The sequence below is a fragment of the Bombina bombina genome, chromosome 5, assembly GCF_027579735.1.
Source record: "Bombina bombina isolate aBomBom1 chromosome 5, aBomBom1.pri, whole genome shotgun sequence".
NCBI lineage: Eukaryota > Metazoa > Chordata > Amphibia > Anura > Bombinatoridae > Bombina > Bombina bombina.
Window position 1 is genome coordinate 292822158 of NC_069503.1, and position 72089 is coordinate 292894246.

Consider the following 72089-nt stretch of genomic DNA (forward strand, 5'->3'; position numbering starts at 1 on the left):
TACGATCACTGCTTAAACGTAACTTTCCAGGCGGGCAGGCCAGGGCTTATAGTAAGTAGATGCATCTGCTTTCTAGTTATTATAACTTATGGTGGCTTGTGGGTTATATGAGTGCTGCTATACAGGGAGTGCAGAATTATTAGGCAAGTTGTATTTTTGAGGATTAATTTTATTATTGAACAACAACCATGTTCTCAATGAACCCAAAAAACTCATTAATATCAAAGCTGAATAGTTTTGGAAGTAGTTTTTAGTTTGTATTTAGTTATAGCTATTTTAGGGGGATATCTGTGTGTGCAGGTGACTATTACTGTGCATAATTATTAGGCAACTTAACAAAAAACAAATATATACCCATTTCAATTATTTACTTTTACCAGTGAAACCAATATAACTTCTCAACATTCACAAATTGTAATGTCAAAGATACTATGTTGTAGTATGCAATAATTTAAATGAATCACAACTGCTGAGAGTATAGGATTTGTAGCAAGGTTTAAACTGGATAATAACATGAATTACTAAAAGAAGTAATGTCAGAATCCGAGTATAAACTTAGCAATTTGTTATAGGGATAAATAGCATTAGATATTTCTATAGCTGTCTCGAGTAAATGAATACTGGAGGAACAACAGAAAAACCGTGTCTATAACCAGAGAAAAAATGAAACAGTGTTAACACAACAAAAATAGCTACTATGTCAAAATAGACCTCACCCACAATATATCAGAAAATATGAGTAAATTTGGGTAGGAGATATTGTATCAAAGGTAGCAGCTTGTAAAAAGGCATGCGGTTACTGAATGTAACTGGAAGGTAAACAAAGTTTTAGAGAGTTGTAGAGAAATCTCACAGCTTGAAGCGGAGAAGCGGTTGCAGTGCTGGTGCCGAACAGGTTGGCGTGTGACGTCACAGCTCCACGATGCAGGGCGGAAGAATCAGCTGAATGGAGCAAGCTGACAGCAACGGCTGGACAAAGAGTCAATCCGGTATCAAGAGAGGTAGGCTGGTTTCAGCAGGAGGAGTTGGTGAAACCGGAAAGGTAGATATTTGGTTGAAATCCCAAGAGGTAACAAAATACTAGAGCTCTGTTTGAATCACACTATGGTTAGTGGAAAACAATAACAAGCAAAGTGGAGAGGGGGGAGGAGGCTTAAATAGCATAGCAGGTGAATTGATCAGACAATTAAAGGCATATTCTCAGTAAAAGTAACAGGTTGTTGTTAGGCAATATGTAATCGTGACAGGATGCTCCCCCAAATGAGCCACTCCGTGGATCAGGGATGAGGACGATCCGGATTCCGCTGATGGAAGCGCGAGATGAGTCTGGGGGCAGAAATATTAACAGCTGGCTCCCAAGAGTCATGTTCTGAAGTGTAGCCTTTCCAACTTATCAGATACTGTAAGTTACCCCGATACATTCTAGAGTCAAGTATGGATTTAACCTCATATTCAATGTTGGGATCAATGGAAACAGGAGGTATACATTGGCGTGAAGTGGCATCTCGTACAGATCGGTAGGGTTTCAGTAGGGAAACATGGAAGGTAGGGTGTATTTTCAGAGTGCTGGGTAACTGTAAACGAACTGCATTCTCATTTATGATTTTGATTATCTGAAAAGGACCAATGAATAATGGTGAAAGTTTCTTGCTAGGAGTATTGAGATGCAGGTTTTTGGTTGACAGACAAACTAGATCTCCAAGGGAGTAATGTGGTGGAGCCATCCTTCTTAAGTCGTAATAATGTTTCTGTTTGGTTTTAGCTTGTTCAATAGCGGTGCTGACTTTTGCAAAATTGGAAGTGATGGAACTTGTTAGATCACCGATATATGGTAGTGAACTGATTTGGGGTAGTAGTTGAAATCTTGGATGGAATCCATAGTTAATGAAGAATGGAGTCTGGTTGGTTGTGGAATGTACTGTGTTGTTGAAGGTAAATTCGGCATAGGGCAGGTGTTGAGACCAAGAGTGTTGGTCGGAATGACAGTAAGACCTTAGGAATTGTTCGATGCTTTGATTAGACCTTTCAGTCTGACCATTAGTCTGAGGGTGATAAGAGGTTGAAAGTCTTTTGTCAATACTGAAAAACTTGCAAAATTCCGTCCAGAGAGAACTAGTAAACTGCGAGCCACGGTCTGTTAAGATCCGTCGAGGGAGACCATGAAGTCTGAAGACGTGTAGTAGGAGCAAATGTATAGTTTCGGCAGCAGTAGGTAGCTTGTGGTAGGGTATGAGATGTATCATCTTACTGAACAAGTCAACTACGACAAGGATAGTAGTATTATTGGAGGATATGGGGAGATCAACGACATAATCCAAGGCTATGTCTGCCCAAGGTCGTGTTGGAGTGGGTAAAGGCATGAGTAACCCATAGGGCCTATGTTTCGATCTTTTAGTGGTAGCGCACACTGAACAGGTGTTAATGTACTTCGTTATGTCGGTATTCATATCAGGCCACCAATAGCTCCTTTTAATAAGCTCCTGTGTCTTGTGGATTCCGGTGTGTCCAGCGAATAAGGATTCATGAGCGGAATGTAATATCAAATCTCTGATAGAAGGGGGTACATATAACTTCTCATCACAGTAATAAAGGGAATCCTGTTTCATTTGTAACTGTTGAAGAGGCTTAGTTTGATCTTTATGTTGTTCGTCTCTTAGGAATAGAATAGAATCAATGAGAAACAACAGGTATTTGTTCTCGGGAATTACAGATTCTTTTGGAAGAGAGAGATCCGAAGGAGTAGGCAGGTGTGACAGAGCATCTGCCTTCTTGTTCTTAGTAGCTGGTCTGTAAGTGATAAGGAAATCAAATCTGGAGAAATACAGATTCCAACGAACATGTCATGCAGTGAGGGTTTTCGTACATTTTAGGTACTGTAAATTCCTATGATCAGTATACACTATGGTTGGATATGTCACTCCCTCAAGGAGATGACGCCACTGTTCGAAAGCAACCTTGATAGCCAGTAACTCTTTATCACCCACAGGGTAGTGCAACTCAGGAGCCGTCAAACATCTTGAATAAAAAGCTACGGGATGTAGAGGTTTCTTTAGGTGTTCTCTTTGTGAAAGAACAGCTCCAATAGCGTAATCGGAGGCATCGACCTCCAATACGTATTGGAGTTGGTTATTTGGGTAGCGTAATATAGGTGCAGAGGTGAATTTCTGTTTTAGGAGATCGAAAGCCTTTTGGGATTCAGCAGTCCAGAGGAACTTAATGTTTGATTTTGTGAGGTTGGTAAGTGGTTTGGCAATTGCTGCGAAATTGTTTATAAATTTTCAGTAAAAATTTGCAAAGCCTAGAAAGCTTTGTACCTGTTTCTTATTACTTGGCTCTGGCCACTGTCGAATGGTAGTGATTTTAGAGTCGTCCATCTGTATGCCAAATTCTGAAATCTGATAACCAAGAAAGGTGATCTGTTTTGTATGAAATATACATTTTTCGGCTTTAGCATATAAAGAATGAGAGCGTAAGCGTGATAATACCTGTCTGAAGTGTTTTGTGTGTTCTTCTAGTGTTTTTGAATAGATCAAAATATCGTCAAGATAGATCACAATATAGGTGTCAAGAATATCTTTAAAGATATCGTTAATAAAGTGTTGGAAGGTTGCCGGGGCGTTGCAGAGACCGAATGGCATGACGGTGTATTCGTACAAGCCATAGCGAGTACGGAACGCCGTCAGCCATTCGTCTCCAGCCCTCATACGAACGAGATTATACGCACCTCGCAGGTCAAGTTTAGTGAAGACCTTGGAACCTTCCAAATGCTCAATTAGCTCTGGGATAAGGGGCAAAGGATACCGGTTTTTAACAGTAACCTTGTTCAGCTGCCGGTAGTCCACTATGGGTCTTAAACTGCCATCTTTATTTTTTACAAAAAACATACCGGCAGCAGCGGGGGACGTAGATGGTCTGATGAATCCCTTCTCTAGATTTTCCTCAATATATGATTTTAAGTGTTCCATTTCAGGTTTAGACAACGGGAACACATGACCGCAGGGTATGACTGCACCTGGAAGTAAATCAATAGGGCAGTCATAGATACGATGCGGCGGTAGGTTTTGGGATTCTTTTTTACTGAAAACATCTATAAAGTCGGCATAAACATTAGGTATCTCTATATCAGTGGAGATTTGAGGTGGTTGTAAAAGCAGAGTAGGGTAGCAAGTGGATAAGCAGTAATCAGAATTAAGCTGTACAGTGAGATTGGACCATGATATCAGAGGGTTATGTAATTTTAACCATTGTAGGCCTAGAATAAGAGGGAAGACGGGGGATGTAATGACATCAAAGGAAATGTACTCCCTATGGTGGTCTGGTGTGGATAGGAGTAGTGGTATTGTTTCGTAAATTACCGGTCCAGAGGACAAAACCTCCCCATCAATTCCCCTTAAAGGTACAGGAGCCTTTTTTTTTTATAAGTGGAATTTTATTTTTTGTGGCAAAACACACATCAATGTAAGAGGCAGAAGCACCAGAGTCAATTATCCCTGAAACGTTCACTCGAAGTTGATCCCACTGCAAGAGAAGGCATAAGTTACAGTAGCTTGCAGAGTTTGATACAGCGTTTAAGGAATAAAAAGGATGGGAGTTCTTACCCTTATTCTGTTTTTGGAGAATGGGACAGGCTTTGACAGTATGCTCTTCTGATGCACAGTACATGCATAAATTCTGGGAGCGCCTTCTTAACTTTTCTTGGTTGCTTAAAGGGCCTTTAAGAAAACCAATTTCCATAGGTTCAGTGGTGTTTTTAACATGAGAGTGTGTAGGTAAAGAAGGGTTTTGTTTCTTATGTGTTGACTCATGATAAACTTTCTCGTGTTGTCTCTCCCTAAGCCTTCTGTCAATACTGATACTGAGATTAATTAGTTCCTCCAAAGTGTGAGGAATTTCAATGCAAGAGAGTTCGTCTTTAATAGATTCTGACAAACCCAATCTAAACTGTTTTTTTAGCGACAAATTATTCCATTGGGTGTCAGTAGCTAGCCTCTTAAAGTCTGCAATATAATCTTCTACATCCCTTCTTTTCTGCTTAAGAGAGCGCATTGCAGTTTCAGCGGTTAGTTGTTTGTAAGGGTCATCATAAAGCTGACCAAGGGTAGAAAAGAAGGAATCTAGAGAGTTAAGTATATCATTGTTTGTCTCCAGAAAGGAATTAGCCCAGCTTCTGAGTTCTGCTCTTAAATAGGAAATGGTAGTCATCACCTTAACTCTGTCAGTGGGATATGTGTATGGTTTTAGTGCAAACAGCAAAAGGCAAGAGTTTTTAAAATCTCTAAATTGTTTTCTATCCCCTGAGAATATATCTGGGAGACTAACTTGTGGTTCCTGAAAACGAGTTCTACTATCTACAAAGTCTTTAATATAAGTTTTCAGTCCCTGGTTTTCTTGTTTGAGGGTATTGAGGCCATCAGTTAAAGCATCCACTTTTTGAGAGAGAGTTTGTATCTGATTAGTCATCTCAGCTGGATCCATGTTTTATGGCTTGTTATTCTGTAATGTCAAAGATACTATGTTGTAGTATGCAATAATTTAAATGAATCACAACTGCTGAGAGTATATGATTTGTAGCAAGGTTTAAACTGGATAATAACATGAATTACTAAAAGAAGTAATGTCAGAATCCGAGTATAAACTTAGCAATTTGTTATAGGGATAAATAGCATTAGATATTTCTATAGCTGTCTCGAGTAAATGAATACTGGAGGAACAACAGAAAAACCGTGTCTATAACCAGAGAAAAAATGAAACAGTGTTAACACAACAAAAATAGCTACTATGTCAAAATAGACCTCACCCACAATATATCAGAAAATATGAGTAAATTTGGGTAGGAGATATTGTATCAAAGGTAGCAGCTTGTAAAAAGGCATGCGGTTACTGAATGTACCTGGAAGGTAAACAAAGTTTTAGAGAGTTGTAGAGAAATCTCACAGCTTGAAGCGGAGAAGCGGTTGCAGCGCTGGTGCCGAACAGGTTGGCGTGTGACGTCACAGCTCCATGATGCAGGGCGGAAGAATCAGCTGAATGGAGCAAGCTGACAGCAACGGCTGGACAAAGAGTCAATCCGGTATCAAGAGAGGTAGGCTGGTTTCAGCAGGAGGAGTTGGTGAAACCGGAAAGGTAGATATTTGGTTGAAATCCCAAGAGGTAACAAAATACTAGAGCTCTGTTTGAATCACACTATGGTTAGTGGAAAACAATAACAAGCAAAGTGGAGAGGGGGGAGGAGGCTTAAATAGCATAGCAGGTGAATTGATCAGACAATTAAAGGCATATTCTCAGTAAAAGTAACAGGTTGTTGTTAGGCAATATGTAATCGTGACACAAATATACATTTCTGACATTCAAAACAAAAACAAATCAGTGACCAATATAGCCACCTTTCTTTGCAAGGACACTCAAAAGCCTGCCATCCATGGATTCTGTCAGTGTTTTGATCTGTTCACCATCAACATTGTGTGCAGCAGCAACCACAGCCTCTCAGACACTGTTCAGAGAGGTGTACTGTTTTCCCTATTAGGCAAGTTGTATTTTTGAGGATTAATTTTATTATTATGAGTGCTGCTATACAGCTGCTATACAGGGAGTGCAGAATTATTAGGCAAGTTGTATTTTTGAGGATTCATTTTATTATTGAACAACAACCATGTTCTCAATGAACCCAAAAAACTCATTAATATCAAAGCTGAATAGTTTTGGAAGTAGTTTTTAGTTTGTTTTTAGTTTTAGCTATTTTAGGGGGATATCTGTGTGTGCAGGTGACTATTACTGTGCATAATTATTAGGCAACTTAACAAAAAACAAATATATACCCATTTCAATTATTTATTTTTACCAGTGAAACCAATATAACATCTCAACATTCACAAATATACATTTCTGACATTCAAAACAAAAACAAAAACAAATCAGTGACCAATATAGCCACCTTTCTTTGCAAGGACACTCAAAAGCCTGCCATCCATGGATTCTGTCAGTGGTTTGATCTGTTCACCATCAACATTGTGTGCAGCAGCAACCACAGCCTCCCAGACACTGTTCAGAGAGGTGTACTGTTTTCCCTCCTTGTAAATCTCACATTTGATGATGGACCACAGGTTCTCAATGGGGTTCAGATCAGGTGAACAAGGAGGCCATGTCATTAGATTTTCTTCTTTTATACCCTTTCTTGCCAGCCATGCTGTGGAGTACTTGGACGCGTGTGATGGAGCATTGTCCTGCATGAAAATCATGTTTTTCTTGAAGGATGCAGACTTCTTCCTGTACCACTGCTTGAAGAAGGTGTCTTCCAGAAACTGGCAGTAGGACTGGGAGTTGAGCTTGACTCCATCCTCAACCCGAAAAGGCCCCACAAGCTCATCTTTGATGATACCAGCCCAAACCAGTACTCCACCTCCACCTTGCTGGCGTCTGAGTCGGACTGGAGCTCTCTGCCCTTTACCAATCCAGCCACGGGCCCATCCATCTGGCCCATCAAGACTCACTCTCATTTCATCAGTCCATAAAACCTTAGAAAAATCAGTCTTGAGATATTTCTTGGCCCAGTCTTGACGTTTCAGCTTGTGTGTCTTGTTCAGTGGTGGTCGTCTTTCAGCCTTTCTTACCTTGGCCATGTCTCTGAGTATTGCACACCTTGTGCTTTTGGGCACTCCAGTGATGTTGCAGCTCTGAAATATGGCCAAACTGGTGGCAAGTGGCATCTTGGCAGCTGCACGCTTGACTTTTCTCAGTTCATGGGCAGTTATTTTGCGCCTTGGTTTTTCCACACGCTTCTTGCGACCCTGTTGACTATTTTGAATGAAACGCTTGATTGTTCGATGATCACGCTTCAGAAGCTTTGCAATTTTAAGAGTGCTGCATCCCTCTGCAAGATATCTCACTATTTTTGACTTTTCTGAGCCTCTCAAGTCCTTCTTTTGACCCATTTTGCCAAAGGAAAGGAAGTTGCCTAATAATTATGCACACCTGATATAGGGTGTTGATGTCATTAGACCACACCCCTTCTCATTACAGAGATGCACATCACCTAATATGCTTAATTGGTAGTAGTCTTTCGAGCCTATACAGCTTGGAGTAAGACAACATGCATAAAGAGGATGATGTGGTCAAAATACTCATTTGCCTAATAATTCTGCACTCCCTGTATTGTTTGTAATACACTGTGTGATCTGTGTGCTATACATTAGTTCCGGTTACGGCGTTACATAGACAGTATAAAATTGATTGAGTACAACCGTTTCCATGACGACCCTCAAGGTGGGACGTAACCGCCCACCATATGTCGTCAGTCAGGCCGACAGTCTCCCGGTACATAAGGGCAGAGCAGAACACAATCTGCTCACCCCCGCTGATAGCATTCGTAGCAGAGGTAAGTGCACCTGCATATGTCACCACCTGGCTTGCTTGCAATGAACATGGCTTTGCGCATGACCTGCAACTATCTGGGGTTATTTAATCCTGATAACGCCCTGCCGGTTTGAAATTAAGTATTAGCTTCTGGGCTTTACATGTTTAACGCTTCAGCAACTGCCCCCATTCATATACCACACAAGGGTATAAAGGATTAGCATGGTACACTGAATATTTGATGTCATCATACCGTAACATTGTGGGCCCACTATTTATATTTATATTTACATTTGTGTAACACAGCATTCTTTTCTATTATATTCAACTAGTACTAAAGCCCGTGTACACGGGCCATTTTTTTCAGAACAGCGGTCCCACCCCTTGCTCTCTCCCCCCTTTCTTTTGCTCTCTCTTCCCCCCTCTCTTTTGCTTTCTTTCCCCCCTCTCTTTTGCTTTCTCTCCCCCCTCTCCTTTGTTCTCTCTCTCCCCTCTTTTGCTCTCTCTCTCCCCTCTTTTGCTCTCTCTCTCCCCTCTTTGGCTCTCTCCATCCTTTCTTTTGCTCTCTCTCCCCCCTCTTTGGCTCTCCCCCCCCCCTTTGGCTCTCCCCCCCCCCTCTTTGGCTCTCCCCCCCCTCTTTGGCTCCCCCCCCTCTTTGGCTCTCCCCCCCCCCTCTTTGGCTCTATCCCCTCTTTTGCTCTCTCTCCTCTTTGGCTCTCTCTCTCCCCTCTTTGGCTCCCCCCCCTTTGGCTCTCTCTCCCCCCTCTTTGGCTCTCACTCTCCCCTCTTTGGCTCTCTCTCCCCCCTCTTTGGCTCTCTCTCCTCTTTGGCTCTCTCTCTCCCCCCTCTTTGGCTCTCCCATCCCCTTTGGCTCCCCCCTCCCCTTTGGCTCCCCCCCTCTTTGGCTCTCCCCCCCTCTTTTGCTCTCCCATCCCATCTTTGGCTCTCTCCCCCCTCTTTTGTTCTCTCCCCCCTCTTTGGCGCTCTCCCCCCTCTTTGGCTCTCTCCCCCCCTCTTTGGCTCTCTCCCCCCCTCTTTGGCTCCCCCCCCCCTCTTTGGCTCTGCCCCCCCCCCCTCTTTGGCTCTCTCTCCCCCCTCTTTGTCTCTCTCCCCTCTTTTGCTCTCCTCTTTGACTCTCTTTCCTCTTTGGCTCTCTCTCTCCCCCCTCTTTGGCTCTCCCCCCCTTTAGCTCTCTCCCCCCCCCCCTTTGGCTCTCTCCCCCCCCCCTCTTTGGCTCTCTCTCCCCCCTCTTTGGCTCTCTCTCCCCCCTCTTTGGCTCTCTCTCCTTTTTGGCTCTCTCTCTCCCCCCTCTTTGGCTCTCCCCCCTTCTCTTTGGCTCTTCCCCCCTTCTCTTTGGCTCTCTTCCCCCCCTTCTCTTTGGCTCTCTCTCCCCCCCCCCTTCTCTTTGGCTCTCTCTCCCCCCCCTTCTCTTTGGCTCTCTGCCCCCCCCTTCTCTTTGGCTCTCTGCCCCCCCTTCTCTTTGGCTCTCTGCCCCCCCTTCTCTTTGGCTCTCTGCCCCCCCTTCTCTTTGGCTCTCTGCCCCCCCCCTTCTCTTTGGCTCTCTGCCCCCCCTTCTCTTTGGCTCTCTGCCCCCCCCTTCTCTTTGGCTCTCTGCCCCCCCCTTCTCTTTGGCTCTCTGCCCCCCCCTTCTCTTTGGCTCTCTGCCCCCCCTTCTCTTTGGCTCTCTGCCCCCCCTTCTCTTTGGCTCTCTGCCCCCCCTTCTCTTTGGCTCTCTGCCCCCCCTTCTCTTTGGCTCTCTGCCCCCCCTTCTCTTTGGCTCTCTGCCCCCCCTTCTCTTTGGCTCTCTGCCCCCCCTTCTCTTTGGCTCTCTGCCCCCCCCTTCTCTTTGGCTCTCTGCCCCCCCTTCTCTTTGGCTCTCTGCCCCCCCCTTCTCTTTGGCTCTCTGCCCCCCCCTTCTCTTTGGCTCTCTGCCCCCCTCCCCTTCTCTTTGGCTCTCTGCCCCCCCTTCTCTTTGGCTCCCTGCCCCCCCCCCTTCTCTTTGGCTCTCTGCCCCCCCTTCTCTTTGGCTCTCTGCCCCCCCCCTTCTCTTTGGCTCTCTGCCCCCCCCCTTCTCTTTGGCTCTCTGCCCCCCCCCTCCTGCTCCCTCTCTGGCTCTGTCTTCGCGGGACCCCGCCCGGCCACGCCCCTCGTGACGCCCGGCCACGCCCCTCGCGACGCCCGGCCACGCCCCTCGCGACGCTCACGTCGGCCACAAACAGCTGTGAGGTCTGGGGAGCACGTTGCCGCTTCTCACGCAGCAGACCTCACAGCTGTTGAGTAGCTCGCGCTCCCTATCTCACAGCTGCTTGTATGCTGTGTACCTCGCGCTCCCAATCTGTCAGCTGTCAGCTATGCCGAGGTGCGCGAGAATAGAATCTAAGGCCAAGTGTTTGTCTGTACTGCGCATGACGGCTTCAGACAAACACTTGTCTTTTATAATATAGGATGCTAAAGCATGGTACACTGAATATTTGATGTCATACCGCAGCATTGTGGGCCCTCTATTTATATTTATATTTATATTTGTGTAACACAGCATTCTTTTATAGTATATTCAATGCTTAAGGAGATTCTATAGGCGTACATTACCATTAAGAGTCTTAGTAACATTTATGACTTACAGGGTGGTTAGGAGTCTGTTTTTAAATGCTTTTATCTATACTTGTTCTATGGGTCCTCTAGCTTGATTCTTTTGAAGCTCTCTTGAATGTATTTTACTATGTACTTATGTAGTGCCTCAGTCTCTGTAACCTACCACTTAGCCAGCCTTAGTGATACGCCCTATTTATGTCTATCTGTATACTTGTCCCATCTAAGGTCTAGCTTACACTTATGTCTCAACATTATGTAGAAACAATGTGCAGTATTTTATGTCCTTGCTTTTGGTAACTACACTGTTGCACTACGCAACTTTATGGCTTCTATATGGATAAACTAATACAATACACACTGAATCTAAAGGTTTGGCAGTACACAACATGTGACAATAGGGCCTCGCTTTGTAGGATGGATACTCCACTACCGCATGAGGGACTTCCTACGCATTGCTCAGGTTACTCCATTTATCTATGCACTTAAGTGCTCTCTAGGAATCAAGCTTCTATTACACTCTTTTGGTATTTTTATTTTTATTTTGTTTGTCTCTTCATGTTCGGGTGTTTTATATTCACTTTAAATTATATGTCCTATGCTAGATAGCCTTGTCTAGTGGTGTGTTTTACTCTTTGTGGGACTAATTATGTTTCCTGTACTTTTCTGTATTCTCTATATAGAACAGTCTTGACAAAGGTCCCTGCGAGGACCAGAACGTTGACTGAATTAATGAATTGTTAATAAATAAAAAAATTGGGATAATTAAGCCCTGAGTGTGCCTCTTCTCTACATGAAAGTTTATATATATATATATATATATATATATATATATATATCTATAAAAACTATTTTACATAACTGGTCCGTGAACCCCCATTTGAATAACCCACGAGCCGCCACTGCATCACTGAATGTGAAGTCCTGTACTTACCGATCTCCCCTGTGTTGTCCTTGCCCACGTGGAGGAGGTGTCAAGAACCTGTCTATCCTGTGTGCAGGTAACTAAGTGAATAGGAATTTGCATTCTCTTCTTCCTCAATTCACAATTGCGCGTGCTTTTTCTCTGCCTTTCAAACATGGGTGACATCCTCTGGTGTAAACCCACCCCCATGCAGTATCAGCCAATGGGAGTTCATGGCTACTATTTTTTTTTCTGGACGTCTATGCTTAGACGTCCATATAGAAATAAAATGGGTGAACTAATTTACATATCAAGGGGACACACTGCACATGTGTAAAGGGGCTATCAGGTGGGGCACATTGCAAAAGTGCCCCACCTTTAGCTATTAATGCTATTATTTTCTTTTATTATTATATTAGAATGGCAAGATTTTTTTTTTAACATCCCATGACCCACAACCAGGCTCAGCTGAACCTGGTTGTGGGTCATGGGATGTGTACCCGGTCCGGTCTGGATGTGCTGTCCATTCCTAAACTTTGCTTACGCCCGGAGTGATTACATAAGTCTGTGAACCCTGACTTGTTCCCAGTTTGTTTATTAGCCTGCATTTGTGTGTGTGGCTGCGGTTGTGTGGCTGTATTAGGGACTCAGGCACTAGGAAGAGACCTTGACGTGGTGCCTGAGCTTGTCCCATTTGGCTTTTATTCTTAGCTGAGAGCTTGTGAGCTGGACTTTTTATGTGTCTGTAACTGTATATAAGCATATACATATATATTTACAGGAAAAATACAGTCTCTATATACCGCAATGTAATGGCACTTTTCAGTGCCGTTTTTTCTTTATAACACCTCACATCAGCACAGTTTAACCCCAAAAATCCCTCCAAAAACTGCTTTGTACAGTTATTAAAAAAAAATGCATTTTTTTTTTCAAAACAGAACCTCACACTTTATTTTTGGCAATTGGGCAACATTTATAAAATTAACCAGAGATCTGATCTATGGTTAAGTCTAGGGTGCATATTTATCAAGCTAAAGACCACTGCTCCATTACCTGTAAATATGCCCCAATGAGCGATAATTGCTACTGCAAGCTTTCGTTAACATTAACCAGCCATTTGTAATGTCTGGTTATGTATCGTGCACCTGTAAACAGGCAAATTTGCCAGTTTACGGGTGCGATAAGTTAGCACTCCACTTGTAATCTAGCCCATAGTATTTGGTATCAAAATGTTCCCTGCGACCTAAAAACTGTATTGGACTAGCTGGCAGATAACTTAAGTCTATCTAGGAAATGTTATGTTACTGGAATAAATTTAGGATTTACTCTACTTTAAAATGTAATGTCATAAATGCTGGGGGCAGTATCTCACCCCCCTCTAACACAGAGAGGCTGGTTTAGGACGTGAAATTATTTTGTCATGTATGTAGCTGTGAAAATTACACAATAAATGTGTTATTTTATACGGGGTGCTGTCTACTACAGCATATTTTGACTTCTCAAATTTATCTCCCTTTGAAGCAGAGGACTATATTCTTTTAGGATAAAGTTATAGTTTCTGTTATTTTCTCCCTTTTTACAAAAAACTGTTTGCTGTGTGTAAATTGTTTGTTAACTGTATTTTTAAATACATGCACTGTGATTCACAAATGTTCCTTAATTAAGTTTTGCCTTTGTCTAATATTTGAATCACGTTACTGAAAGAGACTGATGATAATAGTGCTGTGTTTTTATTTTGCTTAATTTTTGCTTTATTGAACATTGGGATTTTAATTTATTAGTCTGGGTCTTCTTTAAGATTTCCCATATATAATCTTAGGTGGTGGCATCTTAGAGATAGTTTATTGTGGTTAGTGTTAAAGGGGAGGTATGGGCATTTTTCTAGGTCTAGAACAGACTAGAGAATGCTTGTTAACCCTTGCACCCTCTAAACCAAGTCACATGCTTTCCTGGAGTGGCTAAGACTGTGACAAATTGGTTAATGGAAAGAGTCTGCTAACCCTTTCTTTGACAAACAAGTGACGGGTGCAGGGCTGGTTAACCCCGGGCATCACAAACACTATATTGTAATATAAATGTGTCTCTTTAACATACATACCATTAGGGAACTCACAATAAGGAGATGCAAAGTCGTCAAGGGAAAAATTTACTTTAGTACATTCCCTGATAGACTATCCGTAGAACAGAGAGCTTTAGAGAATCAGGCCCTTAGTGAGAGGTTATACTGATACCTTAAAAAGAGTAATTGAATCAAAATAAATGTCTTTCATGGTTCTGATAGAGCAAACAATTGTAAACAAATTTCTAATTTACTTCTATTATCAAATGTGCTTCATTCTCTTGTTAAAGGGGCAGCAATGCATTGCTGGGAGCTAGCTAACAGATCCAGTGAGCCAACCACAAGAGGAACATATAGGCAACCACCAATCAGTAGTTAGCTCCCAGTAGTGCATTCCTGCTCCAAAACCTACCAAGGTATGCTTTTCAATAAAGGATAACAAAAGAATGAATCAATTTACATACAAGAAGTACATTGGAAAGTTGTTTCAAATTGTGAGCTGTATCTGAATCATGAAAGTTTAATTTTGACTTTATTCTCCCTTTAATTTAAAATAATCTGGGTACAATGTATAGAAAAAGTCACATGAGAGGAAATATTATAATAAAAATATATAATTTATTGTACAAATATGCAGTAAAATGTTACAGAAAATAAAAATTAATTAGCTAAATACGACAAGTTTAAAATGAGATTCTAATGTTTCAGAGCTACAATAATTAAAATCATGGCTGCATATAGATTAAATGTTATACTATATCAGACAGTCTTGAGAGCATTTTAGTTTAGATAACATTGTATGTCCCTTTATGAGGAAGGAGAAGGAATACATATATCTTTGTTGTTTTCATTGTGTTCAAAAAGCAAAAATCAATTGCTTAAACATTGATTTTCTTTATATTTCAAAGTAGCACATAATTATTACATGATTTTTATTTATTTATTTAATGTGAAACTATTTAATCTATTAACTAATAAAATAATAAAACATTACACTGAAATAATTACATATATTAAACATTCAGTAAAGCATTGGCATACAACCTAACAACAAAACAGTTTAGGATAAAAAGCATAATAAATGATGTGCCTGTAACAAAGTATACATATTTATTACTAAGCATACATACATATGTAATTACAGGTTTGTATATTATTATTATTATTATCGGTTATTTGTAGAGCGCCAACAGATTCCGCAGCACTATAAACATAGGCGGTATACAATATAACATTTATAGGGATCAAATGGGTAGGGCCCTGCCGAGAGTCGCACTGTTGTAGTACGCTCTTATGAAGGTGATCTGCAAACAGTTGTGCTCTTAGGCTTACATGCTAAGGGGGTTTATTGCGGATAGCAATGAAGGAGAGGAACTGGTATTAGGAAAGGTTAGTGTAGGTTGTATGCATCCCTGAACAGTAGTCTTTAGGGAGTGCATGAAGCTTTCAAAACTAGGGGAGAGTCTTGTGGAGTGAGGCGGAGAGTTCCACAAGATGGGAGCCAAACTGGAGAAGTCCTGTAAACGGGAATGTGAGGAGGTAACAAGAGAGGAGGAGAGGAGGAGGTCATGAGCAGAGCGAAGGGGACGGGAGGGAAAGTATTTGGAGACAAGGTCTGAGATGTAAGGGGAAGCAATGCAATTGAGGGCTTTGTGTGTCAGAGTGAGAATTTTGTGTTTAATCCTGGAGGCAAGAGGAAGCCAGTGAAGGGATTGGCAGAGAGGTGCGGCAGATGAAGAGCAACGTACAAGGAAGATGAGCCTGGCAGAGGCATTCATTATGGATTGTAAAGGAGCTGTATATATGCCATTTTGTATTTCATATTATTTCTGTATGCTATATCAGTGTAGGAGGCTAAATTTGGCCCAGACAAGACACTGTGAAGGAAACCAGATTAACACAATCCAGATAATTTACAGGTTGTGTAGTTTTGTATATTGTGTATCTGAACATTTTGCAAATAATAAGCATTTTTTATAATCCAAAAGCAAATGTGCAGATGAATGTCAAACAAAATGGCAGTTTTATGTGTTTAACAATTACATCACAGTGCATAGTGATGCCAGCAGATGACGTGTGCAATTTACCTATCGTTCTCTAAAACCTTTGAGACATATATGTCTTTCTAAGGGATTTGAACAGGGGCACTAATGGTACAGTGGACACTTCTCTGCATTTGTATTAGTGTAAAAGTACTTAAGATTATTTTTGCAACTTTAATTGATTGAGCAGGTAACATTTGTTATTGCACGGTGATGTTTCTAAAGTCATTTGATATAGCAGCGGTAATGTCAATGTGTTTTTCCCATTCACAAAGCAAATGTTACATTTATCTTTTTGGGCTACTCGGTTATAAGTATAAAAAATGTTGTGTGGGAGTTTATAAAATTGTTTTAGTTGTGAAACTTGATAAGTGGAAAGTAGACCTGTAAATTTGTCAAAAATTTTACAAATTGTGATTGTGCCTGGTTCATGTTAAGTATATGGGGTCAATTTATTAATGTGCGAGCGGACATGATACGATGAAGCGTATCATGTCTGCTGCACATACTATAGATATATGCCGACTGCATTACGATCGGGTTGATTTCTGTTCGCCTCCTCCGAGCAGGCGGACAGGTTATGGAGCAGCGGTCTTTAGAACCCTGCTTCATAACTTTTGTTTCCGGCGAGCAAACACAGGGCATCAAGCTCCGTATGGAGCTTGATAAATTGACCCCTAGGACTTAATCTCACAGAAATGATCATGTAAAATGCGTTGCTGATAATAAAAATTATTGCTTGTGAACCTGAACATCAATAAACAACATTTATTTATAGATTGTGATAATCCCTAATTTATAAAACATTTTAATGGAGTAGAAGTTAATTAATTTTGGGGAAGACAAGCTAGGTTTAGACTTGATAAGTCTGCAGTATCTATTTCCAGTTCCAAAAGTTAGAAAATCTACAGTTTTCAAAACTAAATTATATAAAAAAGGGCAACATAAATTATGAAAGTAAATAGAAAAGTTATTTTACTATGTATAACTAAACATGTTATATTAAAATGTCAAGTGTTTACTGTCCCTTTTATGTCACTTTAATAGAACTAGTGTAAATTTAGTGATTTTTCTTTTAGTTAACAGTTTGCGTAAGTTCTGCTTTCTATACCATATGCTATTGGACCATCTATTGAAAATCCCAAATAGAAAGAAACAGACTCAATGCTATTTCCTCTTCTCAGCTGTCCAAAATGAGCAGGGCGTACTGGTATCTTTACGCTTTCATCATTGCCTATTTCCAAATATATAACTTTATTCTCTGTCCTGCCATTTACACGGAGTAAAATATCTTGTACTGGCTTCTCTTTCCATATCTCACCATCTTGCCAGAGGAAATTTAATCCAGGCACTCCTTTAAAATGTTCATCAATTTTTCCTCTATGAATAAGTCTCTTATGTCTTCCTAAGAAAAAATGAGCAATTGGTTGTTTTGAATGCAAGCTATATTTGTACTTTTCTTTGAATATTTTTTTCATTGTAGGAATACATTTTGCTAGATCTTTGGAGTCATTGTCAAGCTCACTCAGTGATTGTGGCCAGAACAACAATGAAGCAAGGAAGTATGGCTCCAAATCTTTACAATCAAATCCAACATCCTGCAAAATCAGTCTGAGGTGATTTTTCAAGGTTTCCATGGGACAAATATATTTTGATTTAGGAAACACGCACTGAAGTACAATATTAGCCAAAATGAAATTTTGTTTTTCCCTCTCTAGGTTTGTTTGATGGTCTAGTAAATATTTATAGGCTTTTACTATTGCTTCCAATTTCTCTTGATCTTTTTTAGTGAGATACTGCAGTATTCCTGAAAATCGGTCAGCTTTATACGACTCTAGACCTGCCTTGATTTTTTCTAAATGCAGAAAATTGCTCCCTTTTAGTCCATCTTCTTTGCTTAAGGTCTGTATTAAGTTTTCATTACAGAATACTTTTCTGTAAATTTTAAAAAGATCAGAAACAGCTGCATTTGTTTTAAACTCTGTGCTTTCCCTCATCATATTTTTTTGTTTTAAATAGACAAAATAATCATCAAAGAATGTAAACAAGACCTCTAGTTTGGATTTTATTTTGATTAGAAAGTATCTAAAATCAGTGAGTATAGTAAAAAAATCTGTATAACTTTCACCAGTGTTCTCAACTGAAATGTCCCGTTTTCCTGACAAGTAATTTAACAACTGTTTCTTGGATATTACATCATTTGGCTTTAACCATGGTAGCTGCAAAAGTATTTCAACTGTACACACATAGACTTCGATCTGTCCAAGATATCCAGCTATATTATACATTTGAGTTCTTTTAGACTTTGTTAATTTTGAGTCCTCTCTCTCAGCTTCTCCTTTTCCTGCCTGTACTTGGCATTGTTCAAATGTTTCTGAGGCAAATACAGCAGTTTCAAGAAGATTTTTCAATTTGTCTGCTGTTAGATGATTCTTTTTATCCATCAAGCTCTTTAATTGACATTTATATATTTGACCTAATGTATTTAAAATAAAAGAATTACCAGGTGCAATTTTCTTTGCCTTGTTTGCCCATTCTAAAGCACTAGAAAAGTTTTTCTCTCTGAGGTAAAAGTGTCTTGCTAATGCTTGGCAAATGTATGGGGTTTGTTTAAAACTGTTAACTCCAGCTTCCAGAACTTTCTTCACACTTTCATTGCCTTCTTCTTTTCGTATATCTTCAATTAGAGGAGAAAACAAAGTGTCAGTTTCATCACCATGTTCTTTTCGATGTCTGGTGATTAGCATGCTTTTCATGTTTTGTACAAATTTATCTCTGCCTATTGATCTTTCATAAAACATTTGAATTCCTAGTAAATTTAATACAATGTCACTTTTGCATAAGTCAAATGTTGATCTGAGCTCATCTAAGCAATGCTTAGCAATTAGCGGATGGATTATGCGTATTCCCTGGTACTTTCCACATTCTTCAAACTCATTTTGTAACATTATAGTAAAAAAAATCCCCATTTTTTCTTCTATGGTCTCTTTACCCCAAAATGCCCCTGTTCCTGTTATTCCTAGAAAATCTTCACATATGGAAGCTGATAGGGTTGAATCACATATATATGTGTTGAGCATGGCGAGATAAGCAATTAGCTGGTCTTCCTTTCTTTCAATATTTAAGCCTTTGAGTATATTTCTCACAATGTTTTTTATATAGTTCTCGTCAAAGTTGCTTTTTAATATCATGAAAGAATAGAAATTATCTGGTTTATTGTGTTGTTTCTCAATAGTTTTAAGTTTTGCCTCAAAAGCTCTTTGTTCCTGTGGAGAAAGGACATGTGTCAAAGAAACACTGTGAAGACAGTTACGAATTGAAGTTTGTTCTGGGTTTTGAGATCTTGTGCAATTTAAAATGATCACTGCAGGTTTGTCATATTTTATATTCTTTTCAGCAATTGCTGCCTGAATGTAGTTCTGTAAAACATATGTTTCATCTTCTTCACAATCATCAACAAGCAGAAGCACAGGAAAATAGTCTTTGTGATCAGAGCATCCATATGTGGCCAAATTCACCACTTGCTCCCCAATTTCTTTGTGGTCTGATAGGTTCTGTTTTAGCACTGCACATCGAAATGTATTTCTAAGATCCCAGAGAATGTGTTTGGCCACAGTTGTACCTCCACAGCCCACATGGTGATAAAGTGTAAATGTTTTTACACTTATCTGCTTCTGAGAATTGGAACAAGACTTTATCATCTCTTCTAACTTATCATAAACATCTCTTTTAATAAATGGGCCTGTGAAGTTTCTCATTGAGAAGTAGAAATTCCACCATGACACTTTTCCACCACGATAAAAATGCTCTTCTTTAGTGGTCATAAATGTATTAAATTTATTTTCACATTTTTCTAGCTCTGTATCCTGACATTCATTTTCACAAAGAATTTCCAAACATGTCATCACTTCCTCATCCTTTTTTGGCAGCAAAATAGAAGAACCCATATCAGATGGCAAAATTCGTTTAGTGGACTGTATCTGAGATTTCAGTTTTAAGATAGTACCATTTATATTTTTAACGCTCAGGTTGTAAACACATCTATCCTCTAATTCCTTTTCATTTACATATTTAAGTTGTAAATCTTTCCATCTCTGAAAAATTTGGGCAGTTTCACATATACATAAGATGTCATTTATTCCCCCCAGTTCTTGAAAAAACATTCTGAATACTTCATTCATAGGATCAGCTGGATCTTCCACCATGGACAGTAAAAGAAAGATGACTAGAAATTTCCCACGTTCCATTACGTCTTTCCTTGTAAAGAAAGAAACTAACTTGCCTACTTCAGCCGCTTTTGATTTTTGCCACTCCTTTGAACTTACTGGTTCATAATCTTTGCATTTAAGATCGGATCTTCCATTACAGAAGATCCAACTTGTTTGCTGATAAAGTTTAAGCTCTTCAGATTTTTCAATATTCATTTCCTGAAACTGATTTGGAAAATGCAGATTTGCAACTCTTTTTTCTCTGTAATATTTGCATATGCCACTTATAAGAGATTCTGGGTCAAAATCCAACACTGCAAACCATTTTATTTCATGGATGAAGTTAAGATGATTTATGTTATTTGGATGACATTTGTTGGTTACTAAGATATATCTTTTATAGTAAGAATTGTCCAAAGTGTCTTTATCACCTGTAATTAAGCGCACAAGTTTTACGCCATCAAAATTTGGGTTTACGGTTATTTTATGTTCTTCAGCTTGCTTTCTGACATCATCTCTTGATGGTACTTGAGTGCAAAAGTCTTTGTAGTCTGCACTATTATGTTGTATATTAGCTAAAATATCTCTAGAACTTGCACCCTCTCTAACAAAGCAAGAACAATCTTTACTCCTTTTCCATCCATTCTTGTCAATTTGTTGAAATGTCTGGAATATTTCTGATTTACAAAGATGATAGTTGGGCACTACATCCACTTCGATGACAACTCTATCAGACTGTAAGTTGTCTTGATATAGCACCTCCACAAATCTTGGGGGGCGAATACACTTTTTTGCAATATCTAATTGCTTACCCTCAAAGTATTTAACAATCATTTGACTGAAATAATTAATGTATTTATCTTTGTTTTCTATTTGAATGCCAATAATTTCCCCATGGGGTTTGTCACATACTCCAAAATGGATTGTACCATTGGTACGAGTGTTCATGCATGCAGCTGCAAACCTAAACACCTCGTTGCAAAATTTTATTTTTTTATCTTCTTCAGATGCATTTGCTGTATTAGTAAATTCCTTGTACTCATGAACAGGTTCAATATAATTAGAGGGTCCTGATTCAGGTGGAAGAATGTAATGTTGCCTGTAGCGTGTACCATCATGGACGGTATCAAAAGGAAATGGCTGACAAGTTTGTTTTGAGAGAAAATTATCAGAGGTATTTTCAGGTTTACTCAAATCTTGCTCAGTTTGTGGTTGGATGGTACTGTTGGCAGGTGCATCACTACATTCACGAGCCTCTGATATTATATTCTCTCCACATTTTGTATTCCCCTGCCTTCTTGCTGATTCTTTTTTATCTTTTTGTGTGGATATTTGTTTGTTTTGCTCTACACTATCTCTTTTGTTATCTATGTTCAATTTGTCATTATGTTTTCTTAAATGAATGCCAATTAATACAGCTGATCCATATGTCAATCCCATTTTAACAAGGTCATCCTTGAGTAGTTCTTTAAGCACTTCACCTGACACATTTTGTGTATAAAGAATTTCAGCTTCCTTTGGTTCAATTTTAACATTATTTGAAACCCAAAATTTCACATGATCCTTAGTCCAGTCATTTGTATTTGCAGGCAGCATTATTTCCTCATCCATTTTTAGGTTGTTGAAGTAAACCTTTAGCTAAAAAAAAATAAAAAAAAAATAGTTGATTTGTCTTATTATAAACTACAATATATATATATATAGTGCTATATGTGCAAAACAGTTCAATATAAATAATCCCCTAATTGTATTCCTACTTGTTTAATAATTTCATGTAAAAATGAAATAAAATCATGCAATGATGGAATGGTTTAATTTTATCTAATGTCAAAAAAAATATTATTATACATTTTTCTAAAGCAACATTATTTTTTTTAAAATAGGAACGCTCCACTGACTCTTCAACAGTATGTGGCCCTGCCTTTACTCTGTAACTTTTCTATGATAGAGCCAGTAATACACTGCAGTAACAATCCACATTTTTGCAACTATGATGGCACATCAGTAACAATATTGCTGGTACACTAATACTGCCAGAATAATATATCTGCATTAATAATATTCCCCATTTGTGTAGTAGGTTAGAGTAGACTAGGGTCATGGCTAAGGCTCAGTTAGCTAAAGGCTAAGTTTAGGGACAGGGTATAGAGTAAGGTTTAGGGAAACAGGACACAAAGCTTTTCAGCCATCTCTGACATTCTAGATAATAAAAGAATTGACAAAAAGGTTAATTGTAATATCATTGCCTCAAAAATAATGCTTGTCCCTCATGTTTGTCACAGCATTTTTACTGATGCAAAAATGAGCTTTCAATTAACAAAATTATTTCATGTTCCCCTTAAAATTAGGTCAACTACTTTGTGCGTTATCAGTTTTGTTCTATAACTATGGATGTTTTTTTAACTTATAATGTGTTAAATCAGATTAAAGGGACACTGAACCCACATTTTTTCTTTTGTGATTCAGATAGAGCATGACATTTTAACCAACTTTCTAATTTACTCCTATTATCAAATTTTCTTCATTCTCTTGGTATCTTTATTTGAAATGCAAGAATGTAAGTTTAGATGCCGACCCATTTTTGGTGAACAACCTGGGTTGTTCTTGCTGATTGGTGGATAAAATCATCCACCAATAAAAAAGTTCTGTCCAGAGGTCTGAACCAAAAAAAAAACAGCTTAGATGCCTTCTTTTTCAAATATAGATAGCAAGAGAATGAAGAAAAACTGATAATAGGAGTATATTAGAAAGTTGCTTAAAATTGCATGCTCTATCTGAATCATGAAGGAATGGATTTGGGTTCAGTGTCCCTTTAATTAAGTTATAGAAATCCAATTTTGTGTTTTTCAGGGACTGGCTTACTTTTGACAAAAATTCTTCTTGTTTTAAATTGCAACTGCATGTAACATTAAAAATGACAAATTTAAGCATTTTTAAATTTGTAAATACATATAATTGTGTATTGTAAAACAAATTTGTAATATACTTTCATTGTTTATTTTGCCCCCTTTTCCTGATATTTAGCTCTGAAAATGGTGGGTTTTCCAGTCCTGATAACTTACTTTTTAATTTAGCTATGAAATGCTAATACTCCGTGCTCCAGCCACTCACTTCAAAATAAAAAGTTTTTGTGAGCAAACGGTTTGAACTGTTCTCCAAACGGTGCTCTAGCCATACAGGACTTTTGTTGTAGCTAGAAACGATTGGAGAACAGTTCAAAACTTTAGCTCCCAAAAAAAATCCTTTTGAAGTAGGCGACCGAAGCACAGGGTATTAGATTGATTCGGCTAGATTCAAAAGTAAGTTACAAGGCATCTTTATTAGAAGTGATCAATATAAGTCCACCTAAAATATATTTTCCATTCCACATCTAATTTTAAAAAGTGGAACGTCTGCCATCACTTTAAACTATCACATATGTTTATAAACCTGCCTGCCTTATTGTAATTCCATTATAATTCTTTAATGCCATTTTATAGAGCAAAATTGCACGCAATGTGGCCTATCTATCAAGCTCCGAATGAATTCAGCGATGTCTTGCGGACCTGATTCGCACTGTCGGATCAGGTCCGCAAGACATTTCTTAAATATGCCTCCATATGTAGTTTAAATCTTAAAATAAATTAATATAGTTGCAGAATTACGCTTAATGTGCTTAATTTCTGCAGATCTATGTGGCTTTATGATGACTTGTATAGATCATTGGTTGGGATGTTAAATGGTAAATACATGGTAGACATAATGATGGATTCAAAGCAAACATTGGCCTTAGAATAATATGTAGATGTATTTATTTACAAATATATTAGTTGTTTAAGTATTGAAAATAAAAGTGTAAACTAAGGTTTAGTTTCTATAAAGTACTTAAGTTTCTATAAAGTAATGGGTGCCGCCATTTTTTAACTACTTTTCTATTTATTTATGTGCAAACAAAGCTTTGTGGAATCCAATTTAAATAATCCTATGTTCTGTCCCTACTTGTTTTCAGCAGGAGAGAGAGAGATAAGGGGCAACGTAAAGGGACATAATACTCATATGCTAAATCATATGCTAAATCACTGATGCAATATAACTGTAAAAAGCTGACAATATCACCTGAGAATCTCTATGTAAAAAAGGAAGATATTTAACCTCACAATTTCCTCAGCTCAGCAGAGTAAGTGCTGTGTAAAAAGTTAAAATTCAGCTGCTGCCCAGCTGCAGATAAAAAAAAATATTAAGAAATTAACTGCAGCCTTATCAGCATCAGCAGTGCTGAGGTCATTAACTCTTTTACTGTGATCTCATGAGATTTCACTTAACTCTAATGAGATTTCATAGTAAACTTCCTTAAACTGAATAGGCAGAGCTGTCTTTAATATTGACTGGACCCTGGGCAAACATTTTATTGCCCCCCCCCATGCAATTTCGCTCTCCACCCCAACATCCCAAAAAACAACTAAATCAATATATTTTATAATTTTTTTTTTTAATTATTAGCTCAGCAGTGGATCATCTAGCAGCACATGTCACTTATTTGCTAGGAACAAGTTCCCTCTCACCCTGCACTGGACAATGCTGCATGGGGGAGGGGCGCTTATTCTTCCCACTGACACCTTTCTACAAAGCAGAAAGAGCAGGGCTAAGGGGACCAGCAGACTGGATGCTGTCTGCCCAAGGCCGCATGGATACACTGTGAGACGAGTCACACAGCCTCAAGACTGAAGAGAGCAGTGTGTACAGCTGCACAGATGCTCAAATCCTCACGTGCCTGCCGCTCCAGCTTTCTGCTGCATGCGCCCACAGTCAGCCCTACCCAGAAACAATCCCCACCACCAGAGCAGTTACCTGGTAACAGTGGTAACCCCAGCAGGACCTTTTCTGATGCAGTGGAATTGGCTGGATGCCGAGTTAGGGCTTAGCATCCAGTGCTGAACAGTGCACACCTAAAACAGCACATGGCAGTAGCTTTGCATGTCACATGACACCGGCACGGTCTGGCACAAATACATATAAGCACTTTTGACTGTGACAGTATTAGGACTGACTGTGTGTGTCCCTCATGTCACATGACATCAGCAGTCTGGCATGAACCAAAAAAAATAAAAATAATTTTAAGGACACTTGGGCCCCTCAACAAAGACTGGGCCCTGGGCAGCTGCCCCTTTTGCCCTGTGCTAAAGACGGCCCTGTGAATAGAGAAATAACATGAGTGTGCATGAGGCTCACTCCCTTGCCTGTCCCGCCGGGACAGACATACTGATTTGCTGCTTAAAGTCCTTTACAATGGGATGTGAATACTTAGGACATTTTGAGGTAAAATATCTTTCTTTTTTACATAGAGATGTTCAGGTAATATTTTCTAGTCAGCTTTTTTCAGCTATGCTGCATCACTTTTAAGTGTTTCAACATTTGGGTATCATGGCCCTTTTTTAAGTGAATTTTTACTTTATAGAAACTGAGTGAATTTTAGAAAACCAACAGGAAAAGGGAACCAAATAAATAATTACACACTTTATATTAATATATGATACTGTTTAATATCCCTTTAATTGACTTTCAGCTAAAACTCATTTGATAGTTCCAATTACCAATACCTGGCCCATTGAATTAATACATAACATGGTTATTTTGCTTCATTGTATGCTGGTCTGAATTGGTTGCCTAGCAAAAAGGTAGATTGCAATATATATAAGTACATAAAAGTACATAAAAGACAGCATTCACTGGGCTTTGGGCTTGAAAAAAGGTGAAGCAAGTGCCTTTTATTCAGTGACGTTTCGGGGAATACACCCCTTCATAAGACCTAATGAAGGGGTGTATTCCCTGAAACGTCACTGAATAAAAGGCACTTGGCTTCACCTTTTTTCAAGCCCAAAGCCCAGTGAATGCTGTCTTTTATGTACTTTTATATATATATATATATAAATGTCTACATACATACATACACACATATATATATATATACAGTATATATATATATATTAGACATGTGTGTGCGGGTGTACATATGTATTTAGATATTTGTGTTTTATTGTATATTTACTGTACATATTTAACATTCCAATGTAACAACACACAGACAAAACTCATTATCTATTAACCAATCAGAGGGTTGGTCACCTTTTAAATAGCAAGTGTATTTTTTAATGTTTTGTATAATAACCTGAGGAAACAGCCCTATAGAGGCTGAGAAACACATTGCTTTTAGCAAAGAATTGTTTTTATCATATACACTTGCTGCTGGATTCTATTATCCCTTATCCTGGGGATTGGAGTGTAACCTGTTTGGCATTGGAGTTCAGTCTGCTGGGCGGCTGAGAAGTCCCAGCCTACCTGTATTGCACCTGGAGGTGCTTTCCATCTTGTAAGTGTGACCTTAACAAACAATTTTGCTTTACCAAATTGTACTCGGCCATGGTAGTTCGCATTCTATCCCTACACAGGCACCGGTTATGACCACTCTGGAATCCTCCTGACCTGGGCAGCAGTTTGCTTCCATTCAGTGAGCTGGACTACTGTGAAGTTCCAGCCTGTCCCAGTAGCACCATTGGGTGCATCACACATGTGAGTAGCCATTTGTCTTACCTATCAGCAGATTTCCTCCGTAATAAAATCTGCCTACTTTCATCTGAAAAACATAGCCAGGATACAACACTTAATTCCACCGGATGATATGCCAACATTAATCCATGCATTTGTATCCTCTAGGCTAGATTACTGCAATGCACTTTACTTGGGCCTCCCAAAAAAAGAACTCCATCGCCTTCAGATAGTACAAAACGCAGCAGCAAGACTATTGACCAATCAAACTCGCTCCTGCCACATAACACCTGTTCTCCACACCCTGCATTGGCTTCCAATTAAATGGCAAACATATTTTAAAATTGGCCTGCTGACCTTCAAAGCCTTAAACAACCAAGGCCCACAGTACCTGAAAGATCTCCAGACACCCTACATCCCATCCCGTTCACTTAGGTCAGCCAACACATCCCTCCTCTCAGTACCAAGAATAAGGACAAACTCAGGCTCCAGAGCATTCTGCCACGCTGCCCCTACTTTCTGGAACTCTTTACCATGCGCAATCAGAGAGGCACTGTCCTTACAGACTTTAAAAAAAAGCTAAAGACCCACCTTTTCCATCAGGCATTCAGTCCGCTTATCTGACCTTCAGAAACTCCTAACTTTTATGTCTTATGTTGGTGTATTTGTAAAGTACTTTGAGTCTCACAGGGAAAAAAGCGCTATATAAATCGCAAATTATTATTATTATATTATTATTATATTACCTGTTTTGGTGGTACTAGGCCATTTTGGCGCCTCTGTTTCCTTCCTTTTTCAGATTACCTTCAACTTCAGGATTTGACCATCTTTCGACAGAGTGCTGCCTTTATTTGTATTTATTATGGACTTTGGTTTTGCATTTGTTGGTTTATTGTATATTGTTTATATTTTATTTTTGTAGCATTGGTTAGGAAGCGCCCCTTATGGGAGATTTGCACTCATTTTTCCTTTTTATACACATATAAACACATAAATATATATGGATATATTCATATACATATATATTTAAAATCTCCTGCCTATTGCTGCACAACTTACCCCCTTCGCTGCGCTAGGTTTTCATGCTGTGTATTATGACATGAGAATGAGGCTCCTATTGAAACATATGGACATGCTCTCTCGTGAGCGCAAAGATTCTCCGCTATATAGATGACTTACTGTTTATATGGGATGGTACAAAAACAGATGCAATTTCCTTTGTTAAATATATAAATCAAAATCAATGTCATTTTAAATTTACTTGGGAGAATGATGCTGTAAGGGTTAAATATTTGGATGTTTTACTGAAAGGGCTTATAACAAATAAAAGAGTTGAACTGTAGAGGAAGGAGATAGGGGGAAATAACATTCTTAGATATGACTTTTGTCAACCATACCGTCTAAAGAAATACGTAGAAATTGTACATCAGTAGAGGAGTATGACAAACACTCATTAGAGTTAACAGAGCGGCTAGTATAAAGAGGATACAATAAAGAATAAAACTAAAGGAACAGTCTGGAAAATTAGCAGGTATAAGCTGTTAAAGGATAAGAATGTTACCAACAAGCATAATCGGGATGAAGCCCCAAATAGTAACCAAAATAAGATTACATTTATTACTAACTATAGCAACCAATATAACAAAGTGTTTAATATAATAGAAAAGATGGATAAATTAAAAATTGACCCTAACATATATAATATACTACCTGTAGGCTGCTCATAAGTAGCCAGAAGGGCGGCAACAAAATGAGATAGGGTAAAAACTTATGAATATACTGCAAGGACTAACAAGTCAAAAGAATGTAGCTTAGAAAGAAAAGGAACATTAAAATGTGGCAGGAGACCATGTAAAACATGTAACTATATAAAAAAAAGTGATACCTTTGTATCTAGGCGATAAGTTTCAAATCAAATATAGATTAGACTTCACATCTAGATACATAGGCCTCTATTTACTAAAGTCTGGCAGACCTGATCCGACAGTGCGGATCAGGTCCGCCAGACTTCGCTGAATACGGAGAGCAATACGCCGCCCCCTGCAGACTCGCGGCCAATGGGCCGCCTGCAGGGAGGTGTCAATCAACCCGATCGTACTCGATCGGGTTGAATTCTGGCGATGTCTGTCCGCCTGCTCAGTGCAGGCGGACAGGGTTATGGAGCAGCGGTCTTTGTGACCGCTGCTTCATAACCGTTGTTTCTGGCGAGCCTGCAGGCTCACCAGAAACACGGGGCATCAAGCTCCATTCGGAGCTTGATACTATTGATAGATAGGCCCCATAGTATATATTTTAACATGTGAATTGTGTAAGAAACAGTATGGGCTCGTTTCCATTGAGCTGTAATTCGGTTTGTGTGCCCTCGCAAACCGATAAATATGCTGTCGGAAGCAATTTTGTTTATAAACTGTTTCCAATGGCGCATTATACCTCAATATTGGAAGCCGGACTCCGGTCTATAGTGCCTATAATGGGCTAGATTACGAGGAGCGATATTTATTGCTCTCGCTTGCATGTTAACTTCACTATAAGTAAGCTTTTTGTGTCCATCGAGGAGTGCATGTATTACAAGGTGAAAGTAAAAAGTTTTCAAACAAGTGTGAAAAGTGGAATAAACCTAACCCTCTTACTTGCACGCAAACCCGGTCATGTTTTCTCAAGTGTGCTAACCCTACATGAAATATTAATATTTCACATTCCAATGTTCTTTACATAGCAGAATATGTTCTATTTATTCTTAAAAACATATTTCTAAATATATATGTTTTTTTTTGTTAAAATAAATATCTATACCTATATATCTATATGAATATATATAGGTATAGATATATAGATAGATATAGATATATCTATTTAAAAAAACTTAGAACATATTCCCCTATGTGAAAAACATATGAAATGTTTACAGTAAATACATAGTTTAACACTTTATTAAATATGAATATTTAATAAATATGATTTTTCATGTTTTAAGCTACTTGACTGCAAAGTGCTTTAAAACCCTTTAAGGACACAGCTTTCTGTTTGTTCAATTGTTTTATGACGGAAAAATTCCGTCATATGTCCTTAAGAGGTTAATGCACACACACACACACAAATATATATACTGTATATACATATGTATTTGTGTTTATATGTGTATATATATGTCTGTTAATTCATATAAACATACATACAACTAAATATATTTACTATATATATATATATATATATATATATATATATATAGTATATACACACATATATATGCATATTTAGACATGTAAATGTATGTATCTCTGTGTTAAAGCCCTTTGCAGACCTTTTTTCTTCTTCTAAACACCTGTGACCTCATATCTTGGAGCCCTTATAACTCTTTAGTGTATTTTTTTAAAATCAGTTTTATTAGACAGTGTTATTATGAGTGTAACTGTACTTTTAAATGATTTTTGATGGTTTTTGTGCAACTTTTTTTGTCTTGCGTAACAGTTAGCCAGAGTTCTGAAGATGCGATATCCTGCCGCATAATAATTTCAACTGTGCTCAAGCGAATACATTTAAATGAAACTTGTAATACGCACACTACTTTTAGCGTGCCACTCATAATCTAGCCCAATAGATGAAATGTCTATTTTGCTAAGTAAAATCAATTTAATCAGGAGAACTCCTTTTTAGGTTATAGCTAGAATGATTAGATCAGGAGTAATGGCTGCTATTCTGAAGGCTGCTGGTTCAATTTTCAGTGTAGCTCTGATTTTATTGGCTGATATGAATTTCCAATAGGATTTCAGTAGCTCTCATCCTATTGGCTGATTTGAATTTCCAAAATCAAATCAGCCAATAGGAATGCAAGGGACGCCATTTTGAAAAAGCTCCCTTGCATTGAAGATTCAGTATACGGCGGCAACCGTATGAAGAGGATGCTCCACTCCGGATGTCTTCAGGATTGAGCCGCTCCGCAGCGCCGGGATGAAGATAGAAGATGCCACCTGGATGAAGATAAAAGACGCCGCCTGGATGAAGACCTCGCCGCCTGGATGAAGACTTCTCGCCGCCTGGATGAGGATAGATGTCCGGACTTCAAAAACTGTAAGTGGATGGTCAGGGGTTAGTGTTAGGTTTTTTAAACTTTTTTTGGGTGGGTTTTTTTTTTAGATTAGGGTTTGGGCTTTTCTATAAAGAGCTAAATGCCCTTTTAAGGGCAAGAAAAAGATCTGAATGCCCTTTTAAGGGCAATGCCCCTTCAAATGCCCTTTTCAGGGCAATGGGTAGATTAGGTTTTTTTTAGAGTTAGGTTTTTTATTTTGGGGGGTTGGTTTGGTGGTGGGTTTTATTGTTGGGGAAGGTCTTTGTATTTTTTTTTAGGGAAAAGAGCTGATTTCTTTAGGGCAATAATCTACAAAAAGCCCTTTTAAGGGCTATTGGTAGTTTATTGTAGGCTAGGTTTTTTTTATTTTGATAGGGCTATTAGATTAGGTGTAATTGTTTTTATTTTGGATAATTTTGTTTGTTATTTTTCGTAATTTTATATTTTTTTATTTTTTGTAATTTAGTATTTTTTTTTTTTTTATAATTTTTTATTGAGGTTATGCTGGTGAATACAAAAGGTATGGAATACCTCACAACAAAAACAACAACAGTGTCAAATTTACAATAGTTATTATTATACATGAAATAACAATATAGTATTATGCTAGGTATATAATAGGAACCTCTATTTAGGTGGCCAGCAACAAAGTTGCAGGACAACCTATTGTTATTGTTCGGATTATTATTATTAGGTGGCCAGCAACAAAGGCCAGCAACAAAGTTGCAGGACAACCTATTGTTATTGTTCGGATTATTATTATTAGGTGGCCAGCAACAAAGTTGCAGGACAACCTATTGTTATTGTTCGGATTATTATTATTATTATTATTATTATTATTCTTTTTATTCCGCCAAGCTTTGCATTCAATTGCCCATAACTGCTTAACTGTTTAGTCTACTATCACCTGAAATTGCTATTGCTCAAGAGAAGTGCCTTGGTCACATGATGTGGCAGCCATCTTGCATTTTGCGAAAATATTCAAACATCTTCTTCTCCTAAACCGCTTAGTGCAATGACGCGCAATTTTGCACATATGCTCCTTGCAAAGTCCTCTACCAAGTTTGTTCAAACTGCGATTTTTCCATAATCAACATGGCTGCTGTGAGACATTAACCTTTTTATCGCCATTTAATTGCGTAATTTTGCACTTTATACATTAGTTTTACAATATTTAACAATATTACAGTGTAATAGACACAAGATTACACATAGTCATAACCCTTAAAGACAATATTGCAGTTAAAATTCGCATTGCGCAATCGCCTTTGTGAAATAAAACATTTGCAAATTTTCATGAAACTTCTGCAAATTGTAGAGGTCTATAGTGAGCATTAGTATGTGCAATTTGAAAGCCATACATTGCATAGCTTGGCGGCCATTTTGTTTCGTATGCGCCATTTTTAAAACCTATAAAAATCTTCTTCTCCGAAACCGCTTATGGGACAGACTTGAAATTTTGTTTATAGAGTTATCTTATGACAAACATTCAGATTTGTTCAAGAGAAGTTGATACGTCATGTGGTTTGGCAGCCATTTTGAATTGTTCAAAATTGCTTAACGATATATTTAAATTCATAATAAAACAAAAACCGTTTTGCAAAAATGCTTTATTTTTGCCATGTTTATTGACATCTATAGTGAGCACTATTGTGCATAATATGGAGGCTGTATATCTTACGATCGGGCAGCCATCTTTGTTTACGCGAAAATTTTGAAAGTCTATTTTCTCTGCAACCGCTTATGTAAGAACTGTGAAATTTGCTGTACAGTCTTATATTGTTACCTAGATTCATAATTGCTCATTAGGAGAGAATCAGTCACATGATGCGGCAGCAATATCGGTTTTATATTTATCGTAATTATTTGTAATTCAATACTTCCTCTTTTGAGTCAATTGCTCACAAAACACAAATTACTTATGCTAAACTCTTGAAATCAGGTATGCTGGTACTGCCTATTGCTATGCTACATCTCATGCAATATTGAACTCATAGGTCATAAGGTTACGCAGCCATATTGTTTTTTGCGACAAATTTCGAGAACTGCTTAATAATCTTTAGCTCTGGAACTGCTTATGTTGCAACTTTGAAACTTGCTGAGCTTAGTGATGCTATGATCTAGATTTTCCATTGCTCAACAGAAGTGACTTGGTCACATGATGTAGCAACCATCTTGCATTTTGTGAAAATTTTTAAACATCTTCTTCTCTTAAACCGCTTAGTGCAATAAAGCGCAATTTTGCACGTATGCTCCTTGCAAGGTCCTCTACCAAGATTGTTAAAATTGCGATTTTTCCATAATCAACATGGCTGCTGTGAGACATTAACCTTTTTATCGCCATTTAATTGTGTAATTTTGCACTTTATACATTAGTTTTACAATATTTAACAATATTACAGTGTAATAGACACATGATTACACATAGTCATAACCCTTAAAGACAATATTGCAGTTAAAATTTGCATTGCGCAGTCGCCTTCGGGAAATAAAACATTTGCAAATTTTCATGAAACTTCTGCAAATTGTAGAGGTCTATAGTGAGCATTAGTATGTGCAATTTGAAAGCCATACATTGCATAGCTTGGCGGCCATTTTGTTTCGTATGCGCCATTTTTAAAAACTATAAAAATCTTCTTCTCCGAAACCGCTTATGGGACAGACTTGAAATTTTGTTTATAGAGTTATCTTATGACTAACATTCAGATTTGTTCAAGAGAAGTTGATACGTCTTGTGGTTTGGCAGCCATTTTGAATTGTTCAAAATTGCTTAACAATATATTTAAATTCATAATAAAACAAAAACCGTTTTACAAAAATGCTTTATTTTTGCCATGTTTATTGACATCTATAGTGAGCACTATTGTGCATAATATAGAGGCTGTATATCTTACGATCGGGCAGCCATCTTGGTTTACGCGAAAATTTCGAAAGTCTATTTTCTCTGCAACCGCTTATGTAAGATCTGTGAAAATTGCTGTACAGTCTTATATTGTGACCTAGAGTCACAGTTGTTCATGTTGAAGGAATTAGTCACAAGCTGTGGCAGCCATATTGGTTTACGCAAAAATTTTGAAACTGTGTTTTCTTTCCAACCGCTTATGTTAAAACTGTGAAATTTGCTGTATAACCATATATTGTCACCTAGAGTTACATTTGTTCATGTTGAAAGTATAGGTCATATGGTGTGGCAGCCATTTTAAAAAATGCAAACATTTCGAAAATGTGTTTTTTTTCCAAATGCTTATGTTAGAACTGTAAACAGTTGTTATATAGCTTTATTTTGTGACATAACTACTTATATGGCATTGCAAAAATAATGCGCTGGCCACCTCTATTGCTGCTTGCAGCTATATTTATTATTATTATTCTTTTTATTCCGCCAAGCTTTGTATTCAATTGCCCATAACTGCTTAACTGTTTTTGCAAAGCTATTAAAATCAGGTATGCTGGTACAGCCTATTGCTGTGCTATATCTCATGCAAAATTGAACTCATAGGTCACATGCTCTGGCAGCCATATTGATTTTTGCGACAAATTTCGACAAACGCTTAAAAATCTTTAGCTCTGGAACTGCTTATGTTACAACTTTGAAACTCGCTGTGCTTAGTGCTACTATGACCTGAAATTGCTATTGCTCAAGAGAAGTGCCTTGGTCACATGATGTGGCAGCCATCTTGCATTTTGCGAAAATATTCAAACATCTTCTTCTCCTAAACCGCTTAGTGCAATGACGCACAATTTTGCACATATGCTCCTTGCAAGGTCCTCTACCAAGTTTGTTCAAACTGCGATTTTTCCATAATCAACATGGCTGCTGTGAGACATTAACTTTTTTATCGCCATTTAATTGCGTAATTTTTCACTTTATACATTAGTTTTACAATATTTAACAATATTACAGTGTAATAGACACATGATTACACATAGTCATAACCCTTAAAGACAATATTGCAGTTAAAATTCGCATTGCGCAATCGCCTTCGTGAAATAAATCATTTGCAAATTTTCATGAAACTTCTGCAAATTGTAGAGGTATATAGTGAGCATTAGTATGTGCAATTTGAAAGCCATACATTGCATAGCTTGGCGGCCATTTTGTTTCGTATGCGCCATTTTTAAAAACTATAAAAATCTTCTTCTCTGAAACCGCTTATGGGACAGAGTTGAAATTTTGTTTATAGAGTTATCTTATGACTAACATTCAGATTTGTTCAAGAGAAGTTGATACGTCATGTGGTTTGGCAGCCATTTTGAATTGTTCAAAATTGCTTAACGATATATTTAAAGTAATAATAAAACAAAAACCGTTTTACAAAAATGCTGTACAGTCTTATATTGTTACCTAGATTCATAATTGCTCATTAGGAGAGAATCAGTCACATGATGCGGCAGCAATATCGGTTTTATGTTTATCGTAATTATTTGTAATTCAATACTTCCTCTTTTGAGTCAATTGCTCACAAAACACAAATTACTTATGCTAAACTCTTGAAATCAGGTATGCTGGTACAGCCTATTGCTATGCTACATCTCATGCAATATTGAACTCATAGGTCATAAGGTTACGCAGCCATATTGTTTTTTGCGACAAATTTCGAGAACTGCTTAATAAGCTTTAGCTCTGGAACTGCTTATGTTGCAACTTTGAAACTTGCTGAGCTTAGTGATGCTATGACCTAGATTTTCCATTGCTCAATAGAAGTGACTTGGTCACATGATGTAGCAACCATCTTGCATTTTGCGAAAATCTTTAAACATCTTCTTCTCTTAAACGGCTTAGTGCAATAAAGCGCAATTTTGCACTTATGCTCCTTGCAAGGTCCTCTACCAAGATTGTTAAAATTGCGATTTTTCCATAATCAACATGGCTGCTGTGAGACATTAACCTTTTTATCGCCATTTAATTGCGTAATTTTGCACTTTATACATTAGTTTTACAATATTTAACAATATTACAGGTAATAGACACATGATTACACATAGTCATAACCCTTAAAGACAATATTGCAGTTAAAATTTGCATTGCGCAGTCGCCGTCGTGAAATAAAACATTTGCAAATTTTCATGAAACTTCTGCAAATTGTAGAGGTCTATAGTGAGCATTAGTATGTGCAATTTGAAAGCCATACATTGCATAGCTTGGCGGCCATTTTGTTTTGTATGCGCCATTTTTAAAAACTATAAAAATCTTCTTCTCTGAAACCGCTTATGGGACAGACTTGAAATTTTGTTTATAGAGTTATCTTATGACTAACATTCAGATTTGTTCAAGAGAAGTTTATACGTCATGTGGTTTGGCAGCCATTTTGAATTGTTCAAAATTGCTTAACGATATATTTAAATTCATAATAAAACAAAAACCGTTTTGCAAAAATGCTTTATTTTTGCCATGTTTATTGACATCTATAGTGAGCACTATTGTGTATAATATAGAGGCTGTATATCTTACGATCGGGCAGCCATATTGGTTTACGCGAAAATTTCGAAAGTCTATTTTCTCTGCAACCGCTTATGTAAGATCTGTGAAATTTGCTGTACAGTCTTATATTGTGACCTAGAGTCACAGTTGTTCATGTTGAAGGAATTAGTCACAAGCTGTGGCAGCCATATTTGTTTACGCAAAAATTTTGAAACTGTGTTTTCTTTCCAGCCGCTTATGTTAAAACTGTGAAATTTGCTGTATAACCATATATTGTCACCTAGAGTTACATTTGTTAATGTTGAAAGTATAGGTCATATGGTGTGGCAGCCATTTTAAAAAAATGCAAACATTTCGAAAATGTGTTTTTTTTCCAAATGCTTATGTTAGAACTGTAAACAGTTGTTATTTAGCTTTATTTTGCGACATAACTACTTATATGGCATTGCAAAAATAATGCGCTGGCCACCTCTATTGCTGCTTGCAGCTATATTTATTATTATTCTTTTTATTCCGCCAAGCTTTGTATTCAATAGCCCATAACTGCTTAACTGTTTTTGCAAAGCTCTTAATATCAGGTATGCTGGTACAGCCTATTGCTGTGCTACATCTCAGGCAAAATTGAACTCATAGGTCACATGCTCTGGCAGCCATATTGCTTTTTGCAACAAATTTCGACAAACGCTTAAAAATCTTTAGCTCTGGAACTGCTTATGTTACAACTTTGAAACTCGCTATGCTTAGTGCTACTATCACCTGAAATTGCTATTGCTCAAGAGAAGTGCCTTGGTCACATGATGTGGCAGCCATCTTGCATTTTGCGAAAATATTCAAACATCTTCTTCTCCTAAACCGCTTAGTGCAATGACACGCAATTTTGTACATATGCTCCTTGCAAGGTCCTCTAGCAAGTTTGTTCAAACTGCAATTTTTCCATAATCAACATGGTTGCTGTGAGACATTAACCTTTTTATCGCCAATTAATTGCGTAATTTTGCACTTTATACATTAGTTTTACAATATTTAACAATATTACAGTGTAATAGACACATGATTACACATAGTCATAACCCTTAAAGACAATATTGCAGTTAAAATTCGCATTGCGCAATCGCCTTCGTGAAATAAAACATTTGCAAATTTTCATGAAACTTCTGCAAATTGTAGAGGTCTATAGTGAGCATTAGTATGTGCAATTTGAAAGCAATACATTGCATAGCTTGGTGGCCATTTTGTTTCGTATGCGCCATTTTTAAAAATTATAAAAATCTTCTTCTCTGAAACCGCTTATGGAACAGACTTGAAATTTTGTTTATAGAGTTATCTTATGACTAACATTCAGATTTGTTCAAGAGAAGTTGAAACGTCATGTGGTTTGACAGCCATTTTGAATTGTTCAAAATTGCTTAACGATATATTTAAATTAATAATAAAACAAAAACCGTTTTACAAAAATGTTTAATTTTTGCCATGTTTACTGACATCTATAGTGAGCACTATTGTGCTTAATATGGAGGCTATATATCTTACGGTCGGGCAGCCATCTTGGTTTACGCAAAAATTTCGAAAGTCTATTTTCTCTGCAACCGCTTATGTAAGAACTGTGAAATTTGGTGTACAGTCTTATATTGTGACCTAGATTCAAAATTGCTCATTAGGAGAGAATCAGTCACATGATGCGGAAGCAATATCGGTTTTATATTTATCGTAATTATTTGTAATTCAATACTGCCTCTTTTGAGTCAATTGCTCACAAAAGACAAATTACTTATGCTAAACTCTTGAAATCAGGTATGCTGATACAGCCTATTGCTCTGCTACATCTCATGCAATATTGAACTCATAGGTCATAAAGTTACGCAGCCATATTGCTTTTTGCGACAAATTTTGAGAACTGCTTAATAATCTTCAGCTTTGGAACTGCTTATGTTGCAACCTTAAAACTTGTTGTGCTTAGTGCTGCTATAACCTAGATTTGCCATTGCTCTACAGAAGTGCCTTGATCGCATGATGTAGCCGCCATCTTGCATTTTGCAAAAATCTTTAAACATCTTGTTCTCTTAAACCGCTTAGTGCAATAAAGCGCAATTTTGCGCACATGCCCCTTGCAAGGAACTCTACCAAGTTTGTTTAAATTGCGATTTTTCCATAATGAACATGGCTGCTGTGAGACATTAACCTTTTTATCGCCATTTAATTGCGTTATTTTGCACTTTATATATTAGTTTTACAATATTTAACAACAATACAGTGTAATAGACACATGATTACACATAGTCATAACCCTTAAAGACAATATTGCCGTTAAAATTCGCATTGCGCAGTCGCCTTCGTGAAATAAAACATTTGCAAATTTTCATGAAACTTCTGAAAATTGTAGAGGTCTATAGTGAGCATTAGTATGTGCAATTTGAAAGCCATACATTGCATAGCTTGGTGGCCATTTTGTTTCGTATGCGCTGTTTTTAAAAACTATAAAAATCTTCTTCTCCGAAACCGCTTAAGCCACACACTTGAAATTTTGTTTACAGGGTTATCTTATGACTAACATTCAGATTTGTTCAAGAGAAGTTGATAGGTCATGTGGTTTGGCAGCTATTTTGAATTGTTCAAAAACGCTTAACGATATTTTTAAATTAATAATAAAACAAAACCCGTTTTACAAAAATGCTTTATTTTTGCCATGCTTATTGACATCTATGGTGACAATTATTATGCATAATATGGAGGCTGTATATCATATGATCTGGCAGCCATTTTGTTTTATGCGAATATTTTGAAAATCTATTTTCTCTGCAACTGCTTATGTTAGAACTGTGAAACTTGCTGTATAACCTTATATTGTGACCTAGAGTCACAGTTATTCATGTTGAAGGAATTGGTCACAAGCCATATTGGTTTACACGAAAATGTTGAAAACGTGTTTTCTTTCCAACCGCTTATGTTAAAGCTGTGAAATTTGCTGTAAAACAAAATCTTGTGACCTAGAGTTACATCTGATCGTGATGAAAGTATTGGTCATATGGTGGGGCAGCCATCTTGAAAAGGCAAACATTTCGAAAATGTGTTTTCTATCCAACTGCTAATGTTAGAATTGTAAAAACTTTTATAAAGCTTTATATTGTGACTTAGCTGATTGTATGCCATTGCAATGTTGATGCGCATGGCCACCTCTATCGCTGCTTGCAGCTATATTTATTATTATTATTATTTTTATTCCGCCAAGCTTTGTATTCAATTGCCCATAACTGCTTAACTGTTTTTGCAAAGCTCTTAAAATCAGGTATGCTGGTACAGCCTATTGCTGTGCTACATCTCATGCAAAATTGAACTCATAGGTCACATGCTCTGGCAGCCATATTGCTTTTTGCGACAAATTTCGACAAACGCTTAAAAATCTTTAGCTCTGGAACTGCTTATGTTACAACTTTGAAACTTGCTGTGCTTAGTGCTACTATGACCTGAAATTGCTATTGCTCAAGAGAAGTGCCTTGGTCACATGATGTGGCAGCCATCTTGCATTTTGCAAAAATATTCACACATCTTCTTCTCCTAAACCGCTTAGTGCAATGACGCGCAATTTTGCACATATGCTCCTTGCAAGGTCCTCTACCAATTTTGTTCAAACTGCGATTTTTCCATAATCAACATGGCTGCTGTGAGACATTAACCTCTTTTTATCGCCATTTAATTGCGTAATTTTGCACTTTATACATTAGTTTTACAATATTTAACAATATTACAGTGTAATAGACACATGATTACACATAGTCATAACCCTTAAAGACAATATTGCAGTTAAAATTCGCATTGCGCAATCGCCTTCGTGAAATAAAACATTTGCAAATTTTCATGAAACTTCTGCAAATTGTAGAGGTCTATAGTGAGCATTAGTATGTGCAATTTGAAAGCCATACATTGCATAGCTTGACAGCCATTTTGTTTCATATGCGCCATTTTTAAAAACTATAAAAATCTTCTTCTCCGAAACCGCTTATGGGACAGACTTGAAATTTTGTTTATAGAGTTATCTTATGACTAACATTCAGATTTGTTCAAGAGAAGTTGATACGTCATGTGGTTTGGCAGCCATTTTGAATTGTTCAAAATTGCTTAACGATATATTTAAATTAATAATAAAACAAAAACCGTTTTACAAAAATGCTTTATTTTTGCCATGTTTATTGACATCTACAGTGAGCACTATTGTGCATAATATGGAGGCTGTATATCTTACGATCGGGCAGCCATCTTGGTTTACGTGAAAATTTCGAAAGTCTATTTTCTCTGCAACCGCTTATGTAAGAACTGTGAAATTTGCTGTACAGTCTTATATTGTTACCTAGATTCATAATTGCTCATTAGGAGAGAATCAGTCACATGATGCGGCAGCAATATCGGTTTTATGTTTATCGTAATTATTTGTAATGCAATACTTCCTCTTTTGAGTCAATTGCTCACAAAACACAAATTACTTATGCTAAACTCTTGAAATCAGGTATGCTGGTACAGCCTATTGCAATGCTACATCTCATGCAATATTGAACTCGTAGGTCATAAGGTTACGCAGCCATATTGTTTTTTGCGACAAATTTCGAGAACTGCTTAATAATCTTTAGCTCTGGAACTGCTTATGTTGCAACTTTGAAACTTGCTGTGCTTAGTGATGCTATGACCTAGATTTTCCATTGCTCAACAGAAGTGACTTGGTCACATGATGTAGCAACCATCTTGCATTTTGCGAAAATCTTTAAACATCTTCTTCTCTTAAACTGCTTAGTGCAATAAAGCGCAATTTTGCATGTATGCTCCTTGCAAGGTCCTCTACCGAGATTGTTAAAATTGCGATTTTTCCATAATCAACATGGCTGCTGTGAGACATTAACCTTTTTATCACCATTTAATTGGGTAATTTTGCACTTTATACATTAGGTTTACAATATTTAACAATATTACAGTGTAATAGACACATGATTACACATAGTCATAACCCTTAAAGACAATATTGCAGTTAAAATTTGCATTGCGCAGTCGCCTTCGTGAAATAAAACGTTTGCAAATTTTCATGAAACTTCTGCAAATTGTAGAGCATTAGTATGTGCAATTTGAAAGCCATACATTGCATAGCTTGGCGGCCATTTTGTTTCATATGCGCCATTTTTAAAAACTATAAAAATCTTCTTCTCCGAAACCGCTTATGGGACAGACTTGCAATTTTGTTTATATAGTTATCTTATGACTAACATGAGAGAAGTTGATACGTCATGTGGTTTGGCAGCCATTTTGAATTGTTCAAAATTGCTTAACGATATATTTAAAGTAATAATAAAGCAAAAAACGTTTTACAAAAATGCTTTATTTTTGCCATGTTTAATGACATCTATAGTGAGCACTATTGTGCATAATATAGAGGCTTTATATCTTACGATCGGGGCAGCCATATTGGTTTACGCAAAAATTTTGAAACTGTGTTTTCTTTCCAACCACTTATGTTAAAGTTGTGAAATTTGCTGTATAACCATATATTGTTACCTAGAGTTACATTTGTTCATGTTGAAAGTATAGGTCATATGGTGTGGCAGCCATTTTAAAAAAACGCACACATTTCGAAAATGTGTTTTTGTTCCAAATGCTTATGTTAGAACTGTAAACAGTTGTTGTATAGCTTTATTTTGTGACATAACTACTTATATGGCATTGCAAAAATGATGCGCTGGCCACCTCTATTGCTGCTTGCAGCTATATTTTTTATTATATTCTTCACTTATTTCCTCAGATAACGCAAATGGCCACTTTTGGACCAGGGAAAACAAATGTAGCATGGAGGAAAAATAGCATATGGAGTGGTCGCTTATGGACCTGAATATGTAATGGAAGGAGTAAATTAGCAACTGAAGTTTTTAGCTTCAAAAATATGAGGGGGGAGGAAATTCAGAGGCTAAGCACCGCTATTCAAATATGGGGGAGTATGGAGGGGCGGAGCCATATGAGAGGGCGACAGGAGGAATGTAGTGAGACCTCTAAGATAGTTACTGGAGAATTAGGAGTAAATCAAAGAGTCAACATAGAACATATGATATTTGGCATCTAGAAATACAAGGGCACATAAGAGAAATTATACAGTCAGGTGGTTATTACCATACATGCAGGCTGTTGGCTGGAGGGATCATGGAATATACTACTGAGGGGGGTCTATAACTTATAGAAAATATGGAATGAGGTGAGCATTATACTGGCTTCTAAACCCCTAGGTACTAGGTATCAATGCCAGAGTGAAGTTGAAGAATGGCTATGATATTAGCACAGCCAAATGAGTAGTATTTTCTAGAGCCTAGGCCATATGCGGCACCTGACTGAACATTACATTTATATTGGGTGTAGAAGCACTTTGGTTAATGTAATTTAGTATTTTTTATTTTTTTTTAGTAGTGTTAGTTTTTTTTAATGAGTAATTTAATTTATTTAATCTGTAGTTATTTTAGTCTAATAGTTATGTCAGGTTAATTTATAGTTTAAACTTAGTTTTTTTTTATTTCACAGGTAGGTTTTTATTTATTTTAAGATAGGGATCTTGTAATTTTAATGTAAAGTTAGGGGGTTGTTAGGTTTAAGGGTTAATAGCTTTATTTAGTTTTTGGTGATGTGGGGGGCTGGCGGTTTAGGGGTTTATAGGTTTATTTAGTGGTAGTGATGTGGGAGGCCAGAGGTTTAGGGGTTAATAACTTTATTTAGTGGCGACGATGTCGGGGAGCGGCGGAATAGGGGTTAATATCTTTATTATAGTGTGGGCGATGTTGGGGTGCGGAGTAATAGGGGTTAATAACTTTATCATAGTGGCGGCGATATCGGGAGCGGCAGATTAGGGGTTAATAGATTTATTTTGGTGGTGGCGATGTCGGGGGTGGCAGATTAGGGGTTAATAAGTTTATTTAGGTGTCCGCGATGTCGGGGGCAGCAGATTAGGGGTGTTTAGACGTGGTGTTTATGTTAGGGTGTTTAAACTTAAACTTAACTTTTTTTTCCCCATAGACATCAATGGGGTTGCGTTACGGAGCTTTTAATTCCGCGATCGCAGGTGTTAGGTTTTTTTTCTAACACTTTCTCCCCATTGATGTCTATAGGGAAAGCGTGCTTGAGCACGTCAAAGCAGCGCTTGTATTTTGTGCGGTATGGAGCTCATCACCACCATATCGCACGCACAAGGTGGCTTTTTCAAAACTCGTAATGGCAGCACTATGGAGGGTGAAATAACGCAACATTCGTTTGTCACCCTCTATAGCGCAAAACTTGTAATCTAGGTTGGCTGGGACGGTTCTTTAACATATTTGCATATATTACAGCTGGCTATAACTTTTTGACCAAAGACTGGCAAATAAGCATGCATGCTAAGCTATTAACCCTGAATATGTTGTGGCGGTAGAGAGTTTAAAAGCTTAGGGGACTTATTGCGTTGGGGGTTCTGATGGTATAGAGGTTAAGTAGTGTAGGGGGTGTTTGCAGTGTGCTATTCACAGTATAGGAGTTAAGTGGTGACTGTGTAGGGGATGTTTGCAGTGGGCTATTATTGGTGTTTGCAGTGGGCTATTGGTGGTATAGGGGTTAAGTAGTGTAGGGGGTGTTTGCCATTTGCTGTTGGCAGTATAGGGGTTAAGTGGTGTAGGGGATGTTTGCGGTGGGCTATTGGCGGTATAGGGGTTAAGTAGTGCAGGAGTGTTTGCATTGGGCTATTGGTCGGTATAGGGGTTAAGTAGTGTAGGGGCATTTGTGGTGGGCTACTAGTGGTATAGGGATTAAGTAGTGCAGGGGTGTTTCCGGTGGGCTATTGGCAGTATAGGGGTTAAATAGTGTAGGAGGCATTTGCGATGGGCTATTGGTGGTTTAGGGGTTAATAGATTAGGAAGTTTATTACGATGGGCTATTGGTGGTTTAGGGGTTAGTTAGTGCAGGGTTAGTTTCCGCTGGTTGGTTATTGTGGTTTATGGCTAGATAGATATAGTTATTAGGTTTGTGCTATTTTTTTAAAAGGGAACCTTTGCTTTAGATCACTAATGTCAGTTCTGATGCTGTTTGGAATATTTTACCAGAATCAGCACCCAATGTGATGTATAGTAAAACGCCCCTTTTTAATAGTAATGTCGGCACTTTTGAATATTTCACTAGCATTCTCAACATCACATTGGATCCCTTTTGAACATATCGCTGACTTGCAGCACTTCATTGGGGCCTCAGTCTGATGATGGGGTGAGATGCTTCAAATGTGAGAGAGAGTGCCAGCTGTGTTTTGGTCATATATATATATATTCCTATAACTGTCTAAATATGTGTATGTAAATGTATGTATATACGTGTATACATGTGTGTATACAGTGTATATATATATATATATATATATATATATATACAAATGCACAATAAAACAGCACTTGCTTCAAATTATCGGGGAAAATTCAAAGATTGTTTACAATTCCCTGCACACTGTACCATGTGAAAGCCATCAGCCAAATATAGACTCATATACGTGCAAAGACAAGAAAAGACAGAAGCGCCACATGGCCCAATATTGTTTGGTCCAAAAACAACTTGATATATGAGGGAGTGAACTCACATTTATAGAAGCACCTCAATCAGTGCTAAGGAGACAGTCTGGGATTTATAACAGTCACCCAGAAGACCAACAGCCGGTAATGATTTGATGTCTGTGTCAGAAAGATAAGAAGAAACACAGGTGCCTATATGGCCTAGTATTGTTTTAACACGGGTATATCAATTTCAAAAGAAAGGAGTGGTACTCACAATAGTTGTAGCATCTCCCTTGATGCTATAGAGGCAGGATGGGATCAATGCAGTCACCCACCAGACTTATTCAAAGGCCAGCTGGACACAGATGGAACTCCAAAGGGACCAATGGTCAGGATAGACCCAGGAAACACCAATGGTCAGGATAAACCCAGAAATGGTTCCTTCTCAACCAGAGGGATAAAAGTAGCAGTAAAGATGGTAGCAAGTGTTCAAGATAAAAAATTGTTTTATTAAAATAATAAAAACAAAGCGACGCGTTTCTCAGCATTAAGCTGTTTCATCAGGCGTCATATACGTGCACACTGTGATCTCTTGCACATGCTCAATAGGAGCTGGTGCCTCAGAATGAGGCACAAATTGATAATGAAAGTAAATTTGAAAGTTGTTTAACTGCACATGATGACACGTGGTCATCATCCACACAAGGGGGCGATTCATCAAGCTCCTTATGGAGCTTGATGCAGCTGTTTCCGCGCAAGCCTTCAGGCTTGCCGAAAACAGGAGTTAAGGCGGACAGCAATCTGCCCGATCGTATACGATCGGGTTGATTGACACCCCCTGCTAGCAGCATTGTATAAGCAGTTCACAAGAGCTGATTGTGCAATGATAAATGCAGACAGCGTATGCTGTCGGCATTTATCAATGTCTGGCGGACATTATCCACTACAGCGGATCATGTCCACCAGACACTTGATAAATCGGCCCCATAGAGTTAAGTGTGGATGACATCAACTTGTGGTCATTCTGGGAAACCGCTTTCAGAGCTCATTGTAGCCCCTCCCCTGCACTTACCCCCAAGTCCCTTGTGGTCTCGTTGCTCGGAATTGCTAGGGGAATCCAGGCCACCACGCCCATGAAACTTCACAAGGCCCTGGAATCCAGGAAGGGGAAGTGCAGCTCTATAGGACTTAAGGGAGCTGGATTGGGTTTAACTATTTAAACAGTAAAAATAGTGACAGCACCACAGGTATCATTCAGGTGAAAGGTTTTATAGGAGAACCTCAAGACCACAGGTACATGCGATGTTTCGGACCTACATGGTCCTTAATTCTGCATGATTAAGGACCATGTAGGTCCAAAATGTCGCATGTACCTGTGGTCTTGAGGTTCTCCTATTAAACCTTTCACCTGAATAATACCTGTGGTGCTGTCACTATTTTTACTGTTTAAGTTACATTGCTGGGGGAACAGATACTCCTTGTGACTTGCACACTTACAGAATTGAGAGAAATTGGTGCTGGGCTCTTTTGGCTTTGTTTAACTATTTAGTCCCATCAATCCTGGCTCCCTTAAAGGGCGAGACGACACTAAAATTGTTATTGTTTAAAAAGATAGATAATGCCTTTACTACCCATTCCCCAGCTTTGCACAACCAACATTGTTATATTAATATACTTTATAACATTTAAACCTCTAAATGTCTGCCTGTTTCAAAGGCTCTATTGACAGCTTCTTAATCACATGCTTTTGTATTTGCTTTTCACAACAGGAGACTGATATTTCATGTGGGCCATATAGATAACATTGTGTTGACACCCAAGGAGTTATTTAAGATTTAGCACAACATAGTACTAAATGCAAGTCAATAGATAATAAATAAAAAAGTCATGTGATCAGGGGGCTGTCAGAAGATGCTTAGATACAAGGTAATCACAGAGGTAAAAAGTATATTAATATCACAGTGTTGGTTATGCAAAACTGGGAAATGGGTAATAAAGGGATTATCTATCTTTTAAAACAATAAAAATATAATGTAGACTGTCCCTTTAAATCCTAGAAGAACCCAAGACCCACCATTTGAAAGGAAATCATCTGCTCTTTCAAATGGTGTAGATATATAAAAAATAAAATAAAAACATTCTACTCTCCCCCAAATAATTTGCAGTCCTAGAAACCCCCATGACCCATTGTTTTAACACAAAAGAGAAGGTTTGAGATAGGGAAAACCTTTACTTAAAAAATATTTCAAAAGGTACTACTACTACTAACCACTACCGTACTGGTATCCCTTGTTTTAACACCCAGAAGGCTCTCTTTAAAATAAAGCTACTATACAGTTTTTTATACCGTGGTAACAGTTATCACCTGGCGTGTATAAATGTGCACATCAAAGTTATATACATATACCCAATTTTATTTTTATTATTTGTAAAAAAACAACAACTTCTTGTTACAACAGAGTTTAGGGTAAAAACACACTATTTTTTTATAACCTTTATTAACCCTTTAAGGACACAGCTTTCAGTTTGCTCAATTGTTTTATGACGGAAAAATTCCGTCATATGTCCTTAAGAGGTTAAAGTGTTAATAAAAATAAACATTTTGTTGTTGAGTTCTTACGTGTCATGATAGGTAAATAAAATAATGGCGTAGTGTGAATCTGCTGGGTCTGCTGAAAAAACAGCATGACAAATATCCTACAGTGAGGATTAATTGTGAGCAGCATTTAAAACCCCCAAAGCAGCTCTGTACAGGGGTGAAAATGGCTCAGCAGTTTAAGGGTTAAAATTGCATGCTCTGTCTGAACATAACAGTTTCATTTTGACTTTAGTGTCACTTAAAGGGTTTTTTTTTATTTTGTAGCTTTTAAAAGAACATTTTTAAATAAGCAAATATTTTTGTAAATCAGATGTTCCTTTACTGAGAATGTTTGTTTTTATGCCTATTAGATGTGTCTCTGTCCACCAATAAAGCATACATAGTTCTGCTTATGAGCCTTTGAACAAAGCAGACATCCCAACTCTCACGGAAGTTCCGGGAGTCGCACGCATTTTAATAGCAGCTCCCTGACGCCCGGAGATTATATACAATAACCCAAAAATCGAGCGAGAGAGAGTTCAATGGTCATTTATAATGGTAGACGTCCTCTGGAGAAACAGAGAGAGCGAGTGACAGACGTGGTGAGAGTGTGACACAGTGCATGTCCTGATTGGTCACTCTTTGTGCTAACTAACAGTTTTCTCGGTAGGGGGCTTTACAGTCGACCTCTCACTGTCTCTCTCCAGTTCATCCATCAGTTCAGTTCAGTTTAGTGTCTGCAGCACCATGGCAGAGTCCCCATGGTGGGTTAAATGGCTATAAAAGACATGTTGAGGTGAGTTTAATAGGTGTCATTTGTCCATGGCGGGGGGGGGGGGCAGTAGCTGGTGTAACCCCTCCCTGAAATTAGTTTTGCAGCTAGGGATATCTGACAATGGGTCTTTAAGGCCCAGCTGTATACATAGATGCACTCCCTGTTAGTTTCAAACTTAACCTTTTCAATGCAAAAAATATTTAAGATGTTTAAGTAGTGACAGATATTACATACAGAGCCTACTATTCTTTTTAACAACACGGGTGCTACTTATTTATTATAGACGCTGTAACAAAACACTAACCAATAATCATTTAATTTCTTCATTTTGCACCTATGATTTAGCATTACAGTATGATAGCTAATGTAAAGTATGTATGTGACACCAGTGGTTTCTCAAGAAATTATATGGGGAGGGCACTTTCAGGTGTACCAACGGTAATTTGTGATGGGCGGGACTAGGTGGGACATAGGTGGCATTGGGATGCATTGGGATAGGCCTGACAGAGTGGTGGGGGAAAGCAAGGGATTTCCACAATGGGGGGGAGGGGCATCAATAACTAACTTCTGGTTTTCTAAATATAGATATATAATTAGTTACATTTCGATTATTTTGACCTAAAAGTCAAATCACTGGATTAAAGGAAATTACAAAAACAAAACCTACGGGACAAATTTGTGTCAGATGATGACAATCTGATTTGAAAAGAAAATATCAGTCAATTTCTGCATTTAAAAGTTCTAACCATTTGTAAAAATGCAATTGACAAATAACACTTGAAATCTACATCAGATTAACAATACTAAGCAGAAAAAGTTACAGATGATGTTCATGTGTTTATAGCCCCGAATACATAAAAATGCAGCAAATTATTATTTTATATGATTATTAATTTGGCCATCTGTTTTTTTCACTTTCATATAATATAACATTTTTTTTTTTGTAATTTGCAGGAAAGAAAATATTTATCTTGAGAGAAAATTGTGTTTAATGCAAAGAAATGATAAAAAAAAAATCACTTTAATGCACAAGACTATAACTTTTTTCCCCCGCACATTTGGGTGGGTCTGTTTTTAGAGAAAGAAATTCAAGCTGTTTTCCCATTGTTTAAAAGACAGCAGAATAGTACTGCATAAGTGTTAACGGAAAGCAGAATATAACGTCTATATCACTACTTACCTTTTAATTAAGTTTACATTCCTTGGGAGTGTTCTCCATTAAGAGTTTTCGTACAGATATTTACTGCATTCTGTTCATTGTACATTCAGCAACAGGCACTGAGGAGGTCTGAATAGAAACAGGAAGTGTGAGAGCAAAAAAACTTTTATGGACGGCATTATACAGTGGTATTGCTTAAAGAGATATTATACAGTAAATACCTGCTAAACATAATGATTTATTCAAAGCAAAGATTAGCCTTAGAGTAAAAGAAAGATGTATTATTGTTTTACATTAATATTATTTAAGTATTGAAAATGTAAGTTTAAAGGTTTGCTTTGCATAAAATATTTATTTTCTATAAAATAATAAAAAGACTGTGTGGAAACCCTGTGAGAGAATTATTTTAACAACCTTATGTTTTACACAGCATTCTTTAAAAAAATAGTTTTTATTCCCTGTTTAATTTTTAATTGTTCCTAATTGTCCTCAGGGGGAAAAAATAGATAAGAGGGAAACATGATGGCACCCATTTCTTCATATAAACTCAGTAGAATTTAGAAAACTAACAATTACAGGAGAAAGTGACAAAATAAATAATAAAAATATATTGCAATTTTTTTCTATATACCTCCCAACTGTCCTGATTTTCATGGGACAGTGCCAATTTTAGGGGTCTGTCCCCCTGTCCCGGGTTGCTAGCCATCTGTCCCGATTTGCCCCATGCATTAAATTTTTTTTTTATTTTTTTTAAATTCTATTGGGCCCATACTCAGAAGCAGCTGGCTTTGCTGTTAGATTCCCTGTGGAAAAGGAATGGTGTGTGGGTTAAGCAGGAGTAAGAAGGCTGTATACACACTCTGACCACAGGTAATGGTGACCTCTCTAACCTACCTCTGGTAGTGATGATGTCTAACCCCTGATGATAATACTAGCATGCCTTCAGTTTTATACAATGAGAAGTGCTAATTCCAGGGTAACGAACAGTGGCAGCCGCAGACTGCCAGCTAATGTGCTTGCCAACCCCAGGACCCCATACAATGAATTACAGATACCCATATATGATATAGTGTGTGTGTCTATCTGTATCCATAACTCTGTGTGTGTGTATCTGTATGTATAAGTTTATGCTATGTAGTGTGTGTGTGTCTGCATGTATAAATGTAAGCTATGTAGTGTGTGTATGTGTATCTGCATGTATAAGTGTGTATCTGCATGTATAAGTGTATGCTATGTAGTGTGTGTGTGTCTGCATGTATAAGTGTATACTATGTAGTGTCTGTGTATCTGCATGTATAAGTGTATGCTGCATGTATAAGTGTATGCTATGTAATGTGTGTGTGTGTGTGTATCTGCATGTATAAGTGTATACTATGTAGTGTCTGTGTATCTGCCTGTATATGTGTATGCTATGTAGTGTGTGTGTATATGTGCATGTGTAAGTGTATGCTATGTAGTGTGTGTGTATCTGCATGTATAAGTGTATGCTATGTAGTGTGTGTGTATCTGCATGTGTAAGTGTATGCTATGTAGTGTGCTACTGTGCATTTTTGCTGACTTTAAGGGCCAGAATCTAGAATATTAATGGGGAATGCAGAGAGCAGTTTTAAAGAATTTATTATTAAATGTCCAATTAAGATAAAAATATTTAGCAATGTCTCTGCAAAGGTTAATTAAATACATAGCTCACATAGCCATACTACTGGTTTGAGCTTGTGTTTGATTTGCTGCCTAAGTGTATTAAAATACATGACTTTATTTAGAATTGTATTTAAATTACTTTGGTCTTATGATTTTTTTAAGCCCCGTCCACCACATTTCAATTTTTTTTGCCGCGGGGGGGTCCCTCTTTTGAATTTTGAAATGTTGGGAGGTATGCTACCCATAACTATACACTTTATATTACAATAGCATACTCTTTAATATCCCTTTAACTTGCCTTTAATTATGACTCCTGAAGAGACACAATACTCATATGTTTTCTCTGTTCTATGAAAAAGAGAATGTTTCAAAAATGTATTACGCCCCCCCCCTCCTTTTTATTTATAAAAAACAGATACTCCTATGCTGAATAAACCAACTTTTTTTCTGTGGCTGTTGTCCATGTCAGCCAGTGAGGAGTAAAGTCCCAGGACTCAGTTGCACATAATCATGTTCTTCCTGTTAGCTTCAGCTTAAATTTAAGCAGCTCTTACTTAACCCTTTTTACCCCAAAATTATTTTAGAACATATTCAACATCTGTTTCATGTAGATGTAAAAATACGACAGAGTAATATGGCTCTTTAGGGGTTTCTTTTCTCATTTGATGTGGGCAATTAGAGTCAGCTATAAATAAGCACTTTCATATTGCAAGCAATCGCTGTTCAAAATGGAAGAGGGAGATTTAGAAAAATAAATTATGACTAAAGCTTTTGTACATATTCCAGTAACTAAATTACTAGGAGAGATTAGAAAATTGGTTTTGATAAGTGACCCTATAAGATTGTGGCAGAAATATTGTAAGTATATGCAACTTGATAGTACAATTTCATATTGGTTACCTATTTAATAATCCAGATGTCCCGGATGATAAACACTCTACAGCTTTTAATAATTGGCAGGATAAAGATATTGTATATATTCACCAATTGATAAGTAGATACATTGTTTGAAGAATTAAAGCAGGGATTTAAATGTAAGAATAAAACATTCTGGGCTAGATTACGTTTGGAGCGCAAATGTTTGCCAACACACGATAAGGGGTATATCGTGAGGGTTTGCACTCCTTGGGCTTACCGCTCGTATTATGAGTTTAAAAGTAAACGCGATCTTGTGAGCACAATCGCAATTTACGCTAGAATCATTACTGTGACTTCAGATCTATGGTTAAATGTTTCACAAAAATAAAAAGTGTCACAAAACACATCAAAAATACATTACAAATTATAGTTACATTCATAATAACACTATCTAATAAAAATGATTACCAAAAAAAATATTGTACACAAAAGTTGTAAAGGCTCATAGATATAGAAACATAGAATTTGACGGTAGATAAGATCCAAAAAGGCCCATCAAGGCTACCCATATTACATGTTATGTTTTCCTTAGGATAGCCTTATGCATGTCCCAGGCATTTTTGAATTCCTTTATAGCCTTTGTGTTTTATATGAGATCTCAGGCAGGCAATTGGATTTAACATATATACATATACATATTTAGGCCTCTATTTAACAAAGTCTGGCGGACCTCGCTGAATACGGAGAGCAATACGCTCTCTGTATTCAGCATTGCACCAGCAGCTCACAAGAGCTGCTGGTGCAACGCCGCCCCCTGCAGACTCGCGGCCGATTGGCCGCCAGCAGGGGGGTGTCAATCAACCCGATCATACTCGATGTTGAATTGTGACGATTCCTGTCCGCCTGCTCTGAGCAGGCGGACAGGGTTATGGAGCAGAGGTCTTTGTGACCGCTGCTTCATAACTGCTGTTTCTGGTGAGCCTGCAGGCTCGCCAGAAACGCGAGGCATCCATTCGGAGCTTGATAGATTGGCCCCTTAATGTGTGTATATATATATGTGTGTATATATATATATTTACAGTCATATATACTGTAAATATATAAACACTTACATATATATGTATACATATATACAGTGGGTATTGAAAAGAATCACCCCCCCTTGAAAATAATCACATTTTAACATGTTATTGCTTTGCAGCCTGAAATAAAGACAGACACAGTTTTTGTTTATCCAGTTGTAATTACTCAGTGCAACTTATAACATCCAAGTCACAGATATAACACCAACATGTCATGCAAAAATAAAGACAATTCAAAAACAGAATCACTGAGTTGGAAAAAGGATCACCCCCTCTTAAAATTACTTATAAACTCAATCAGGTGTAGCTAATCACCTTCTCAACGGCACACAGAAAGCCATTTGATCCTCAACTGTGATCAGCTGTGGGTATATTGATTAGCTCAGCATGAAAAAAACTTTCCTGGAGCATATCAGTCCCTGGTAGTGCAAATAAAGCAAACAATCAGCTATGGGTGGCAAGGTACTGTCAAAAGATCTCCGGGATAAAGTTGTGGACAGGCACAAGTCAGGAGATGGATACAAGAAAATATAGGTATTTAAAAGATGATGAATCTTTATAAAAATGGCTACTCTTTTATTATCCCTGTGGTACAAGGTTTTATTTATAGATATAGAACATAATGTCTTAGAAGACATTACATACAGATGGAATTTCATTATTGGAATTTCAACTAGTGTAGATTAAATTAAATCTATTTTTAAAAGGGTGGATAAAATAATTATTCTCTTGGAGAAAATCATATATATGTATATTCTATCAGTCCTTTATTACTTCCATAATCATAAGTAAATTCAAAGTGAGGGAACCATAACTATGTAAAAAAAATCTGAAAAAAATAGGCTCACTATTTACATCTTTTTTTTTAAATTATCAGATTAAAACATTTTGGAACAAGATTAATGAATGGCTAAAAAAATAATAAATATGTAAACTCAGAGCGAAATAGGAATAGGTTTACAGGAGGAGATTCTTTTCCTGACTGATAGTAACAAATGGGGATCTGACACTATTTATTAATACGGTTATTCCGGCAGGGAGAAATTTAATTTTTAAAAATTGGAAATCAAAATTAGCACCCAGTTTGAAAAATCTGGTGAATTTAATTAATTTACATATGATTACGGAGCAATTTGGTATCCAATTCCAATCTGATAAAATTTTTATAGAAAATTTAAACAAAAATGGGGACTATATATTTCAACCTTGGATCAAGAAGTCCAAGGTCAAATATTGGATCAATTATAAGAAATTTTGAAACGAGGGGAGGAGATTGGGGAGAGAGGAGGGGTAGAAGTGTTTTTTTTTCTGAATGGAAAGAAAGGAATGATGAGGTTTTGTTTTATTTATTTTTTACTTTAGATATTATATTCCTTATTTTTATCTGATTTTTGTGATGCATAATGATTTTTGTGTTTCATGTGTAATAAATTATGAGCATTACAAAGTATTCTCACTATGGCCCTGATAATCAAAAGTGCTGCAAGGTGGAAATATATTCAAAGGGATCCGACGCAATGTCAAGAATGCAGACAAAATATTCATAAGTGCCGACATTACGGTTTAAAGGAAGCATCGCTGAGAGGCATTTTACTATACATCACAATGGGTGACTATGCTGGCAAATTATTCCGACATTGGTGATGTAAAGTAAAGGATCCCTTTTACATATATAGCACCAAGCCTAATAAATATACATATGTACCCCTAAACCGACATAACCCACCACCACAAACTAACCCTACAGTAACTAATCCTTAAACCGCCAATGGCCCACTGCAATAAACTTCCTAACCTATTAACCCCTAAACCGCCAATAGCCCACCACAATAAACTTCCTAACCTATTAACCCCTATACCACCAATATCCCACCACAATAAACTTCCTAACCTATTAACTCAAATACCGCCGATAGCCCACTGCAATAAACTCCTTAAACTATTAAACTCTAAACCACAAGTAGCCCACCGAAATAAACTTCCTAACCTATTAACCCCTATACCACTAATAGCCCACTGCAATAAACGTTCTAACCTATTAACTCCTATATAGCCAATAGCCCACTGCAATAAACTTCCTAACCTATTAACCCCTATACCGCCATAACCCCCCACTGCAAACTACCCCTACACTACTTAACTGCTATACCATCATAACCCCAATACAAACACCCCATAACCTATTAACCCTTAACTGCCACAACCCCCCAAAAGCAAACACCCCCTAACCTATTAACTCCTAAACTGCCCCAACCCTCAATGGAAACACCCCTTAACTTATTAAGCCCTAAACCACCACAACCCCCCAATGCAAACGCACCCCTAACCTATTAACCCTAAACCATCATAACCCCTCAAAGCAAACACCCCTTAACCTATAAACCCCTAAAGCACCACAGCCCCCAATGCAAACTAGCTCTACACTACTTAACTACTTAACAGCTAACCCCACCAAGACCCCCCCAAGACCCATAACATAACACCCCCTAAGTTGCACAAAATAACAAACACTAACATAACAAGAAATAAAAAAACACATTACAAAAAAAGGCACTACCAAAAATAAAACCCCCAAGTTATGCCTATCCTAAATCTAAAGTCCCCCAAAACACCCCAAAATAAAAAACCCTATACTAACACTAAAAGTCACTATAGCATTAGACCTTAGAAGGGCTCTTTGTAGGGCATTGACCTAAAAATTATGTAGCTCTTTTTCTAAAAAAATAAAAATAATGCATCCCCATTCTACAATAAAAAATAATAATAAAAAAAGCCTGTCTAAAAAAAAACCTACTCTAAAAATTGCACTGAATAGGGCATTTGGTAGGGCACTGCCTTAAAGTATTTTCAGCTCTTTTGCTCATTAAAAAACCCTATTCTTAAAACAAACCTAAAAAATTGCCATGAAAAGGGCATTTGGTTGGGCATTGCCCATAGAAAGGCATTTGGAACATAGATCTTGTGCCCAATAAAACAAAAGACCTATACTAAATTAATTCTAAGTTTAAAAAAATAAACTATCCTAAAAAAGATGCCCTGAGAAAGGCATTTTGTTTGACATTGCCCTGATAAGGGGATTTGGTACGGCCTTGCTCAAATGTCTAACCCTCTTCTATAAAGAAACAATCTAAAAAAAATCCCTAACCTTAAAAAATATGTATTTAAAAAAAAAAAGATTGCCCTAAGAAGGGCATTTTGTAGGGCATTGCGCTAAAATTATTTCTCTTTTGGGCTAAAAGAACAATATATCACCCATACTCCGGCTTCTACGTGATCAGCTCCAGTGGTTCTCCTCTTCTTTCTTCATTGCAGCGGTCCTCCAAGGTGGTCCTCTTCATCTCCATGCCGGCGGCCCTCTTCTTCCAGCTGATTCTTCTTTTTTATTATCTTTTTATCTTCTTGCAGACCTCCTGTTCATGCAGTCACTGCCACACACTGAAGCTTGAATGTGAGTTCCCCCTTATATAAGGGTGACCTTGCATTTCTGTTGGCTGGTTTTTTAATTCTTAGTCCAATCAACCAATAGAAAAATCTTTCATTCTATTGGTTCTATTGGTTGATTGGACTAAGAATTCAAGGGTAATGCTAACCAAATGCACTTTTTAAGGGCATCTTTTTTTTTTTATCATATGTTTTTTAGTATAGGGCTTCTTTTTTTTTTTAATCATATGTTGACTTTAGGGCTCTGTCCTAACAAATGCCCTTGTAAAGGCAATGCCCAACCAAATGCCCTTTTCAGAGCCATCTTTTTTTAGGACATGATTTTTTTTCTTTTTAGCCTTTTTTTTGGGGGGGGGGGGGTCTTTAATTGTAGAATGGGGTTGTATCTTTTTAAGAGAGAGAGCAAAATCACCCTAGGGCAATTCCCTAGAAAAAGACCTTCAAAGGGTTAATGCTATAGTAACTTTTAGTGTTAGTATAGTTTTTTTTGTTTAGGGGGGGATTTTTTAATGAGGACTTAAAGTGAATGTAAATTTTGATGCTAAAGTGCCCGGCTTTTCAAACTTCGATTAAAAACAGGGGCACTTTAATTCATCAAAATTTACATTTCCCTCCTGTTGTGAAAAAAAACTTACCTTTTAATCTTGACAGCAGCTCCAGCTTCCTCCACCCGTTTCAAAGCCTCTTCCTGGGTCTAAAATGAGGCATCCGTCTTCCTCCAATCACAGCATTGAATCAGACACTGATTCCCCCGGGGGGAAGCTGTGATTGGAGGATGACCTATCAATCATTTCTGACATCAGAAATGGCTTGTGAGACCAGAGGAAGCTGGAGCTGCTGTGAAGTTTAAAAGGAAAGTATTTTTTCACAACAGGAGTGAAATGTAAATTTTGATGAATTAAAGTGCCCCTGTTTTTAATCAAAGTTTTAAAAACTGGGCACTTTAGCATCAAAATTTTGATGCTAAAGTGCCCAGTTTTTAAAACTTTGATTAAAAACAGGGGCACTTTAATTCATCAAAATTTACATTTCACTCCTGTTGTGAAAAAATACTTTCCTTTTAAACTTCACAGCAGCTCCAGCTTCCCACCCAGTAATTTTAGTGTTAGTTTTTGTTAGGACACTACTCGTAATCTAGCCCTATGAGTTTAAAATGAATATCTATGAATTTTTTGCAGTTTTTAGGTCTTCATGTAAAAAGTTTATAACCAGCCAATTATTATTATTATAATTTATCTCTAGAGCACCAAGTAACCTTTTTTTAAGAGGCAAATTATAAATCAGATAAATGGGTAGCTAACCTACCAAAAGTTGCCAACTGTTGTGGATCACCTTACATGATGGTGATCTACAGCACAGCTTGGTTCTTAAGTTTACATGCTAAGAGGATACAAGAGACTCATGAAAGAAGTAGAGGATCTGGGGTAAGAGAAGTTTAGTATAGATTACCTTCTCTGCCAATTAGGGACAGTTATAAATAGGTCACTAGAGTGTGCAGCCAATGCAGTCGTTTTTTATTTTGAGAACCTGGCAACACTTTCCAGCTTTTCAGCAGCACTTTGATTTGAAGCCTGCTTTACATGCAGGAGTGTACTGCTTCCGCCACAAGCACTTAAGCTGCCGTTGCAGCAGGAGACAAGTAAACATTTGAACATTTTTGTAAAAAGTGACTTTTTGCACAGTTTGTGGATACATAAGCGATACTGTTTTGTGGTTCACTATGTTTATTATTTAGTTACCTACGTGACATGAATTTCGCTCTGTAAATGTTGTGCTACTTTGTTTCTTTTGTATATGGCTGTACCCTGTATAAAACCTTATTGTTGAGAGGATTTTTAATTATGTATTTATTGTCCATTGAGACAGACAGACAGACAGGTTAGAGCTCCTATTGAAAAATTGTGTTCCTTTTAATTTAAGGCAATATATTTATTCTACACACAGTGTATACGCATGTTCAGCACATGTACAGTTCTATATAATACATATCATGCAACATTTTTTAAGTATACTTTTAAAACATTAAGAAAAATTAGTAACTGGCATGCCCTGGAGTCAAACCTGGGTCCTCAGCTTGTTAGGCTTTTGCTTTACCTGTGCACAACTTGAAGACTTTAGCTTTAGGCTTCTTGTTGCTATTCTTTCTCTGTTTTTACTACTTTACTACTAGCTGCAGGTCATCAAAAATCACCCACAGACTATATTAACCCAGCCCTTCCTCTAGCCCTTGTCTGTTTATTGAGCTTGCCTTTGGATGTGTTTGTGCCGAATTCTTTGTACCTTCTGTGAATGACCAAACACTATCATTAAGGCCCCTCAATAGCCCTGCTCCCCTCTATATCTCTGACCTTGCCTCCAGATGCCCTCCCTCCTATCCCCTTTGCTCTGCTCATGGCCTCCTTCTCGGCTCCTCTCCTTTCACCTCCTCATATTCCCATCTACAAGACTTCTGCAGAATGGCCCCAATCTTGTGAAACTCTCTACCTCGCTCCACAAGTCTCACCCCTAGTTTTCAAATTTCCAAGTTAAAGACTCTACTGTTCAAGGATGCATACAGTACATGCTAAACTTTTTTTTACCTCAGTCCCTCTGCTTCTTTTCATATCCTATTGAAGCCCCTTAGCATGTAAGCCTATGCGTCCAGCTGTCCTGTAGATCATCTCACCTTCATGTAAGGTGATTATCAACAGTTGGCAAGACTTGGCAGTGCCCTCTACCCATTACTTACTTATAAACACTACCTTTGCATATTATATCTATGTTTATAGTACGGCAGAATCAGTTGGTGCTCTCCAAATACATGACAATAACCTGCCAATGCTGAATTACTATATAAAAACAGGTGGCTAACAGATATGAAAGATTCCAGTTTATAAGCCAAGAGCGTTCTCTTTTTCTCAACTCAGGATATGACTGTCCTGTAGATCTCTCTCATAGTAGTGATCCACATAGGAAGCCAATATTCAGGAATATACTTCATAATAAAGGTCCATAAACTGTATGCGAAACTAAAGAAAATAAATATGCTAGTCAAACACTGAGTATATAAATCTTGAATTTAAACCAACCAAACATCAATATATAAAGGTTATAGCTGATATGTGTATTGTTGTTAATTTATAAACTAGTAATTGTGTATCCAGGCTGCTGGCTTTTCCTATTGCAGTTTATAGATGCTTCTGTCAGACTCGTCTTTCTTACACAACTCTCCTCTCATGTCAAATCTGCTGCATCTGTCAGCCCCTCCACTAGACTTTCTTGGCCTCAAAAGGACATAAAACACATATCTTCTTTCATGATTCAGATAGAACATACAATTTTAAACAACATTCTAATTTACTTCTATTATCAAATTTTCTTAGTTTTCTTGGAGCAGTGTTGCAACAATGTTATACATTAGAAAGAGCACTAGGTGGCAACACTATTTCCTGCCATATAGTGCTCCAGACATGTGCACGCTACTTATCTAGATATCTCTTCAACAAATAATAAGATGAGAACAAAGCACATGTGAAAATAGTATTAAATCAGAAACTTTTATAAAATTGTATTGTCTAAATCATGAAAGAAAAAAGTGCATGTCCCTTTAAAAATAAAATTTATAATCAAGATTTAGGAAAGTATGTGATAAACTTTTGAAAAAAAAAAATCTTTTTAACGTATGGAATTAATTTGAATTAAGGAACATATTCTAGCAGACAATTTGTGGAACAAATAATGTTTAATGACTATGAGACAAAGGACTAGGTAATGTTTTAATAAGAATAATAATGCACTAGTAATGCAACAATGTTCCCCAGTTCATTTAATTAGTTTGCCAAGGAAAAAGTTTGTATTTTTGGCCTACAATTTTATAAGTTTCCAATCCAATACAGGCAACACTGTTTGGATTATTGATGCTACTTGAATTATGAATATGCAAAACCTTAAAAATTAATTAAATTAATAATGAATTAGATGCACATATGCAGTTTGATTTCTGAAGTTTACTGGCATTTTATCTCTTTTCAAAATTCCTATTTTTTCTGCGTCTTAAACATTAAACAATAAATACATTGCATAAGCATAGTACTGTATTGAGGTTGTTCCCTGCCTCCCTCTAGTCATCGATGCTGCCATGTTGAAATCTAACTTTCACTACATTACAGTGCTGATGTGTTTGCACATATGCAGTAACTCTTCTTCAGATACCTGCAGTGTGACCTAGGTTATATAACGGCATCACCAATGATTAGAGGGAGGTGCATGATTGAAATGTATTTTGTGCTTAATGTCCCTTTAATTCATTTGTTTTTGTGTTCTCTGTATCCTTTACAGTGGAACTTTATCTATGCGCTGAATGAGGAACTGTTATGCGACAAATGCTACTAAATTGATTGTAATAGAGGGTCACTTACAACTTGTGGATGTCACGTGGGGGGGGGGGCACAGTTGTTTAGGAATTCTGCTATTTTCATGGTACACTTTTGCAGAGAGTTTTTCTGTGAGATATTATTTTCACAAAGGGAATTATGGGATCTGTGCCATTCTCTAATCTAGAAAGTTAATATTGTGATTGTGGGTGGTGCATATGGGCTAAGTGAGCACTGCAGCTTCATTTAGTTTCTGTTTCATGAGAAATGAAACACATATGAGCTTGCAGTATTAAGTTTCGTTTCCACTGAATGATCTAACCTTCCTGTTATTCATTAAACAAGCTGGGATGACTACGTAGCAAAGATATACAATGTATAGGACTGGCAGATCAGAAACAAAAATATGACAGAAATCACATGAAATGAATATACATAAGCTAGAAGTGCAGTTATTATTACACAAATATTTAGCATTTCATGAGCTTTATCATCAATATCATATCAAGTTTTATAGACTGAGAGACAGAAAGCACCTTGAGACTGTAATACAAAATGCTTTATTATACACAGTAAAACAACTTTTCAATGTACATTTTTTTTACTTATTTTGCCTCCTTTTTCTGTAATTTAAAGTGATTGTAAGCTTTAATGAATTAAAGCCCACTATCAAAAAATAATCTTAAAAACAGGGTTACTTTAATTCATTAAAGTTTACAAAGTCGCTTATTTTTTAAAATACCTTTGCATTATGGTAAACATAACGCCGATCCTTCACCCGCATCTCTTGCTTTCTTTAGCACATGGATGACAAATCCGGCCTCCTCCAATCGTTGCTTGCCCAATGAGCGGGATGCCAAAGGGTGCACGCAATGATTGGAGGAAGTCGAAAGCATGGGTGAGGTGGCATTCCTAAGTCCAGATTGGCTCCTTCAAACAAGGTGGTGAATGGAGTTAGATCATTGAAATTAAAATGCAGGAAATAAAGTGCTAATCTGTGCTTACAACTTCCAGACTCTGAAATGCTGATATGATTGTAATAACACAGTGTTTACTGTCTCTTTAAGTACACTCTGCATTTCTTCTTGCCCTTATCAACTCACCAACTTTTATCAACATTTTCATAATTCTCCATCTGCTTAACAATGATATTGCAAAAACATTATTTACTTTCTAATTAACTTTAGAAAGGGATATTGTAATATTTTAACAACCACCACCCTCTACTATATTAAAGGGATACTAAACCCAATTTTTTTCTTTCATGATTCAGATAGAGGATGCAATTTTAAGCAACTTTCTAATTTACTCCTATTATCAATCTTTCTTCATTCTCTTGCTATCTTTATTTGAAAAAGAAGGCATCTAAGCTAAGGAGCCAGCCAGTTTTTGGTTCAGGACACTGGGCAGCACTTGCTAATGGTGGGTGCATTTAGCCACCAATCAGCAAGCACAACCCAGGTTGTGAACCAAAAATGGGCCGGCTTCTAAACTTACATTCTTACATTAAAATAAAGATAGCAAGAGAATGAAGAAAAATTGATAATAGGAGTAAATTAGAAAGTTGCTTAAAATTGCATGCTCTATCTGAATCATGAAAGATAAAAATTGGGTTAAGTGTCCCTTTAAGGTAGAAAATCCTTAATCAAATCAAAACTGCTTGGGACTGAAAAAGGTTTGGGTTTCTGAATAGTTTAGACTTCAGAATATTTACATATTTACATTTGTAAAACGGGACAGTTTGGAGAGGGGAGGATGGGAGAAAGGGGGGCGATTTATCATGTTCGCCAGACATTTATAAATGCCGAAAGCATATTCTGGTGAACTGCTTGTGCAATGCTGCCCCCTGCAGATTCGCGGCCACTAGCAGGGGGTGTCAATCAACCCAATCGTATACGATCTGGCGGATTGATGTCCGCAGCCTCAGGGGTGGCGGACGAGTTAAGGAGCAGCGGTCTTAAGACTGCTGCTTCTTAACTCCTGTTCCTGGCGAGCCTGAAGGCTTGCGCAGAAACAGCTGCATCAAACTCCATACAGAGCTTGATGAATCGGCCCTAAAGTGTAAACAACAATATCTTCTGTTATTTAGGCAATATTTACGTCATAATACAGCTTATACATGCAACCTAAAGGTAATAGTTTTGTATACAAAGTAACATGAAAGAAAATAAAGTACTGTAATCAGAAAGGCATTAGTTGTTTGTGTTATAAAATGCAAGTGGTACACTAAATATCTTCAAAATGAAACATACCAAACACTTGAAATATGTTAAGACAAAGCAAAACTCCCCTGGCATATCATCTGTAATCAGAAGAAACGTCATATACATGTATGTCACACTAGTTATTATTTCTATCATGTGATGTGCCATTTACTGCTGGTTATCAAACAGTTTATGCACCATCGGACAGTTATTATGCAAATTATTTGAAAGGTCCTCACAATTATGAAAAAAATACAATTTAGTACTAGCAGTTATTTCAGTTATGTTTATTTGTAGGAACTGATGACTTGGTGATAAAGATGTTTGTGTGTAAGGTGCCACTGTCAGTGCAAGTGAATTTTTAAAAAAATATTTATATTAACCCTTTTGCTGCTAAGCCTTTTTTCACCCCAGTACTGAGCCAATTTTTAACAATTTTGAGCTACTTACATTTAAACTCCTATTGTAGTCAAAATTCAGTGAGTGACCCACATAAATTATATATACCTGTATATTGTTTTTTTAGCAGGCCCAGTAGATTCACAATATGCCATTATTATATTTATAATTAATGGCACATGGGAAAGCTGCAGCCAAAACTGTAAAAAAATATATATATATTTTTGGTAGATTTTAGTAAATAATATTGAAAATGGCGAACTGACCACTGCTGTTACTGTGACCACCTTACTAAATTGTCATCAAGGGTAGCCACTTGCAAGGTGTTGACTGTTACTACAGTGATCACCTGACAATACAAACAATATGTATGTATTTTTTAAAAGAGGGTCTTGTCTACTAGGGAGGTTTCATTGTACACTGTACTATTTCCATGTGTGTTTCTTACTGCTCAAATTTTCTTTCAAATGAGGGGTCTTAGAGCTTTGTAGCTGCTATGAGAGCTGAGATCGAGGGGTTAGAAAAACTTTTCCCATCCAGCACTGGTGAATTCTGGCTCAGCCCCTTTGTGACATCACCACGTGATGCCTAGGAGTGCTGCTCACTAGGCCACCAACAATCTCTGGGCCTGTAGTGGGTGGGATCACCAAAAGCAGTGTTTGATCAGCAATCCCCCTGCATTACGAAAAGGACTCGTCAGATTGTAATGCGCATGACGAGTTATAGCTTGTCATACACATCGATGCATTTAATGAAAAAGTATAAATATAGGAATAAAATGAGTTTGTGCAATTCCAGATTTGTGGACTTGTAGCTTTAATATACCACACCAAGTGCCTTATTTAGAGAAGCAGGTGATGTTTATTTTGTTAGCAAACCTTATCATAATTTTGTAGTTCCTTATCTGATTGCTTAGTCCAATTAAGGAAAGATATGTGGCAGGGCTAGGCTTGTAAAGTCTGCAGAATTGCATTCACATGTCTCAGAATTGGAAAACTCTACATTTTTTTGACTTAAACTACCGAAAAATATGCCACAACAATGTTATGCATAATTAAACATTTTATATTACAATCTTAAAGTGTTTCATATCCCTTAAAACATAAACTGAAATCTTTATTTTCAGGAATGAAGTGTTGTCTTCTGACTAAACTACATTTATTATTATCATTTATTTATATAGCGCCACCAAATTCTGTAGTGCTGGGTACTGTGATAGGGCTATACAATGACAAGGATTTGTGATACAATACAAAACATAAAACTAAACAAATCTAGTACAGGAGGAAGAGGGCCCTGCTCCGGAGAGCTCACAGTCTACAGGTTTAGGGTGCAGAGACATTAGGTTGGGGTAGCTTGTTACATCGGTTGTAGTTGCAGCAGTGAGTCGGGCAGTTCATGTATTAGTTTGTTTAGGATGAGAGATGGAGGAGAGATGGTAAGCCTCTCTGAATAGGTGAGTTTTCAAGGAGCCTCTGAAGCTATACAAGGTTGGAGACAGTCTTATGGAGCGGGGTAGAGAGTTCCAGAGGACAGGAGCAGCACGTGTGAAGTCTTGGAGACGGGAGTGGGACGTAGAGACAACAGCAGTGTAGAGACGTAGGTCAGAGGTTGATCGAAGAGGATGGGATAGGGAATATTTCACGATGACAGAGTAAATATAGTTGGGAGTTATACTGTTGAGTGCTTTGTAAGTTAGGGTTAATACTTTAAATTGTATTCTGGAGTGTATGGGGAGCCAGTGTAGAGACTGGCAGAGCGGAGCAGCTGATGTAGATCGGCGACTTAGGTGGATGAGTCTAGCAGAAGTATTCATTATAGATTGTAGGCGGTGTTTTGGAAAGCCATTTAGAAGTAGATTGCAATAATCAATGCGTGACAAAATGAGGGAATTAATTAGTATTTTTGTAGTTTTTTGAGTAAGAAAGGGTTGAATTCTGGAAATGTTGCGTAGGTGTGAATGGCAGGATTTGGTAAGCGCTTGTATATGTGGGTTGAATGTGAGTTCTGAGTCAAGTGTGACCCCAAGACAGCGGACCTGGGGTGAGGTGTTGAGAATAGAGTCTCCAACCGTCAACTCAGTTTTGGACAGATTGAGTTGGAGGTAGTGTGAAGACATTTAAGAGGAAATTGCAGAGAGGCAGTTGGAAATCTGGATGAGTAAAGAGGGAGAGATATAAAGAAAGATAGATGCATTTCAATTGTAGCCACATTTTAGTTTTTTTTTCATAGTAACAATTTGTCTTTTAGATAAACAGATAAAAAGTAAATTTTGATGACAAAAACATCCTTAATTCTAATTCACAAGACTGCATTTATAAAATTATTTACCCTTATACACAAATTGTGCTAGATTCCCCCCAAAATCATTTAACTATACCTTTATTGATAGATTGTGTATAAAAAGATCTGGCAATAAATTATTTGCAGGTACATTCACATATATAAATGGCCAATTTTATATTTTATTCACTGAACACATTTTACTTTTCAGAAGTACAAAATGAGTTCAAAGTATAACACTAATGGAAAATACTTACTTCCACCAGTGTTAATTTTGACACCAAATTTGAATTTAGTTTTAGTTGCAGTCTTCTAACTAAGGCCTTAATCAAAATCTTTCTGATATTGGCTCAAGATATCAATATTTCAGTTTTAGGAGATATTTCCTGAGTCCTAAGTTGATCTGTCAGAAAAAAGTACATGGCCATAAAAATCTTTTTAATCCAAAACATATTCAGGTTTTTAAGGTCTTGTTATCGGAATTAAAAATGGGAATCAAAATGAGACAGACAAATACAATGGCCATTTAACAGCTCTAAGTATTTCATTATAGTTGTTTGGAGTGATCCTTTTGTACAATGTGTAATGAAAGTAATAATTTATATGTTTAAATTTAAGCTATTATATACCTTGAAGATATGTTTAATCAATAATGAAGCCATTTGTACAGGGACATGATTGGTAAATTTGGCATGTGCGGTTGATAATATATTAATACTGATGATACCGTAAAAGTGTTTACTATACTTCATGTAAAGAGAAGTGTTTTTACATTTTGTGAGATTTACAATCACAAGGAACTGTGCAGGAACTTTCAACAAAAGAAAGTGGTCACAACATATTCCATGCGTCATTTAAATAATTGAGCAGCTAAAATGTCACTAAAAGTGTATATGCTCATTTACAGAATGGAGTTTGATTTTGCATAATAATGCTATTACAAAATGATTACAAAAAAACATTTTTAAAAACAAAAACATAGCCCCTCTAATATATATATATATATATATACGTATATATCTATACTATAATTTTGTTTGTAATGCATCCGTCGCCGTCGTCAGTTGCACACACATCCGCAAAGGAATGTTGGCTGCACGAGGTAGCCAAAAGAATGTTGGCTGCGTGTGCGGCCAAAAGAATCCACCTGGATGCAGCGTAGGCAAAAAAACACTTAACTGCCCGCACAAAATAACAAAAAAACACGTGACCACCCATGAAATAACAAAAAAACTCACCGCCCGCACAAAATAACAAAAAACACGTGACCGCCCACGAAATAACCAAAAACCTCACCGCCCGCACAAAATAATAAAAAAACTAACCGCCTGCACAAAGTATTAACGAAAAAAACCTAAGCGCCTACAAGAAATATTAAACACCTAAATCGCCAACCCCCACATTGCAATAAACCTAATTATTCTATTAACGCCTAAACCGCCAAACCCCACATCACAATAAACCTAATTAACCTATTAACTCCTAAATCGCCAAACCCCCACATCGCAATAAACCTAATTAACCTATTAACTCCTAAACCGCCAACCCCCCCACAACGCAAATAACTAATTTTTTTTTTTTTTTTTTTTCAAAAATAGTTTTATTTTACAGATAATAAAGTTATACATCATAAGTGCACTTTTGATAGGATTACAAGTCAATATGACTTTACAGCTGTATGGGTTGTACATGTACAGTGCTGTTTACAAATATGGATGTAGTGAGAAAGGTAATGAACAATAAATCATATAGTAACAGATTAAACGAATAAACAACAAACACAACAAAAAACAACACATTGTGCTTCCTGTGGCCCCTCATGTTTTCCCCCTCTGGTATCTCATGGTCGGTTTCCACCTCCTCTGACAGTATCTAGTGTCGTATGTTTCAGTGTTTTATATCCTATTGGTATCAAACTTATTCCTCAAGTATTCTTCCCATAAAATCTTAATCTGTATGTACTTGTCTAACCTTCGTTGTTTAAGGTAGTGGTATTCCTCTAGCTGTATAGTGCGATTGCACTCCTGAACCCATTGCGCAGCGGTTGGGATTATAGAACTTTTCCAGTTCTTGACTATTAGTTTCTTAATGCTGTTACTTGCTATGTTAAATAATTTAGTTTGTTCTGAGGTGAATTTTTTGGGGACTAAGTGAAATAGCCACAAGAGTGGGTCTATTGGTAAGGCTTTATCTAGTAACTTTGATGTTTCCTTCGAGATTTCATCCCATATTGGGGTTATTTTAGGGCAAAGCCACCAGATATGTGCCATATGGCCGATTTGATCATGGCACCTCCAGCAGAGATTGGAGGCTTCTCTGAATATTTTCTGGCATCTTGATGGAGTAAGATACCATCTATGGAGAATTTTCAGGTTTAACTCAATGAGATTACTAGATGTGGCGGATCTCTTAATGGCTATAAATATCTTAGAGGCGTCGATGTGTGATATCTGAATTCCCAATTCCTCCCCCCATCTGTTGATGAAGTGAGGGGTGTGACCTGGTGGATTTTGTTTCAGTAGTGCATAAATCATTGATAAGGTGTGTTTTGTAGGAGATTCTTTATGGCATAGGGACTCGAATGTCGTTAGTGGCCTCAGCATATTCCTTTTATGCGGATGTCCTGACAGGTAATTGTAACACTGCATATAAAAATACCAATCTCTGAAACAATTAAAGCCTTGTTCGGTTAGGGCCGTTCTAGGGAACAGCTGAGTTTCAGTACCTAGGTGGCACATCATCAATTCCCTGTCCGGTTGTGTGTCATTTTTTATCTTTGCTACTAGGCCAGGGGTAAATTCTTTATTAGAGATGAAAGAGGTAAGGGGAGAGTAAGTGGACGAAATGTTGGGGTGCTCTACTAATATCTTTTCCCATATCAGCATGGTCTCCTGTACTGTGTGTGCGACGTATATCTGGGGTGATCTAGTAATTGATGGTGTCCAGCATCTTGTGCCTAAATGCAATGTACCGGTTATGTCATGTTCGAGGCGAACCCAGATTTTAAAGTCAAAGTTAGTATACCAGTCCACTATTCTCTGTAAGTGCGTGGCCTTCCAATATGCGACGAGGTCAGGTACCCCCATTCCCCCGTTATCTAGTGTCTGATACATGTCCTTCCTATTGATCCGAGCGTGTCGTTTGTTCCATATAAATTCAAATATTTTAGTTTGCAGGGACGTAAGAAAAGTGCGTGGAAGGGCTATGGGTAGTGTCTGTATAATATATAATATTTTTGGCAGAATACTCATCTTAATGGCACTGATCCTGCCTATCCAGGATAGAGGTTTTCTACGCCAGGAAGACAGGGTGGATACTATTGATGATTGAAGTGGTAGGAAATTTGTCTCGAATATTTGAGTAATCTTTGGGGTTAAAAATATCCCTAGATATTTCAGTTTGCTTTTTTGCCACTTAAATGTACATATACGTGAGATAGGTATTAAATCCCCCTCTGGTATGTTTATGTTTAGGATTTCTGATTTATTCTGATTGATAAGAAAGTTTGAAATCTTTCCAAATGCATCTAGCTGTTTCAATAATTCTGGTATAGATTGTCTGGGGTTCGTCAAGAAAAAAAGCACGTCATCTGCATATAAAAGCATCTTATGTTGATGTCCCTTAACCTCAACTCCTTCAATGTCTACCGTGTTTCTAACCTTAAGTGCAAGCATTTCTATGACGCAGGCAAACAAGAGCGGGGACAGGGGGCATCCCTGCCTAGTTCCGTTAGATATCACAAATGGGGCTGATAGAGATCCGTTTACCCGGATTCTAGCTGTCGGACAGTGGTACATTGCAAATACCCTATCTACAAATGTCTCGCCAAGGCCCATTCTCATAAGGACCACCCGGAGGAACTGCCAGTTGACCCGGTCGAACGCCTTTTCAGCATCTGTGGATATTACCACAGTTGGGACACCACGATTATTAACATAATCTATCAAATTAAGGGCTCGTACAGTGTTGTCTTTGGCTTCCCTTGTGGGAACGAAGCCCACTTGGTCAGCGTGGATTAAATTTGGGAGTAAGGCGTTCAACCGGGTCGCCAGCAGCTTGGCATATATTTTCACGTCGGTGTTCAATAGTGATATCGGTCTATAGTTTTCGACTCTTGAGTGGTCTTTACCTTCCTTTGGGATTAGTGTTATGTGTGCAGCGAGGGAATTGTTAAGGAATGGTTCTTTACCGGAGATGGAGTTAAAGAGGGTCAGCATGTGTGGAGCTAGAATCTTACTGTATTTTTTATAATAGTAGTTAGTGAAGCCATCTGGGCCAGGGTTTTTTCCGGTCGGTAGGTCTTTTATGGCCAGCAGGAGTTCTCTCATATTGAAAGGGGAATTAAGGGATTCTTTTTGTTCCTGGGTGATCTGTGGTATGTCAAAGTCCTTGAGGAAAGATTCTATGAGGTTAATATTAGTTGCGTCAGTAGGGGGAACAGTTGGTAAGTTGTAGAGGGACTCATAGTATGTACGGAATGTCTCTGATATGCTAGAGGTAGAGTATACCATGCCTTTCCCTGGTCTACTGATAGACATAATATATGAGCGGTGAGTCCGTCGTTTCAATTTGCGTGCTAACAATCTACTACATCTATTGTCGCTGTCATAATAAGTTTGTTGTAGTTTGAGTGCAAGTAGTTTGCAATCTCTGTCTAAAAGGGTGCCAACTATTTCCCTCTGCGTCTGTAAATCCTTTTTCAATGTCGTGTCTGTCGGTGTTTTTTTAAGTTTCTCCTCAGTCAAGGTAATGTTGTTCAGTGCGGTCTGTAGTGCGGTGCACTGTTGTTTATGATTATGGGACTGTATACTGATAAGATCCCCTCTAAGTGTGCTTTTATGTGCTTCCCATATAAGTCTAAAATCATCTATGGATGCTACATTTAGTTGAAAGTATTCTTGCAGACGATTCTCTATTTTTTCTTGGTACAGTGGATGGTCTAATAAATTATTGTCTAATTTCCAAAGAAATGTGGAGTGTGGGGCTGAGGGCCATTCAATAGAACAGGTCACCATAGAGTGATCCGTCCAGCCTGTGGGGATTATCGCTGACCTTATTGCCATGGACAAGCAGGACACGTCTAAAAGGATGTAGTCTATGCGGGAAAATCGGGAGTGTGGAAAGGAGAAGAAGGTATATTGGCGGTCTACCGGGTGATGTATCCTCCAGGTGTCGTGTACTGCTAGGTCTCTAATATGTTGTTTGATTCTATAAAGAACCCGGTTTGGTGTTGAGGAGAGCCCAGTTGATGTGTCTAATGCTGTGTTGAGAGAGACATTGAGATCCCCTCCTAGTATCAGTAGACCCCTTTTAATCTCAAGTATGGCATCTGAAAGGCGTTTGAAAAAGATGTCCTGCTGGGTGTTAGGGGCATATACACAGGCCATTGTGACTATTGTGTTATAGAGTTTGCCAGTCAAGATTAAGTATCTGCCCTCTCGATCTCGTGTTAAGCTAAATAGAGTAAAGGGTATACCTCGTTTAATTAAGATTCCCACCCCATTGGTTTTACTATGGTTCGATGCAAAGTATGCCTCTCCAAACTTGTAACTAAATGTTTTGGGTTCTTTCTTGTGAAGGAAGTGGGTTTCCTGCAGCATTATGATATCCCCCTTGTTATCTTTAAAATCCTTAATAGCTATACTTCTTTTGTTTGGGGAATTAAGGCCCTTAGCATTAACTGTTATGATGTGCAGCTGTGCGTTATTGGGAGCCATTATATGTCAGTATGATCACGATCTGTCGCTTGGTAGTGGTGCTAGTGTCCACCTGTTGATAATGGGGAGTAGGTGTTAGAGTGAGGAGCCATACCTTATAAATCAATATACAGGTATTAGAAGGGGTATGTGTGATTATGTAAGCACAATGTGTAAAACAAAAACAAACATCAAGGATAACAACAACAAAAACAAAAGTTAACGAGTAAACATTAGAACATGTGAACACATCGCCGGAGCGGCTGAGGGATAGTCCCTCCGGCAAAACAGTTATCCTAATAGGATGTGGGGTCAGCCGGGTACTTAGGCCCAGGCAGAAGTGGAATTATTTAACATCCATTGAGAGGATGATATAAGTGGGTAAAAGTAACATGGTTCATATATTTTTGCACTATGGGAGTGGCCTGGTTATGACAGGTTAAAACTATCCATATATAACGTAATTACTTCGTATAGTCACTAGAATTGTCTTTGTGGGCGTTTCAAGCAAATGGGTGCCTGTAATTAAAATAAACAACAACAGATAATAAAGGCATGACAAGTGATTTTTACACCAATCTCACCCAACCATGGATCTTGGGAGACAATTAAGTCTTTCAATAATACATCATGAGTTCAGTCTGTCTTTCCTCTTCTTATTAGCAACTTTGTGCCATTGTGTCCCTGCCAAGAGATGTGATGATGAAGCTGTGTTGTCAGGAGACTTCTCAGATAGTTGAGGCGGCTGGATTGATAGGCCCAAGCCCTTAGAGAAAGACTCCAGGTCTTGAGGCCCTCAGTAGGTGTGAATCTGGCCTTCCTTAGATACCACCAAACTAAAGGGAAACCCCCAACGATACTTGATATCATTCTCTTGTAGTGCAGTGGTGATAAATCGGACGTCTCTTCTACGTTGTAAAGTGCTTGGGCATAGGTCTGGG

At 37.6% G+C, this 72089-nt stretch overlaps 1 protein-coding gene across 1 annotated transcript; it reads right to left on the reverse strand.

Moving 5' to 3' along the window:
* Positions 1-14499: 14499 nt before the first annotated feature.
* Positions 14500-49327, reverse strand: LOC128660283 (sterile alpha motif domain-containing protein 9-like). Its single transcript, XM_053714048.1, has 2 exons — positions 49214-49327; positions 14500-21789 (listed from the first exon to the last, which is right to left on the reverse strand). Exon 2 carries the CDS (start codon positions 21760-21762, stop codon positions 17023-17025), a length of 4740 nt encoding a protein of 1579 aa, XP_053570023.1. The 5' UTR covers positions 21763-21789; positions 49214-49327; the 3' UTR covers positions 14500-17022.
* Between the last annotated feature and the right edge of the window lie 22762 nt (positions 49328-72089).

What these genes read in the sequence shown, in the direction of transcription:
- LOC128660283 (XM_053714048.1), bottom strand. Translation starts at nt 21,762, where the DNA reads ATGGATGAGGAAATAATGCTGCCTGCAAATACAAATGACTGGACTAAG.